Source organism: Phlebotomus papatasi, chromosome 2 (genome assembly GCF_024763615.1).
Source record: "Phlebotomus papatasi isolate M1 chromosome 2, Ppap_2.1, whole genome shotgun sequence".
Lineage (NCBI taxonomy): Eukaryota > Metazoa > Arthropoda > Insecta > Diptera > Psychodidae > Phlebotomus > Phlebotomus papatasi.
The window spans coordinates 43,633,907-43,705,995 of record NC_077223.1 but is presented as its reverse complement, the minus strand read 5'-3'; the positions used below and the strand labels follow the sequence as shown (position 1 = coordinate 43,705,995).

Sequence of the window (72,089 nt, the reverse complement as noted above, 5' to 3'; positions counted from 1 at the left end):
ATAAATTAATTAACATGAAATGTTTAGGGGTTATTATATATGTCTTGAGGAACACAAAAATATTTTTTATTTCAATTTTGAATGTAAAATTATAGCGCAGCAATGTGCGGATTGAGAATCGATTTTTTTGGCGTTTTCCACGGCGAGCAGTAGAACTTGAGTAATTTCCATCCGATTGACTAGAAATTGTTTGCGTACCTACCTAGTAGATATAGCCTAGTTACTTTGATTTTTTAAGATTGATAAACAATTACATTTATTATGATGTACATGAGCTTTTTTTAAGTTGCTGCCATAACCGTAAAAAATAATATTTCTCAATTATCCTATGTATTTCATTAGAGAATCTATCTATGCAGTTACCCTGAATATTTCATGTCAATCGGATGAAAATTCCTCCAGTTCTACTGCCCGCCGTGGAGAAAGTAAAAAAAAAAACGACCCTCAATCCGCATACTGCTTCACCGTCATTTTGTATTCAAAACTGAAATAAAAAATATTTTAGTGTTCCTCAAAACATTTGTAATAACCCCTAACCATTTCAAATGGTTAGGGGTTATTCAATTTTCTAAAAAAAATATAATGATGGATTGACTTTGATCCTTTTACATATCTGACTAGATCATAAACTTACCATTGTATTTGTTTTTATGTACATGGTTTTATGCACTGTATCATGGCCTATACGATTCCTGATTATACTATGTACATGTTTCTGTAAGCTAAAACTTCTTTCAACTGCTGCAGAACTTGGAGGTGTCTCCAATATTTTCACAGCCAATTTAGATAGGTTTGACCATGGAAAAAATGTTTTCCACCAGGTGCATGCAGTTAGAACTTAGGGATTTGTGAGGACCGCCCGCATAGTAATGGTTATCCAGTATCAATCCCTTCAATGACTGTGTTATTCGCAATTGCACTATTGACATCATCAGGTAATTGCAAGCTCTTATTAAACCACTTATCATTCTTCAAGTAACATTTCAAACCTTTCTTGCTTACATCTTCTAAGGCATAAAAATATTCTATTTTAAAGGCATTAGTAATGGCAAGAAGTGATTAATACTATCATACATTCACCTGAAATTTTTTGGCCTTTTCTCTTTTTTTTAATTAGGCTTTTAGACTTCGCTTTTAGACTTGGCTTTTAGACTTCGATCTCTCTCTGGCTTCGAACACTTCATGTTCTTCCCATATCATCTTAATGAATGTGACCTATGAATATATTTCAATAGCTCATTAAGTCACATATTTCTTGATAAAAATGTCGGATTCATTAAAGGAATATGGGAAAAATATGATAAATACCGTCGAGATGTCAGCCGGATTACGCCGATCCAGATTAGAGAGTGAGCATTGTATTGTGTCCTACTAATAACCTACTATACCATGTGTCCACCACCGTCTCAGCGTACGTGACCTAGCTTCAAAAGCCAAACGACGGAAATGCTTCTTTTCAGGCTGTATACTCCTTTATCGTATTTAATAATTTTTTTCCACCTCAGTATGTGGCTCTGACTGGGTTATAAAGAAAGGCGGAAAACTATCAAATAAGACACATGGGAGATACGACAACTAGACTAGGATTTAGCACGTGTTGTTGTCGCAGTGAAGAAAATTAAAGATAATAATTTCGGAACTTATTTTTATAATTATTATATATTTTTTCTCAGAAGTCTTAATTTCAAATAAATGAAATTTTCCAAAATCACGGAATTAAGAAAATCTTTGTAATTAGTGATCACATTATAAATTGAATTCAAAGTTGTACGATCACATTATAATGTTGCAAATATTTTTTTATAATTTTTTCACATCGTATCATAAGTCTTGAAATGAATGAAATTTTTCAAAATTGCAAAATTCAAGAAAACCTTTGTAAGAATTATCATATTATTATAGTATTCAAAGTTAAGTGTTGTTTAATTTCTTGGGTTTCTCAAGATCTCCAAAAAATAACCTCGAGTGTTCTTTGTATCAATATATGATGTTCTCCTTGCTGTGAAACAAATCTTTCAAATGCTGTTGTGTGTCGTTCATTTAAATCTAATGCTCTCAGTACATTTGACATTGTGAGATTGCTTCCAGCACGTCCTGTTGGTAGTCGACGATGTCGTTCACGTTGTCTTTCTGCTGCTGGACGTGGAATCCTGTTTGGCTGGGAGGGCTAGGAATTGTTGCTGTCCAGACCAACTGCTGAAGTTCCACGGCCTCTGTTTTGATTAGCAATTTGAGGCTCTCCCTGAGCCATTTCAGTCTCTTGTTGTGGGGCATCGCTTACAAAAGACTCAATATTATTCTCAAGGATGCCAGATTGCACGAATGATAAGACCTCTTGTTACTCAATAGTTGATTGCGAAGTTTCTATTTGGTTGTAGTTAGCAACTAAAGCATCTTCATGATCAGCTGCAATTCTGTGCTCCTCAGGAGGTAGAGAAACCTCTTGAGATAATTCAGAGCGAGGAAATATTACGATTGCTCGGTTTGGATCGAATGAATCCATACTTCCAGGCTCTTCTTGAAGGGGAATGCCATCACAAGATGGCCCTGCGATGCGTTGAATTATTTCATCCTCTTCGGTAAGGAAAGAATCGGGATCAATTTCCCCACCCCCGGTTTCGGCTCTTTGGCTTCTGATAGTTGCATTTTTCCTTTTTGTCAAAGCCTTCATATTGGCATATACTTTCCTCCATTCTTTTGCACTCCTAGTCGGACCTCTCATTTTATTTATCTCTCTGGCAACAAATTCCCACCTCTTTATTTGCCGCTCACTCCCAGAAATTCCAAGGTGCCCAAAGAGCACATTCTTATGTAATTCCACAAGTCTCAGAAGCTCTTGTTTTTGTTCATTTGTCACTCTTTTATAATTGACCTAAAAGATGGAAATTTTATGTTACTTTTCTTTTTAATTTATAAATATAACACACTTACAGTGCTCTCCCCGTTTCTCTGCATAATCAATTTCTAAAAAATTCATGTATTTCACACCAATTTTCACTAGAAAAAAAAATATTGCAGGAACTGCCATTGAACTCCAGGCACTCTAGTTATGAATATTCGAATGACCGTGACGCGGAAAATTTGACGAACGTTTAGTCGAGACACACAATTGCTGTGTATTGTCATTTGTTCATGGAGAAAAACAAACTCTGTAAATTAAGGTTTTGTGTAATTAATTTATGCAAAATTCATTATCTCCTCATAAAAACTTCAAAATTTGGTCTACAGCATCGTTTATTCCTAAAATGCAACATAGTGTTTGTAATTTTTGACCATTAGTTTCGGATGAGGGAATCTTTCGAAGAATATTAGTGCACAAATACAGAGACAACTCAACGAACCTATGTAGTCTCTGACTACATAGCAGGTAAACGGTCAGAATTGCCCCCCTGATTATACTATGTACATGTTTCTGCAAGCTGAAACTTCTTTCAACTGCTGCAGAACTTGGAGGTGTCTCCAATATTTTCACAGCCAATTTAGATAGGTTTGACCATGGAAAAAATGTTTTCCACCAGGTGCATGCAGTTAGAACTTGGGGATTTGTGAAGACCGCCCGCATTGCAATGGTTATCCAGTGTCAACCCCTTCTCTTGTACTAAATTGCGCAAATTCTGAAAGCAGCATTTTAACGTTTTTTTTTCGTATTCAGCTCTTAATATAAGAAATTTGATAGCAGACTTGTGCTCGTTGGGTTGTAAATGCTTTCCATTATAATAGGAATTTAATAAATGTGCTGCCAAATGCAATGGTTTGAGTCCCATATCACGTCTCTTGCGATAAAAATTCAACATTCATTCTTTTTCATCCCACAAACTATGGCTAACATCAATGTCTTGGATGCTTTTTTCGATCTCGGAGAATGTGTTTACGCATGGAAGTAAACTATGTGATGGGGACTCTACATCTGTATCCGTTGCACTCATTTTCAATCTAGAAAAGTCAATTACAACAAATAAAATATAATAATAAAATAACACTATGCAACAAATTGACAACCTTTTTATGGCACACGGAACTCCCATCGTACGTTTGGTAGAGTCGAGTCTCCTGATCAAGTATCTGTTCTTGGTTTTTCTCCTATACGTCACAATTTTCTTTATTTATTTATTTATTTTTTTTTGTTTTTGCAGTTTTGTTTCATATTATAAATTATTCCTCCGGTTCTAGTGTACAGAACTTAATTAAAAAAAAGTAATTAAAGAAAATTGTGACGTATAGGAAAAAAACCTAGAACAGATTCTGAATCAGGAGACTCAACTCTACCAAACGTACTATGTGAGTTCCCTGTGCCAAAAAAGTTGTTAATTTGTTGCATAGTGTAATCATAATAATAATACGTGGCATCATATAAAACACGTGACTCAATATAAAATATCCATTTGATTCATACTTTTAAAAGCGCGTGAGTAACAAAGAGAAATAATAGCTGAAGCAAATTAACAAAAAATAGTATTTCGTGCTTTACCACTTTCATATGACTTTCTTGCATCTCTCCATATTTGGAGGAAAATAATCGATTTTCTTATCAAAAATGAGAAAATTTTGTTATTAATGTTCTATTTAAAACAAAAGTTGCAATTTCCACGTGATATCTTATTTTAATAGGGAAATCTATATAGGATACGGTTTTGACTTTAACCTAATTATTAGGGTTAGAAATGTGTAGCCACTAATATATTAGTTATCAGAGCTGCGAGAAACACTTTGGAAATATTTGAGCCCGATCGGATTATAGAAAATTAGGCCAAGAGGGGAATTCTGTAACGCTCTGGCAATGCCATATGACAAATTGGGTACGAATCTTTGGAGAGCTTTTTCGAAAATGCGATTCTGTAGCCGTGACATTGCCATTTCAGCTCACGTGGCATTGTCAGAAGTCACGTATTTGAGATTTCTGGCAATTCAAATGACAATGGATTTTGTTAAACAAATCAACAAAAACGTACTGTATTATCATGAAATCATCAAGGGATTTCATTAAACAAAAATCAATGAATTGCATTTTCGAACTCATATGATATGACAAAAAAAGCTCGATTGGCAATGTCAGGTTTCGAACTCACGCGTGATAATGCCACGAAAATTACAGAATTCCCCTACAAGACTATTCAAAATCATAAAGCAGTTGCTTACCTTTTTCTCATATTTATTGCCAAGTGGAGCAAGGCATGAACATTATGGGTGACGTTCTCATTCGGTAGAATTGTTATAATTTAATAATATAATTTACCTTAATCCCCTTCCAAGTGACTTATGAATTATGTTTATAAGCAGTTTCCTAAAAGTCCTCAACGGATTAAAAAGCAAATACTAATTTAAACTTTTCCTGGTAAGATTATTCTGCAATCTCACCTAAATAAGCTCCAACTAAAAATAGGTTAATGGATTGTCTAACAACATCCGCGTATCGGCCACCTCGGCCACATTCCAGTTTTACTGCTCTTGTAGAGTGGCACTCCATCTATTCCAATATCCACTTCAATCCTATCTCCTATTTTCTCAGGAGGTATGTTTTTAAGATTTGCCAGTATCCCCTTCATAAACCCAAAATGGACGTATCCACGATTTAATGAGAATTTCTGTAGAGCTTCCGTGCTCTTAATGTTCCCAAGAAGACCTTTAGGAGGAAGTGGGGCACCTCTGAAAGTGGGGTACCTTTGAAAATTGGATTTTTCTCCTATGTTTAAATGGAACTGAGCCATATCATAATGTAATTTAGTTTCTCAATCTGTTAATACAGCTAAATCATATCACGATAAGGCTCAATTTTATTTAAAAATAGGTGAAAAATCCCAATTTCAAAGGTTCCCCACCTCCCCCTAGTGTTTTAGAGATTTTACAGCCAAACTTTCGCATAACATCTAAGAGCAAGTTTGTGATTGTGCGATCTACTCCTATTTCAACGACGATTTGAAAGATACGCTCTCTCAAAATTTGATGTTTGCTCTTATAAGCAGATATTTGAACATTAGGAGAAGAGTTCACGAAAGCCTCAGCTCCTGTTTCATCAAATTGTTTCGTGATAATCTCAGGGGACATCTCATATGGGACTTGAGGTTCAGCACTATAAATGTGTCCTTTTTTGCTAAATAAGCATTAAGTTCAAGACCTATTGTAGGTCTTAATTTTTTTGGCCTATTTCAGCTACCTTTTTACGTTGAGATCTTCTGCTTCTATCCATAAATTTTGCTTTGAGTTCTACATATGAGGATCTTTTTAGTATGACTGTGTTGTTCGCAATTGCGCTATTGATATCATCAGGTAATTGCAAGCTCTTATTAAACCACTTATCATTCTTCAAGTAACATTTCAATTCAAACCTTTCTTGCTTACATCTTCTAAGGCATAAAAATATTCTATTTTAAAGGCATTAGTAATGGCAAGAAGTGTTTAATACTATCATACATACACCTGAAATTTTTTGGCCTTTTCTCTTTTTTTTTTTAATTAGGCTTTTAGACTTCGGTTTTAGACTTGGCTTTTAGACTTCAAACTCTCTCTAGCTTCGAACACTTCATGTTCTTCCCATATCATCTTAATGAATGTGACCTATGAATATATTTCAATAGCTCATTAAGTCACATATTTCTTGATAAAAATGTCGGATTCATTAAAGGAATATGGGAAAAATATGAAGTATTCGAAGCCAAAGTATGTGCGATGCCTGAAAGCCTTCCTCTACATTACATAAAGATATGTTAAGAATGATATAAAACATGTTTAGTTAAAAAATAATTTGTAAAGCCAAAAACGACGAATGTTTCAAACAAGTTGAATTTTTTAAATAAGAAAAAAATCCCATTATCCTGATCGTCATATACTCTGAAAGAGTATTTCGACGTTCCAGCTCAAGCATATGACAAGGACCAGAGTAGAAGACCATAATTTCCTACGCGAAGCTTTCAGTTAGGGCACAGTTGTCAAGGATTTTGGTGAGGTTAACTCCCATCAAATTCACGACATTGAAATTCACTTTAGCACCATCAAATGTTACACCAGTAACTCCAATCCGTTGCACTTAATGGATAATCTTTTCAAGTATTTCAGCTTCTTGGGATGCCTTCATTTTGGAAATCGAGAAAATATACAATCGGTATCTTCCATTTTAAATCCACGGATGCTAGCATAAAAATTATGTCATGGACACACTTACGACCAGTAGGGGAATTCTGTAATTTTCGTGGCATTGTCACGCGTGAGTTCGAAACGTGACAATGCCATTCGAGCTTTTTTTTGTCATATCATATGAGTTCGAAAATGCAATTTATTGATTTTTAATGAAATCCCTTTACTTGATGATTTTATGAAAATACAGTACGTCTTGGTTGATTTGTTTAATAAAATTCATTGTCATTTGAATTGCCAGAAATCTCAAATATGTGACTTCTGACAATGCCACGTGAGCTGAAATGGCAATGTCACGGCTACAGAATCGCATTTTCGAAAAAGCTCTCTTAAGATTCGAACCCAATTTATCATATGGCATTGCCAGGGGAATTCTATAACGCTCTGCCAATGCCATATGACAAATTGGGTTGGAATCTTCAAAATGGTCAACGTTTTCTGTCAGATGCATAATATTATGCTCAAGTAAAATTCTTGAATTTGTATAAGACATAATTTACTAAATGTCCTATCTTCATCGATATATCAATTTTTTTCCCATCGTGAGTTTTTAATTCTTGGCGAATATATCCTTCACACAGCTTTGCCACATCTATTATCAAAGCTGATGGGACCTTTAGTGAATGATTTTGAAAAAGGTGTATGCAACAGCACTGACATGTTATCTGTTTTGCCAGTTGCCAGTTTCAGAGTCAGTTCAGTGGGTACAGAGACCTACTCTTTGCATCGCATTGAAAAAGGCATCATCTATTATCATGCCCCTGCCCAGAGTAATAAAGTGAAGGCAATTGTGACATGTTACGTTGTTATAATGAGCATTCAGAGAATACCCACATACATATAGATTTGCTAGATAGTTCACTTAAACATCAAACATATTCTATTTCCAAAAGTGTTCTATAGTCGTTGCATAGATCTGCTTTTTCCTCATTTTTCTCTTCAGATTGAAAATCCAAGAGTTCCGAATATTTCAGAATGTTTTGGAGTCTAATTTTTTTTCGGATTCTAATAAGTTATTAATTGAGACTAAATAATTAGATAGATAGATAGTTTATTCATCACAATGCTTTAGTAGTGCTGTTGGGGACGTAGCAAGGTTATAAATTGGGTTTGGTTCGGTCAGTTGGCAGAGCTAAGTAAAATTTGCGTCCGTTCGGCTTGAACAATTTTCAATGAATTTTATTTTCAGAATTAGGGTAAGTGTGCCAAATTTCGGCATAGTTGCAAATAAGCACCGAAGTCCTGAGTTTGAAATCTAATAATTTTAATATGTATTCATATTAAAATTAGGTCCTATTTTCCAGTTTGTAGAGAAGTCAAATGGATAGAGCCCACAAGATCTGAATCCATTTTTTGCAATCGAAATCGGATTGATCAAATCCATTGCTGTTCGAAGAAGATGCGCTAAATTTTCTACAGCTACTCTCTTTTGCGGATTCATTAGCCTGTTGTCGCTGACAACTTTTCTCCAATACTCTTTCATTGGGGCGAAAAACGATGTATCGAGAGGTTGAATTAAATGCGTAGCATGAGGTGGCAAAAGAATAAGCTCATTCCCTTTACTTTTGTAAAATAGACTCAATTCCATTGTCTGATGCGACGTATGACCATCCAAATATAAGATTACAGGAAGTTCAATCCCTTTCACTACTAACCAGTTATAAAATATATTTGCCGTCCATTCATAGAAATCGGGCCCATTCATCCATCCTCCCATATTTCTCCCAACTCCCCATCCATAAGGGATATTCTCCATAACTTTAGAGGGCATTCTCTCATAGTCATAAACGATTAGAGGTGGAATCATTTCACCTTTGGCAGAAATCGCAAAAAGTACGGTTAACGACTGTTTTTCTCCAGCGTTTATTATTGACGGTACGGATTTTGTTCCCTTTCTTGACAGCACTGTTGTTTTTCCTTGGGATAAGACAAATCCGGACTCATCACAGTTGAATATTCGGCTGGGATCTATGTGATGCAAACCTTTGTCCTCTAAATATTTTCCTACATCTTCAAACCATTATCTGAGGTCATATTGAGACACTGCTGCTCTTTGCGGAGATAAATTTTCACACACCCTCTTCACCAGCACTGGATGACGCTTCATGAAGCCATCGTACCAACTCCGACCTGGCCGTCCATTTGTGAAATGGTTCTTTATTTTCATCTTCTTACACAGCATTTGGATACTATCCAATAGCTGATTTTTCATGATTGGACGACCATTCTCGGCTATTTCAAGAAACCACTGTACCAAGTCGTTCTCCTGTTTTCGAGAGAGAACCGTAGGATGACCCACAGAGCCCTGAAATTTTCCGTATAATTTATCCTGAAAAGTTGATCTTGGAACCCCGAATTTACGCGCAGATTCGCGTAGCGACTTGCCCTTCCGGAACTTTTACAAGGCTTGTTCCACATCATCTTTGCTATAGAAGCTTTTCTTTTTCCTTTCTTTAGGCATTTTGCAACCTAGATATTGAGTAAAATCTAAAATGAATATGAAATTCAGGAAATCAAAAGATGTAGCCGGAAAAGGCAACATTACTTCAATGAAGTGACGCTCACAAAATATCTACTTTTTTACACGAAATACAGGATCCAGCTAGGAAATTTCACCAGAACTTTTAAGAATGATTCACTATTAACATAAACAGAAACAATCTTTAATGAAAACTAATCAATTTTAATGAAAAACAGCATAGGAAAACTCTCTGCACTTTAACACAAACCATAAGGCTAATGACACCAGCGAATTGTCACATTTTTTGTAAGGCTGTCTCCACACTGAGTTTTTACAATACGATTTAAATTCAAATTATACCTAAAATTTAACGGTTTTTGTGTTAATACATCCTAAAATTAATAAATATTTTACAGAAAAATAAATTTCACTGACTATTCGATGGTAACATACATAATTTTAATTAATTTATTTGATTGGCCGAAATTACACTCAAAGTGGCCGAAATTAGAAGCTGGCCGAAATTTGGCACACTTACCCTACTATGATTTTTCAAAATAATTTTTAACAAGTACAATTAATGAAGAAATATATAAAAAATACTATTTGATCTTAAATGAAACAAATACACAAGATTCTAATAGGTAATGAATTCACCTTTCTAATGATAGATCACTCGCCGAATTATCTTCATCAAGATCAGAGATATACCACATACAAATTTAATGCTTATTGGTTTATTCAGTAAATATAATATTTCGATTTATCCCATACTTTAGTCTCTAAAAATTTATTTTTGCATTGAAGAACTATTTTTACCAGTAAGTGCAAGAATTATTATAATTGTTCTTTTGATTTACCATGCCACGGAGTACAAAAATCGCTCAATAGAAGAGCACTTTTCCGCCATACGATATTTCAGAAAATGTAAACTTTTCAAATTCCACCCTTAATTTCTGAGCATCAAATCGCACTATGCGAGAGTGCACTTTTATTTGGTTTGTATTTTTGTATTTGCAAGTTATTAACCTAACAAATTCTTAAAAAATATATTCAGTTAGTTTCGGATCTTCTTCGTCAAATTGTAGAAACCACGTCTCATTTGCAATTCTATTCTTTCAAAATATAATCTAATATTTGTTGTCCAAAAAGACCACACTTTGTTTTTAATTTCCTCACGATTATGCCCAGTGCCAGCGCACATTAACTGTTTTTTGTAAGCATGTTTCCAAAATTGTCCATGAGAGTTAGAGCGCCCACTCTATCTAGATTTTATTCCCTCATTGCAATATTAAAACATGTTTACGAAACACAAGGTATTATACGCTGAGCGCTAATATTATTATATCTGTCTCTTTGGATCTATTTGCAGTATATATTCATAACTTTTGTTTGGCATCTCCATCTTCCCTTTAAAATGGCAAAGCATCTATCAATTGTGGAGCTCAGAGACAAAATTGAAAATATCCTAAGGCTAAAGCATAGGATATGTTCAATTTTGCCTCTGAGCTCCACAATTTTGTGTCGTGCATTTGCATAGATCTCATTGAATTTTACTTCTTGGTTATTCCCAGGATTTCTAAATTGGACAGGATTTCTAAATGGAGTGACCAGTGACCATATAACGCTTAAGCGTTTATGCGCGATCACAGAACAACCAAGACTACTGAGTATATTGGTCACTGAATTCCCCTACTTTGAGTTTTACTCTACTCTACTGCTTTTAAATACATGAGAATCGTGCACAGATCCTGGATATCTTGTGTTAGCACTCATAAACCAAGTCATAAATCACTTGTAGATTTATGGAATGAAACCCTTTACGATTCATATACTCATTTTCGAACTCACGAGAAACATTTACGATAGCGATTTGAGTCCCATCAATTGTCCCAATAATGCCCGGAATTTGAATTAAGAATTTTCTTCTTAATTGCAGAAGTTTCCCTTACATTGTTTGGAAATTGTACGTAAATCGGACACAGCTTTTGTGCAATGAGCTTACACAATTTCGTGATATATCGAAAGACCATCGTTTGGGAAATTAATGCAAACGCATACATACCGACGCGTCGCTGATAACTTCCCGCAGCAAGAAAATTAAGTACTCTCAGCACCTGAAGATGCAGCGGAATTTTGCGTGGGTCGCTAAAATCCTCTGTAATATAATAAGGTAAAGTGCCCTCAAGTCGACCGGTTCCTCAATTCGACCGGTAGAGTTATTTATTTAATTTATTTATATTTACACTAATATTTGGCGTATGATCTAACATTAATAGATCAATTATGCAATAAATAAATACGAATCAGTGACAATGACAATTTTATAGAAATTCACCATTAAAACATTCAAATATTGACCACCGGTCGAGTCGAGGAACCGGTCGACTCGAGGGCACTTTACCTTATATTCAGACTTCAGACTATTCAGAGAATTCGTCGATGAATTCCATTGGTAAAGAAGGTGGCAACATGTGGATTTCTAGATGGGGTGATTTGGAATCATGTCCAATTTGTGAGATTTCCTGACCGTTTCAAATGTCAAAAGGAAAGAAAACAACGAAAAAGTACTCTTGAATGTAATGTTTTGTGCTTCTTCGTGGTTTCCTTTCCCTCTTTGACCATCTGAAACAGTGAAAAAATCTCAAAATTCCAAAATGGGCTTGATTCCAAATTGCCCCATCTTACCCTAATCCTAAATTTTTATCAAGGTGTTGAATTAATACTAGCCAGTGAATTTATGAGATGAGCAAGGATTTTTTAAAGAAAAAACAAACGTGGGTTATCTTAAATGTCTAATCATATAAAGCAGAGGTGTGCAAGAATCGTTCAAACCGAATAAACGTCAAAATAAGTTTGCTCAGGTAGCGTTTTGACCATTGACGAACAAGCTTTATTTGACGTTTTGTTTTGCTTTCAAACGGTTCTTGCACACCTCTTATATAAAGAATCATACTTTGTACTTCTGGTTCTTCTAATTGGCTGGAGTTAATTGATTTAGCCTACATGCACCTATATCCGTCATTTTAGAGGAAAATGGGGCACCTTTGAAATAGGGAGTCTTCGCCCTATTTTCAAATGGAACTGAACCTTATCATGATGTAATTTAGCTTCATAATTGATTTGTGGAGCTATATTATATCATGGTAAGGTCCAGTTCCATTTAAATGTAAGAATCTCCAAGGTACCCCAATTCCAAGGTACTGCACTTCCCCCTACTCGATTAATTTATCAAATTTTATATCATTAAGAGCATTAGAAGCTGTTAAATATTTGACATTTTTAGATTTTCATAAAAATCTCATTGCAGAGTGAACACTTGGTAAACTAAAACAGCTACAATGTAGTGTAGAGAAAACTGAGGCAGTAGTAAACGTGTGATAGTTGTAAACACAAGTTTTTCTTATGTAAAATCTTATGCCCTAGACACACTTACGACTAAAGTCCAGAGATGACTAAGCTAGTTCATAGCCAAGTCAGTTCCTGGCACACTACGAACGAGGATTAGCATTCACTGGTATCCACAAAATATAACTTCCATGGGTTTTTATGAAGATATTTCTACTGAAATGCACTAATACTCCTCTGAAAATGAAACTATTTGTAATATCATGTCTCAGTATACAGTGAGCGAAATTCAAATAGGGACGGACCTATATGTGGGTGGTGTGTAAGTCGGATCAACCTAATATTTTTTTGTATAATATAGGCCTATCCAACAATACTTTTTATGGTAGTGACCCACGTGCACATGCGTTCGTGAGTGCGCGCCAGCCAAAATATGAAATTTTAAAGTGATTTAAAGCGAAATTCAAATTAGGGACGATGCCAATTTTTTAAATAAAAATGAAAAATCCAGATCAATGAGAATAATTTCAATATTTTGTATTTAATCCCTTGTTCTTGATAACAGAAATAAGTCTTTTTGGCATACTTAACACCAATTTTTGAAGAGTTTTTAGCTCAATTCGCTCCCAGGCACATCTGATGGCATTCTTAAGCTCTTCCACTGTCCCATATTGCTTCCCTCCTGCGTAAACTTCTCTGGAAAGGATGCCCCACAGATTTTCTATTGGATTTAGATCCAGTGAAATGGCTGGTCAATCCAAAACTTCCAATTCTTTTTCTTGAAACCAGTTCATTACAAGTCTTGCCTTGTAAATAGCCGCATTATCTTGATGGAATATGACGTCATCACTGGGTTGGGCTTCGCAAAATGGAACCAGAACATCTTCGAGCAATTCGCGATACCTTTCAGATGTCATTTTCGTACTTATCCAGCAAATTGGTGTCTTCCCATAAAATGAAAAGGCGGCCCAAATCATAACAGTTCCACCCCCGAAGTTTCGGCTCATCGTAGTATTTTTTTTCCTTCCGCAAGTCATGCCAATAATACTTAAAGCCGTCTGGCCCATCCAGGTTGAACTTCTTTTCATCGGAAAAAATCACTTTGTTCCAATTTTTTTCCCATGGAGATGTATTTTTCCGCAAACGACAAACGGGCTTCAATATGGCGACTTTTAAGTGGCGGCTTCTTCAGTAATTTGGTCCATTTAAAGTGATTCGATTCCCTTAGAACTTGTTGAATACTACGTTTAGTGACTGGTACTTTGGTATCCTCCTTTATTTTCGCAACAGTATAATTTCCAGTTGCCGCCAGTCGAAGAATTCTTGAATGGTCTTTTTTTGTGAGTTTCGTATTGCCTTTCGAATGGCCATAATTCGAACCGCAGGTATTCTTACCTTTTAGGTATTGCCAAATACAGTTTTTAGATCGTCCCAACTTCTTCCCAATTGCAGCAAAAGATTGCCCAAGATCTTTGTAGGCCCTAATTTGGCCTTTTTCGTTGTCCGTGAGTCTGCAGCCTCTTCCCATATCTAAGACCTTTGTTTTTTAACTTCACTACCACGATTACACTTTGCCAGCATATGTCACAAAACTCACTACTAAATTTCCTGATTCAGGGGTGCCACCTCGAGCATCATCAACATAAAATAATTACCGTCCCTAATTTGAATTTCGCTTTAAATCACTTAAAAATTTCATATTTTGGCTGGTGTGCACTCACGAACGCAAGTGCACGTGGGTCACTACCATAAAAAGTATTATTGGATAGGCCTATATTATACAAAAAAAATATTAGGTTGATCCGCCTTACAGACCACCCACATATAGATCCGTCCCTATTTGAATTTCGCTCACTGTATCTTAGGATTATCTTGTAAGCATGATCAATCACTTTTAACTTTTTCCTTAGCAATCACACAGGAAAATACTAAATAAATTTTAATGCAGAATTTATTTATTTATTCAAATAAATTTTGCAAATATTCGGTGCTGATTTTGCAGCATTTGGTGGGTTTGAATTGAAGTACTTGAAAGTAAATTGAGGAAATCTGCAAAGACAGAAAGAATATATTATAAAAGAAGAAAATTTATACACTTCTTTTGTACAAATTTTCGCAAATTTATTCACTATGATTTACAGAAAATTGATTTATTTAAGATCATACCTTCCTACTCCTTCCTCTCTTCGAAGTCCAATAGATCTTCGAATCTGCCCTTGATCAGAAATTTATGAGACGGGGGAACGTTGGAAGTCTTTTTTCCGGAAGAAATTATCGGCAAATAGGAAATTTTCATATGCTTATTACTCACAGAATTTGCTTTATCGCAGCTTTTACTTTTGAACCTTCCTGTTGGAGTGGTCTTGGAGGAATACCACCAGCTTCCTCATAATCCTGGACTTTCTGGATTGGCTGTTGACTGTGGAGAATCACAGTCGCAATACAAAGACTTCTTTAGCCACTTTTCTGTGGATTTTCTGAACAAAAAAACATTGATCACTTGTTGATTTTGGTCTTTTCCACTCTTTACAACTCACCTTTATCGTTTAATATCCTGATGGTAGCCATTCCTGCACAAAATTTCCACCAATTTGCACATTTTATTCACGAACAGAAAAAAAATAGCTTAGCTTAGCAAGTCAACTGACGACAAATGGAACAATTGCTACACTGTAAATTCTCGATTCGCTCGATTTACACTGACGTCACCAAATCACTTCCCCTCCCGATGCGTCGTACCCGTCGTACCTGATAAAGCAATGTTATGATTTGTTGTGTGAATTGATAAGGTCCACGTACCTTGCTCCCAGAGTAGATTTTCTATTTACAATGAAAGGCTAATTTTGTGCACCTCCACCTTGATCAGATGATTTTTTTTTGGAATGTTTTAGCTAAGATCTACCACAGGATCCCAAAAAAATCTGTAATTTCTTATAAAAACATATCAAAGTATAGGAATCCTAATGATTTTGAAATTGCAATGGCTAGAGCTTTAGATAAAACGTCCTTTAGTGTAACATATGAGGTTTTCTGTGCTAATGAAGCATTTACTTCTGAATCTGTTAAGTTAAAATGTTAAATAGTCCTTGATTATTCAGACAAGGATATCACTGAAAAACACTTAGAAAACAAGCAACGGTTCGGAAACTTGAATAATATTTTTCCCAAAATGTTAAAATTTGCTAAATCATAATTGACATCGAAGACGGTTTGGTCTAATTAAGTTAAGTTAATAATATTATTCTTAATATTAATAAATTAATGTAGATATGTTATGCTTAACTGAAGCTGAAAATCTGCGAGTTTAAAAATTAAAATATTGCAGTGTGGGCTTTGTTTTGTTTTAAAAAAAAAATCAATAAAGATGGACAATTATGATACATTCTCACAAAAGAAGCAGAAAGTACACTAGAGTTATTTGATCTAAAATATTTTAAGAAATTCAAATAAATTTACACTTTTCACTTTGAAATTTTTAAATCAAACTGGACCGCGAACTAAATTATATTTTAATGAATAAAAAAAATTGTTTAAAGCAATTTGTCGAATACTGAACCATTCGTAGAAAACTATCCAAAAGCTCATTATAAAGTCCTCTATAAAAAAAATTATTATGAATTTTGTATAATATAAATTGTAGATCATTTTGGTGAATGTAAATATTAAAATGTTGTTTTTTTTTTTCAAAATGGTTTGTTCATTCCAACAAAATAAAACACAAATTTTCTAGGATGAATTTCTATATAGGTATATTTGCAATACACTATTTTTGTTGCTTCACATCGTGAAGTCACAGTACAAAGGTTTGTATTACTCGATAGTTATTTTTTTAATATTGAATCGAGTTCGGTATAAAAAGGATTTCACTGTAAGAGATAGACACTCGAAAAGGGATGTGTTTCATTGTATTTTTTTAAAATATTACATAAATACATTGGATATAATTTGTTAAAAATATTAAATACCATTTTTTTTTCTTCAGCATCTCTCAAATATTAGATATTACTATATTTCTACTAGATGTAGATATTGTTTTCTGTTTCTTGTATCTCTTGTTTTTCTTTCTTATTTTGTAAATATTAAATTAGAATTACTGATGTGATTCCGTTGCCATTTTGGCATAAGCTGCACAAATACACTCACAAACAAATCTATACTGACCCTGTAAAGATAAAAATATTTGCCAGTAATATCAAGAAAAAAAATTAAGGGAAAAGGAAATTTTGAAAATAATCTTACAGCATTCTGAACCATACAAGCTCTCTGATCTCTCATCGTTTGAACGATGTCAAGAGGATAGACAGGCTCTCGCTGTTCCATTAGAGCCAGAGCCGTGTCCATGAGAATTAGCACACCAGTTCGTCCAATTCCAGCTGAACAGTGTACAATTACAGGTGGATTGGCTGCACTAATGTACCTGTACAAAGCCCAAAAGTTAGTTGGAAATTGATGGAATAGTACACGATCGTCGAAAGGGTAAAACTCACTGATGAACACTCGTGGATGGCGGAATATCATCTGGACTGTCATCGTCAATTCCCGTAGCTGACTTCCTTTCGCAAATATCCACACCATTCTCATCTGCATCAGCGTCCATAAGACGCACCTGCCGCAAACTTTCTTCAATTTCCTGCAAAAGAGTCGTACTCCTGGCCGAACGAACCCTCTCTGTGAACTGGAGAAAGAGATTGGGATCTGACGGAACACCATGATCTGGCCATGCTAAATACTGCATGTGCTGAATCAATCTCTTCTCGTCAGTCTGCAAAGAAAAGAGTCCAGAAGGGATTCTTAACATTCTCTTGGAAAAACTACTGACATTTTTCTGTTAAAGTGTAAATTGAAAGACGAAGTTAGGCCGACCATAAATTTAAGACAGAATAGTTAAGCTTTGTCTGAGTCCAGTATGATAATCGATGATCTAAGCTCTCTCAAGTGCTTGTAATGTTCAGAAGCCCCGTAGAAATGGGGCACTTGCTGATTAACATTGTATTGAGAAGCTAGGGACCAACTGCAGTGCCTTTTGAGGTAGAAAACCTCTTTCCCCGTTCTGGGGATCAGAATGTTTTCGTAGTGAAGGACTTTTACAACTGACTGTGCCAACCATCAGATGGGAAGCCGAATGCCGCCTGATACACTCTACATATAACTCCACTCCTTACTCGAGTGCTCGACTTACTGGATTACTGAATTCTCAGCAGTCAATAGTAACTGGTCCAAAGTTTTTTATTTGTTCGGCGTACAGGCCATCAATGCCTGCCGCCTTTCTGTTCTTTACCGCTTTAATAACCGTAGTGAGCTCGTCAACATGGAAAGGTGCAGACAGGCGATCAGCCCTCGCGGCGACACTCCCAATAATTTTTGGCTTAGCAGCAGCCTTGCTAATCTTGCCATTTAAGAGTAATTGATGGGCGATCTGGTTTGCGGTGACTTGTGGAAGAGTCTTGTCGGCGGTGGGGTCGTTGCCAAGGTGTCTCATTAACCTCCAAGCCTGATGGCTACTGTGGGTGAGATTGAGACCCTCGACAGTAGACACCCAACGTTCCCGGCGACTCTCCGATACAGCGTCAGCCAAAGCACAACCAAGCTCAATCGTAGTGTCACCAAATGGGTCCGCTTCAAAGGCCCGGAAGTACTCTGACATCAAATTAGATATCTCAGAAGGCAGACCAGGAATGTAGCTAGTGCGACATCCTCTTGGAATGCACGACCTCGATATCCTTTTGACAGTCTCCACAAACCGCCCATAATTCTCTGGTTTCGCGTCGATAGCTCCCACGGCCGTATCAACATCTGAAGAGAACTTCTGCCAATCAGCCTTACAGAAATTGAACCTTCTACGGAAAGAAACATCTCGAGGCTTCATGGCAGCCGTGACTTGACACATAATGGGTCTGTGCTGGGAGTGAGGCATAGGGGGCAAAATGCACTTGCGACAAGAGGGGGCTATTTTATCATCTACAAAGATGAGATCAGGATTATAACCCTGTCGCCATCTTGCGCTGTTAAAAGATGCTGGTACTTTGGCATCATGGATCAGTGTTAGCCCCTTGCCCTCATACCACTCCTCCAAAGCCTCCCCATCCGTGTTCGTTTTTCCGTAACCCCAGAGAGTATTGTGCCAGTTGAAGTCACCGACAATAAAGCGGACAGTAGACGTCGCAAAATTGTTGGGTTCCAAAAACTGAAACTCCTCTCCCGGGGGCTTCTGTAGCAGAAAATTTTTCAAAAGCCACAGTTAAGATCTCAATGTTGTTGGAATCTGTGAGAACCCACGATCTGACACCAACGTCCGACTTGACAAAAATGGAGCTACCATACTTCTCATGGGGCCTCTCAATCACCAATTTCATTACCACTGATCTTTGGCCGACGTTGCATGGGGCCCCTATGGGTCTCCTGAATACAAAGGACGTCACATTTGTTTGCTACACAAAGTTCACAAAGAAGATCTTCTTTGATCGTCGACAGGCCCTCAATATTCATTGAAATGATATTAAGAGCCGGTCCTGGTTGTGGTGAGTGCTGTCATGACCACCAGATAAAAATCTGTGGGTTTACACTTATGTCCTGGACACACTTACGACTAAAGTCCAGAGACGACTAAGCTCGTTCATAGCCAAGTCAGTTCCTGACACACTACAAACGAGGCTTAACATTTTCTGGCACTCACAAAACATAACTTTCGTGGGTTTTTATTTTTCTACAGAAATGCACTGGTAGTCCTTTGAAAATGAAACTACTTGTAAATTTACTTGACAATTCACTTATAACAATAAGAATTATTCACTAGAATCGCGGAAATTGGCTTAAGTCGCGAGTTAGCTTCCACCTCATAAATAATTGTAATTAACAATAATTATTGGACGTGTACTGAGACATGATATTACAAATAGTTTCATTTTCAGAGGAGTATTAGTGCATTTCAGTAGAAATATCTGCATAAAAACCCACAAAAGTTATGTTTTGTGGATATCAGTGAACGCTAATCCTCGTTCGTAGTGTGTCAGGAACTGACTTGGCTATGAACTAGCTTAGTCGTCTCTGGACTTTAGTCGTAAGTGTGTCTAGGGCATTACGTTGTGGTTGAGGTATTCGCGTGTTTTTCGACACTCAATTTTAGCCTCGTGGTGGAAGGATTAGTCAGTCCCCGGGGACTGTCCAGGAGCACCGATTTAGTTCTGAAAAGCTCTAAATACACGTGGAGGTTCCTTGTTATGCTCCCCCTGATGGGGATCTTCTTCAGTAGTCAACTAAATTGTGTTTCCAGAGTCTTTCTTAGGGATCGTGTGGTTCATGGGGTTCCAGATCATCACCAGCAGGATGTCAATGTGAGGCGGCTTTCCTTCTGGAGAACTTTTCTTTTTTGGTTTTCTTTGAGAAAAACTAACTTTTGTCTCTAACAAAGACAAAGAGACAAAGACCAACCGCCACAAAAGTTAGTTTTTCTCAGAGAAAACCACCAAAAAGTTCAAAAATAGTTGCGAAAATTTAAGTTAAAAGTTAAAGTTGAGAAACTGAAGAAGATCCCCATGAGGATTGAAAGCTCTGGGCAAAACCAAAAAAGTGTTTTCATCTTAGGGTGACTAACATTTTTACTGGCAATCACCGGAGACATCCCTCTAATGTCAATTGCGCCAGTCCAACAATTTGATGTACAATAATAAGAATTTAGGTCTGTGTTCCTCTCACATAATAAGTTATCCTGAATCTGGCAAAGAGAAGCGGTTTATCCCAGCAAAGAATATTCCATTTTCAATGAAAATGCGAGATTTGAAGAATGGAATTCTGAAGTTAATGGAAAACTTGATTTCTTACCTTTGTATCACATAGATAGAGTTCTCTGAAGACAAAACTCCCTGTTTCATCTGCAGTTTCGCTCTTGCACTGAATGGAAAATCCCTCAGTCAGCTCTAAGGTATCTCCTGCGAGTGGCCAATACTGATGGCATTTTGGCCGTCCCCTCTCCATCACGGTGGTCAACATCACGACCAAATGACTACTCTCCTGCTGAACCATTCGCCAGAAATCTGTCGTGGTATTCGACAACGGACCCTGAGTTGCAATATACCTATTTACCGTTCCTCCTGGAATCTCCATATTCACATAATTGGCATTGATGTAGTCTCCGGAAGAGGAATTGATAAGGACAACCCGAGTACAGTCATCTATTTTAAAAATAAAATTAACACATTTACTTGGGATTGATAATGAAAACCACCTTGCGAAATTTTAGGAATAGCCTTACATGGTGAAATATCTCTGTATCGATTTTTAGCTGCATTCTCAGGTTTTCTGGCTTCTGAAATGGCCAAATCGGCATTTTTTCTGTACATCTGCTCATACTGGGCCAAAAGAGCTCCCGAAGCTAATCCATCACTGAGAAGAAGGAGGGATTGATTGAAGAGAGCATCTCCCTCAAGTTGAACACCATCGCTCTCTGGGACGTACAGACAAATTGGTTCCTCCTCGATCATATCACCATGGGCTGGTTCATCAAGGATCGCACACGTTAAAGTTTGAACTTGCAAAGATTGCATCTAACAAAATTCTGTTGGTCAGTTGAATCTTACCTTGAGGCTTGATGGTGAGTGTCAATTCACCACCGCGATACTCCCTCGAAGCTCGAATCAATGCCACAATCTGATCATGCTTGAGTCCACTGATGTCATATCCATTGATCATTATCACCTGATCACCCTCGCGAACACGAGGATTGCTCCTATCAGCTGGAGTATGAGGAGCCACTCTAGACACCAATACTGGCAATTTCAGATCAGCTCCGCCCTTTACATTGAACCCAAATCTACCCTGTTCATCTGCTGTCAAGCGAATCACTACATGCCCATCTTCTCCCTGTTGTCCATTCTCCCCATACAGTGGCTGCTTCAGGTCATAATTCCTAACCAATTGCTCAATGAATCCATCATCGTCATTTTGCTGCTCCCACGCCTTTCGCGGAATGGACGTCGTCTGTTTGGAGGTAACTTTATTGTCATGTGGACGGGTGTTCTTCAGAATAATGGACGATGAAGATTTCCCATTGCTTTCACTTCCATTCAATGGAGACCCAATGATCCTCTTGCTGGGTGATCGGATGAAAATCTTGGATACTTTGCTACGTTGCTTACTTTCCTGCACAGCCTGCAGTTCCGTACGTCCAGAATAGTAGAATTTAGAGCCAAGTGACAGAGGCAGGAAGCGCGGAGAACGATGAGGACGCTGCAGCCGAAAGAATGAATGATGTTCAACGCAGGACTTCCACAGTGACTTTGCATTCCTGTGAGACTTCATACTGAACCCCAAGATGGTGTCGTAACTTTCCGGCTGCAAAATCAACGAAGATGGAAATAACGAAGTGTTCCATTAAGTGTGTCCGCGATAAAAATGTTCCAAATGATTTGATATTTTTATGACAGATGTCACTAGTTCCGCATTTTTGTTCCCAGCAACGAAAGTTTCCTGTTTGAACACCGTTCAGCAAACGTGTTCGGAACAGAGTTCGGTTCAATGTAAATCCTTACGGGTTGCGAAAAAGCGAACGCGGTTGAAGCATAGTTCTCTTTGATGGCCACCACTTTCTGAACATTTGAGAAGCCGCCACCGTCGCGGCATGTCGAACAGGAAACTCTATCGTTGCTGGGTTGTATATAAACATTGTAACACGTGTTTTTACCTTTCTTTTGGTGAAACTCTCATCAAATTCTGTTCATTTTTGACTGAGATACGAAATAATAATGGAAAAGAGAAGGGAACTGATCATGTACACGATCTAAAAAATCCTGAAATCAATTACGCGCAACTTGGAAAACTCACAAATACCAGGGTGCCTAAAGGGCACGCCAGTAGACAAACTCTGTCCCTTAGCAGGAATTGCTCCACCACAGGTGAGGAGACAAATCATCTTCAGTACAGAGATGTCCAAGTTTCTTTCTGAACCGAGGCATCTTCTCCATGGTCACGAAAAACCCAGAGCAAGGCTTAAGTCTCGCAGGAGCTTTTGCCAGTCTGTCAAATCACTTAACCAATCTCCGGAGGAGGCCAGACTCAATCTGTCAAAGGGAGTCTTTCCACCAGATTTTGTCGAATTAAGGGAAAGCCTTCCACCTGGTGGGGACCAAGACTGGAAGACATGGAAGTCTCTCAATCGTTTGAGAAGCGGCTTAGCGCTCGAGAGACAACAAACGGCGATGGGGATTCTCCGAATGTGACATCCTGTAAAGTGTAGAAGTCAGTTCTTGTATAAAGTGGTAACGTCATAATTTTTTAAAATTCACGAGTTAATTCTCCTCATTAAAAGGGAACGGAGAGGGGAGAGTTCGTGGCGATAGGGAGTCAGTCTTGGTTGGAACGAGAAAGAGGATGCATCGGGCTCCGTGTCCTGGATCTGACGAGGTGGATAATAGCATATCCCAAGACCCAGGGCATCAATCCTTTGTTACTGTGGGGTGATCCAAACCACCCCCCACTTCTGTATTTGTCCGTTGTCCCCTGCTTCATGCGGAACAGGGGATTTGATGTCGGCATGACCGCTTGCCATTGATGTGGCCCGTTTTTGGGCAAGACAAACTTGATTTTAGGCCTCGACACGAACTCGGGTCCAAGAACTGAAAGTCCTCTCACAGGGGCTTATGAACGGATGTTACGGAGAAGCTTTCAAAGTCTACGGTCAAGATCTCTATGTTGTTAGAATCAGTGAGCGCAACCGATTTGACATCAATGTCCGATTTTACAAAAACGGCGCTACCATACTTCTCATGGGCCCTCTCAATAACCAACTTCATGCCATTAATCCTTGGTCGACGTTGCGTGGGGCCCCTATGGGTCTTCTGAATACAAATTCAGGAGCCAGGCCTTCAGTATTCATTGAAGTGATACTAAGGGCCGGTCCTGAAAAGGACCTTTTTGTGTTGAGTGTAGTCATTACCGCAAGATAGAATCCGCGAGTATTCACTAACTTTGTGGTTGAGGTATTCGCGTGTTTTTCGACGCTCAATTTAAGCCCCGTGGTGGAAGGATCAGTCAGCCCCGGGGACTGTCCAGGAGCACCGATTTAGTTCCGAAAAGTTGTTTGGGAGCAAGGAAGGAACCTCCAAGCGTATTTAGGGCTTCTTTTTCGGCCAGTAAATTGAGTATATTAAAGTAGTATTGGAGTAATTTAGTATAGTAAATTAAGCTACTGCTGTATAGGATTATGATCCTGACAGTACTCACGTATTCATCTGAGACGTGGGTCCTCATCAAACAGAATTACGAACTCTTAGCCGCGTTTGAGAGGAGGATCCTACGACGGATTTTTGGCCCCATATGTGAGGAGGGACGATTCCGGAGCCTATACAACCATGAGGTGTATGAGCGCTACCGAGAGGTAACTGTCGTCACAAATACGCCTCAATAAACTCCGGTGGGCTGGTCATCTGGTTCGCAAGGATGAGGACGACCCAGCCTGGAAAGTCTTTAGGGGCGGACTTTATGCTACGAGATTGCGAGACCAACCCAGCCTCAGATGGACCGACGACGTGGACCAGGACGCCAGATCATTAGGGGTGCGGAATTGGAGAACAGTGGCGCATAACAGGTTCGAGTGGCGACGGGTCCTGAGTCAGGCCAAGACCAGTAACTGGTTGTAGCGCCGGATAAGTAAGTAAGTAAGTAACCAAAGAATGGTACGAGGAGAACGACGTTCGTTATGTACCCAAGGAGATGAATCCGCCAAACACTCCAGATCTCCGTCCAGTTGAAACATATTGAGCTATTATCAAAAACGATCTGAAGAAGAAGTCTAAACGCGTCGAGAATATCGAGGAGTTCAAGAAAAAAATGGAATGAAACAACCAAGAACCGCGGTAATGATCTTGTACAGACCTTGATGGGAGAACTCAAGAAGACGATTCGAGATTTCGCCAATCAAATACTTGAATAAAAATACTACACAGTAAAAAAAAATTACAAGAATAATCGTTGATTTGCTTTTTTACCACGATTATTCTTGTAAAGTTACACAAATTATGTATTTCAGCAAAATGTGTAATATGAAAATGTGTAACTTAAATTTAATGTAATTGCAAATCGTGTAATAATTTGCGAATGATTACACAATTGTGTACATTTTCTTACATATTTCGTGTAAAATTACACAGTTTTCAAATAAAATGTGTACAAATTACACAGTTTTAAGACAAAATGTGTACAAATTACACAAATGTGTATCATTGAAAATCATGGTAAAGCAGCCAATAATTTTTTACTGTGTAATATATCTTAAATCTTCACTTAATTTTTAAGGCATTATTCTATGGAACAATTTTATCGTGGACACGCTTTACATCTCGTCGACAAAGAGTTAACATTACTGCATTTGCTGATATAAACCAACTAACCCTGGCCTTATCAACAAATTCAACAAAATTACTTATTTAGAAAACAAATATCAAAGATTACCAACTGCTTCGTAAAAAGTTAGATAGCATAATCAAACACAGGATGCAAATATACCCACTCACCATCTCTCGTCGGAGTTGAATGAAGAATTCCTTACGTTTGAATGATAACTTGACCATCTTTGACCATGAAAACATATTCATCCGGATACCATTTTGAAAGACAATTAACCCTGTAGACGATACCCCCAATTGTAGTTCATTCCTGTCATTATCCATTGCACTGTGCAGATCAATTCCGTACATATCCAGCCTCTTAGCATGCTCCAAGTAATTGTACTCAGCATCCGCAGGGAGTTGTCCACGGTGGAGTTTGTGTAGCTCACAAATCCTCTTCTCCGTCTCCTCAGACTGCTCAGCCAGCAGCTGGAGAGCAGAGAGGTATCCAGGAACATGTTCAATGGGATTGTAGTCGCCAAGTTCCGCCTGAACGGTATAGCTAGCCAAGAGGCAGGCAGTGTTGAGGGAACATTGTAGTTTCCCACGCAAAATATCACGCTTTATTTGAAGGTAGAATTGATATCGTGTATATTCCTCCTGAAGACGGCTCGGATCGGTTACGAAAAACTTTGCAAAATATAAAAAAAGGTTTAACAACTCTGAGACGATTGAGATCCGGAAAAAAGAGCACAAATACCTTAACTTTAAAACAAAGGGAAGGAGTGACATCGCCACCTCTTACGGTTTGCCATTGCTTCTTGAAGGATTTATTAGGATCCACCCACGTCTGAAACAATTTTTTATTTTAATAAATAATAAATCTTGAATACAAATTTCTTGATTTATTTCTATTTGGAGCATTAATCTTCGTTAAATAAACCGTATCTTTTCTCTGAAAAGCCCCAAAAAGAGAAAAAAAAGAGTACCAATTAAATAAAAATGAAAGAAATTTATGGTCAATTCAGCCATGAAAAGTATTACATCAAGTATATGAACACAAAAACTAAATCTTTTTATGCGACTGTCAATCTTCCTGCTTTGAAGAATTGTTAAAAACAATCACATATGAATTTCTTGCTGTTTCTCACATAACAGATCGACGCGTCCATTCCATACTATTCAATCTCAAATTTATATATTCGAAGTTTGGAAAATTAGTTGATAGACGTGTATTGCGAAAAGAATAAAAATTAAAAATAGGGTAAGGGCATCAATGTTCCAAGTTTGAAGTGCGATATTTTCAATACTAATTGATTTTTATTGTTACTCTCTTTTCAGAAGGGTTGTTTAGAAACTTGGAAAGCTGTTTATCGTCTTTGTTTCTATTAAAAGACTTTTAATACGTTCAAAGATGAATTGATCTCTAGAGGAAAATTTGCCTCTTATTTTGGACACCTTGGTTGTTAATTTGGATACCTTGGTTGTTAATTTGGACATCTTGGTTGTTAATTTCGACAACTTGGCTGTATATTTTCATATAATATATATATATTTTTATATTTCAAAAATCAATCTTTTAAGCCCTCTCTCGCAAAGCAATCCCGTCTGACTAGGTAAGCGTGGATTATAGCCTGCATTAACCTCTATCTTTCATACCTTACCCGATTGCAATCTTACAGTGAATTTTTGCCATTTATTATTCGTAAATATTTCTTTTTCTTCACTCTTGAGACAGTCTCAAATAGTATAAATCGTTTGCATACATTTTGTGTTGATGAATTAATGGAAATTTAAGACGTTTCCCTACAAAATACCTCTAGTAGACTCTCTCAAATTCGGACATTTGGACCGAAATGTCACACGAATTAGAGAGAAATTCGGGCTACAAAGTTTTTAAAATGCAACGATTTTTTGTCCCTTTGCATACTTATTACGCTTACATACTCATATTTGTTGTAAATGTCATAAAAATCCCTTAATAATGTAATATTACATAATGAGTAAGACAAACCAACGCAAATTTAAGCATATTTCCTTCATTCGATAACCAAGATCAAACTTGAAAAATTTCAACAAACTTGTTTTCAAATATAACTGCTGCCCGAATTAAAAAATATCCCGATTTTAAAAGGGCCGAATTAGCGAGAGTCTACTGTATATGTGAAAAGCACTGTTTTGCGTTCATAGTGGTGAGCAGCGGAGCTACGAAAATTATGTTACCGGCAGCGGTGCTCAGCTGTCAGTGACAAGATGGAATATTTTCCAAAATATTTTATTTGTTTCAAATTAATTCAAAGATTCTCAGTGATTTGGCGCGATTTGAGTGATTTTATTAATAATAATAAATATGCGACACTGTGTTTCGTGTAGGAAAAAATGTAGTGACAACATTGAACAAATTTACAACCCTAAAAAGGGGTGGGAAAGCATTCCAGGCTTTGAGAAATGCTCGAACTCAAGATTTGGACTTAACCATTAGAACCTATTCATCACTCAAAAGATCCCCAGAATAGTTTTAAAAATAATAGAATTGATTTTCAGATAAAAATTAGTTATCGGATATGAATCGGTTCATTACCAGTTCAGAACCAATTAGAACCGGTTCAATTTTATAGGAAATTCCAAGACCTTTCCAACGAGCGCAAACACGATACCATTCTGTTGAAAAATGCGGTCTCTAGTGTCTTTTTAACCTTTGACCTTGAAAAACCGTTATAAGGAATGATTTAAGGGTATTTTCGTCTAAGAACGAGATGTCCGCCTGAGTAATCTATAAAACATATTGAAAAATAAAAAAAATCGTACCACGCGTTTTCGAGCAATCCCAAAAAACATTGTTTTGATGAGGAAGGGGAGGGGTAGGGGTAAAATGAGGAGCAACTTAACGATTCTTGGGTTGACTTATGAGGGGTCCCCCTTAGATCCCAAGTCGCTATCTCTAACCGTTTGGCCTCTACAGCTGTCGACAGCCGGACGGACAGACGGACAAACAGCGTGACGCCAAAAAAACTCGAAACTTCAGATGTCCAAAATTCTACCAAAATACGACCCCTTGCGGGGTAAGGAGTCGACATACAACTCAAAAACGAGGGATTATATACTGCTCTCTCCGTAGAGGTCGAGCAGTAATACGTGTTTTTATTTCTTTTTCGTGAATATTTTTAGGAGACAATTTTATTACGAAATGATTTTTCGTTTTCCAAAGTGTTAAATCGCTAATATCAGTTAAATAAAACAACATTATCCTTGTACATGTCCTTGTAGAAGTGAACTTAGGAAGTGTGATTGGCAGTTTCATTCGCCTGCAGTTGATGTACGTGGCAAAATCGAGTCCTTAATTCCGGCCTACCACTCAGATTCTGTCAATGAGGGTTAAAAAGGTGCCTAAAGCTGAGTGTTAATTAATGGCTCAACCTAACCCCCGGCAAAGTGTTTTTTTATATGAAGGTCTTTGAAGCCAACTCACAAATTGATCAAAAACTCAGCTTACACTTCTCAGAAGAAGACCGCATTTAGTTTGGACAGATATATAGTATATTTATCCCTCTTTACAAGGACCAAAGTCTTGTACACAAGGCTCACCTCAATATTGACATATATCGTGTAACGGTCACGAGTGCAGAAAAATTCCCATACGCATTTGTATGTGAAAGTAAGAAATTGGCTTCAACTTTGAAGGCGACTCGCCGGGGACTAGGGCTCAACGCTGGGCCACCTTACCCTGTGTCAAACGGGATTTTAACTCAAATCATATTCAAAATTTAACAAATTTAGTGTTAAAATCTTCTAAAAAGAACAAATATTTTGATAGACTTCATTATTCATCAAATATTGAAATAAAAATCCATAATTTTAATCAATTTATTTTTAGTGTCCAAATTTACCCTCAAAGTGTCCAAATTTAGAAACTGTCCAAAATTATGAGCTCTTCCCCTATAACTTTGCATAATAAGGTAAAGTGTCCTCACTCGACCGTGTCCTCGAATTCCATTTTTGAATGTTTGATGCTCAATTTCTACACAGTAAAAAATTTACAACCACTATGGTTGGTAATTTTTGCACGAGCATTATAGTTGTGAGATTTGTGTATTGGCAATGTTGTGTATTGTCAATTTGTGTATTTTATAAAACGGCTTCCTGTCTATAATTTTAATTGCAGAGCATTTTTTATCGGTTTATCTGTATTATCTGTGAAAAGTCTCTGTATTAAACTAAGAAAAAAATAAAAAAGAGAACAAAAAAAGAAAAAAGAAAACATGAAGAGCGGGTCTGAGACTCGATCCCATAACCTTTGCGTTTTTCGACCACGCCACGAACTTGCTTACTTCTCTAAAGCAAATAGCCAAGAATTGCATCGTCAATTTTTCTAATTTACGTGATGTGTCCTCTGTTTAATTAATCATAATTAGTCCTCATTTTTTTTACGACTTATGCATATTTTAAAAATCCAATGAATGGTTCTAGAAGACAATTAGACAGTTAGAAATGCAAAAAATGTCTAAAAATTGCAATAGTAAACAATAAAAATTTTGACAGTTCTCACACAAATTTTCCCATACACAAATTTCATTACACAAAGATAATTTTACTAACATTATGCTAGTATCGTACTACAATATGATAGTAATGCCCATCGCACAATAACTTTTATTTTGTAAACATGTTTTTGACATTTCAATGAGAGTGAATGAAACAGAGATCTAGTTATCTCGTTTTCTCTCATAGGAAATTTTGAAAACATATTTACAAACAAAAGTTATTGTGCGTTGGGCATAATGCCCAACGCACAATAACTTTTTTTTGTAAACATGTTTTCAAAATTTTCCATGAGAATGAGCGAGATGACTAGATCTAGATCTCACTCACTCTCATTGAAATGTCAAAAATATGTTATGAATTAAAAAGTAGCCCGATCTTAAAAGAGCCGAATTAGCGAGAGTCTACTGTATCTCAAAGAATTTATGAAAAATGCTTCTACTCCATAAATTTAAACCTTTTACAATATAAACTCTTATAGAAAGGTATTATGCATATTAAATTCCAATATATTTCTTATTCGAACCCAATTTAACCGCCACTTAATTTGTGTACCAATTCCATAAAGTTCTACTAAGAATAATAAAATTTTCTTTTGGTCAATCTTTCCAATAAGATGTTATCGTTCCAATTGTTATCTTTAAATTCTGATAAATTTTAATACAAATATTTGGAAAACTTCAAGTTCTCATGTATGATTCAGACCGAACTGCAGTTAAATTATCACCTTCAGTTATCAAATTTCCAAGTATTAAACGAAATATAAAAAGCAAGAAAGCCTTTGTAGTCATAATCTTTGGTAAATTCTTAGAAAAAAGTACTTTGCAATTACTTCCAATTGCGTAAAGTCATGAAAAATACGTGAGGTCAGAGAATAAAAATTACCACAACATCTCCTAATTGTTGGACAAACTGCAGCCCGAAGTAGTCCCTCTCGGAGAGCTCCAGGTGTCTAAAAACCGCGTCTAGCAGTTCGGCACCCTTGGCGCGTTTCTGTAAGAGAATTGACGAATCCAATAGGGGCACGAGAGTAATGTAATTGGGGCATATTACCTCGAGGGGAAAGGTGTGGGATGTGTCATCGAGAAAGAGGACGGACACAGCAATGGTCCTCGACTTCTTATCGCGCGCCAGCTCGCCTCCTCTCACTTTATACGTGCTGCTGAAACTGCCCAGGCCAACTCTCTCAAACATCACTCTCCAGACTCCCTCCCAGGGGGCCACTCTTCTGGTGCAAGAGAAAAAAAAACCAAAGAAAGGCACTCAATTACCTCACGAGTAACCGTTTCTTCCGGTGCTCTCAGTAGGCTGAGTAGGGGTCTAACGAAGGGGATGGGATTTGTGTGTGGGTGAAAATTATCGATCGATCGTCCAACAAGCACGATAAAAAGGTTAATTAGAAGCCATTAACACGTTCCAAGACTCACTTTTGTGCTCAGACCAAACTTCGAAAATTCCCGATAATTGGCAGATTATTGCGTCCGGGCAGAGTGTTAATCACCGGCAAATACTCATGAGGATTTCCCGGCAAATATCACAAGATATTGGTTTATTTTAAACTTACCATTTCAGACAAATTCCGCATTTATGGTAATGTGTTTATGGTTTGTGATAAGAAATTGAGATGGATTCCACCCCTTGGAAATATATCACTATTTGTACTTTATACCAAAACTTTTCACTTTTCCACCTACACAACACACTCCTCCTCCTGGCCACACATTAATTTTACCAAATAAAACACTGATTTCAGGCAGAATTTTCCAATAAATTTGAGAGAAAAATATTTCTGGCTGTTTGGCGTGTCAAACAGTTTCAGCAACCTACCGCGAGGTGGCCATAAAACTGTTATACAGATTTGAATTTATTATACGTGATATAATTACTTGCATTGCAATGGTGTAATTTATGTAAAATTTAAAGGTCTACCTAAATTTCTCTCTAAAAGAATCTTAACTTGTCCAAAATCATTTGCTTTTACTGAGGAGAAGACCCCAACTCCTAAAAACTAAATTGGAAATCAGTGCCTCTGACCTTGAAAATCTTTAGAGAAATAATTAAATATTCGAAGATGAGAAACATTGATTCTTCCCCATGAACCAATATTCTTATTCTTATGTGCTTGAATATTTGACGGTGGTCAACCGCCACCAAAAGTGCAATGGGATACCACCCTTTATAACTGTGGTTATAATTTTGTCCTCATAGTTCACCTTGACTTCAATACAGCCTCCATCTGAAAAAAAAAATTGTCATGAAGTGAAATGTTTTTATTTAAATTAAAAAAAAAATTATTTTCAGCTATCGAAGCTTTGGTAAAATCTCCAGAAATCCTGAAATCTTGATGTCATTTTTAAAATTTTATCCTTGGTAAATGTCCACCAACGAAATATTGATGCAAATGATTTTGTTGAAAACCTTTTGAAGAAAATTTCCATCGGGTCATGGCAACTCAATTTATGGAATTTTGAACTCAGAATCAAAATTCAACTCTTCTCCAAGATTCGGAGTAGATTTGAGTTTTCATATTGAGTTGTAAATTCCACAAATTATGTTCCGGCGTCAGAACGGAATTTTTTTCCATAATGTTTTCAGCAAAGTCATTTGCATCATTAAATCTATCACTTTTATGAATAGCGCGCAATAGCTTTTATTTTGTCACCATGTTTTAAATTTCAAAAATATGGATAAGTTCTAACAGTGCGAACCATAAGAATTCGGTTAATTACATTTAAATGTTTGTGCTGACTATGAGTCTTGCATTGGAAAAGTAATGTGCTTTTTTTTCGTACGTAATCTTAGGTGCAATAAGCAAGAATAATTGCTTTTTTTTTAATTTTATTTTGATTATGATGGTGAGGGCTTTCATATTTTCATATTTCAAAACCAACTAATTTTACTCGCGAAGTCGCCATGTAATTTTAGTTTAGTCACAATACCCAGGCAATGAACGGCAATAGTTAAAATACAATTACTTACAATCCAAATGTTATTCATATATCCTTTCATTGTTAGACATCTGTTCTGTACTTGCCTTAAGAAAAAAGGAAAAAATTGGGAATTGTTCTCTTTTACTGCTTTCCCTTTCTCCTATAGGAAAGTTACCTTTAAATAAAGAGATCAAATTGTAATGGGTTTGTGGCAGAGTTTTATTGGACTGTGACCTTTTTGGTTACCCTGAGTCCTCAAATTATCTCCAACCAAATCTCCTGACTGCTGCGCGTTGTGGAATCACGCACCACTTTCACCAAAGCCTTTTCACAGTAAAGAAAATTTTCTTTTTCTTTTAAATATCAACACTGGTTTATTCTACCTATTCTACGACTCCACCTCCAAAAATGAACTCAGTGAAATACTCGATTTTTATACTCTCGTGAGAAACTCCCAAATAGCATAATATGCTCCCTCGATTCACTGGGATTCACTTAAATTAAGCAGTGCATTAAAAAAATGTACAGCTGTTTGAAGTGATAGGCACACGTGAAAATTCTTGCATTTTTATATTTGGAGAATGCTGATTTGGTTATTAATCTTCATGCCCATTGCGATCAAGAGCATAGAGATCTCGTAGCTAACAGTACGCGCAAATATTGGATGATTGATCGATTTGAATAGTCGTTTACGACTGCTTTGAAGCATCTCAAGAAACAAATACAGTGAATCTCATATCGAAGTTTGTGCGGCCCTCTCAAAAACATTTTGTTAAAATAAACATGTTTAAATGTTTTTAAAAGTATATTGAAATTTTTAATTTTCTGTGAAATGTAAATTTCAACTCTAAGGTAAATCGACGGCTCCATTCCATACTATGCTAATTCGACTTAGCTTTATATTACTCCGAGAGATATGTTGTTCCTGAGACCGAGATCTACAACTGGTAAAAATTTGGTGGTCTGGTCATCCTATGTTCGGGTAATGAGATATTTGAGATTTTCGAAAAAAAATTTACACGGGCAGCATAGGAAATCGCCAACTTCAAATGGCTCTCCTGAAAAGTTGTCATTCTAAGATAGCATAGAATGGAATGGAACCGTCGAAATAAAGTTGCTTACAACGATACGTTGCTTACAACGAATGTTGACACAAAGCAAATGCAGTTAGCACAGTTGCTGAGCCAACCGACGACATGCTTATTTTAACAAAATGTTTTTGAGAGGGTGTAAACTTCAATATGAGAACCACTGTATAATGTTTCAAATGATATAATTTCTTTTAAGGATCCCATTGACATTCCACTGAACACACTTTGCATTTGCACTTTGAATAAAGATTACATTATTCAAAGTGCAAATGCAAAGTGTGTTCAGTAAATTCTACTAGTCTTAAAAATATATTGTAATATGTATGAAGTTTACTATACGGGAAACCATCCACTGGATGACGTCCCGTTGACAATAAAGATAATAATAATAAAGATTACATTAAATCTGAACGGTAGGTGAAGAAATGTTAAATGGAGACAAGGGTTAATCTCATTTCGTTAGCAAAATACATTGCAAGAGGCCACGTCATCAAACACTCGTTCAGTGTATCAGCTAATCCCTTCAATGTCAGCCCCGTAAGCTGGAGCACCCATGCTAACAGCTATAAGCAAATCATGTACATTTTTCGCATTATAGCCAGGGCATCCTCTTCCTCAGAGCTTCCAGTAATAGCCATATCAGGAACCCTTCAGCAGGTTTTTCCATCAGCCATTACCCATTTCGCAAATTACTTGTCTTGCATTGGCAATGGAATCATAAGTTCCTAAATTGTTGGATTATTCAGATTTGAATAGAAAATTTGTTAAAATTAAAATTTAATAATTTTCCTTACTGTACATAGTTGTTTCATTATTTTATATAGTGTTTTATTTATTGTTCCTGTTCATTTTGACACTTCTGAGTATTCATCGAGTATTTATTAAAACAATTGTTTCCCCTTAGCCTGTCTTACAATTGAATTTACAATAATTGTCAGAATTAAAGAGCAATAAGTAGTATTCTCCAATAAATAGGTAAATAGTAAAGGGGTGAATGTGAAACTCCTTAACCCTTTAACGACGAGAGAGTTTTCGCGGACCAAAAATCAGCAATAAAAATTAAATCTATAAACAAAATCAGTAAAAGATCTTACATTTAACTTTGGAAAGTCCAACAGAGTTTGATTCGGTGTATTTTGTGCTTCTATGAACGATAGGGACAAAAACAGCCCAAAAATTTAAGTAATTTTTCTGACAATACCAATGAATAATATTTTTCGCTTTAATGAAAAATATTACGTTTGAGTATTGTTGTTTCTTTTTCCAAAAGGGTTTTGCTTAAAAAAAAATGGAAGTATAAAAAATAGTTAAAATTGATTTTCATCATGAGAATTTAAAAATTCGCCATTTTTGAGCTTAAAAATTTACTATATATAGCAATTAGCTGGGACTTGCAAAAAATATCCTAGATTCCTTCAACCTTCTACTTTGCAATTACGTACAAATACAAGGAAAAAATAACTTTAGGTAGTCAGAAAAAACTATTTTCTTTATGGGACACCGGTGTTTCAATCGTTCTTAAAGGGTTAAGGAGTTGCGTGAAAGGCATTTCTTTAGAAAAATCGTGTCGTTTAAAAAATTTTGTATATGTTACACTGAAGCTAAAAAAATACGTGTCGAAAATATCATGTTATACTGTTACCCAATTGTTATAACTCTCCAAATTTATGGTGTGTAGAGTTATGGAGAGTTAGAAAATGAGCGGGGACGCGATTTCGCGCTGGAGGAAGTAGTTTGTGATTCACAGCTGAGAAAGGTGAATGTGTTTTTATCGAGTTGGGAAGTGCTGGTGGAGTTCAAGTGAAAATCCCTCACTTACCGCTTAACATTCTCGTGGGTGAAAGAGCAACAAATGGAGTGTCCAAAATTACATCAATTGTGGATTTAAGTGCAAAAGTGATAACCATTTTGGGCATTTTTTCTGGGACAAAGAGCCAAAGAAAAGACAGGTAACATTTTTGCCCTTTGATTGCAATCTTACAGTGAATTTTTGCCATTTATCATACGTAAATATTTCCTTTTCTTCACTCTTGAGACAGTCTTAAATAGTATGAATCGTTTGCGTACATTTTATGTTGATGAATTATGTAAATTTGCTGTTTTCCAGTGTAGGAAACACACCTTTTCCCGCGTTTTAGATTGGAGATCAGTTCTGGCGCAATTCCATGAAAATTCACACGGAAAACCATTCATTTTCATTTCTCACGGAATCTGAGTAAATTTTCCATGGAATTTTCACTTTTTATTCATAGTTTGATATTAAAAGTCTCTGTACGTGATTAAAATACGAGATGACAAACCGGTTTTAGCTTAAAAAAAGATAAAAAAGAATCATCTCAAAGCATGACTTTTATCAGAAAAGGAAAACAAAAAGTCCAATTGTTAGTTTTTTGAGCCATGACCTCAGTTTAGAATAGATTTCTTGCGATCTGAGGGAATACCCGAAATTTCAGTACAATGGAGTTAGATTTAAACAGAATTTCTTTCTCAAAAATTGCTCCAAAAATCTTATAAGATCATGATCTTCTGATGATAATTTACATCTTCCCGGATGTTCAATTCGCAGGTATATTTCTACTTCCAGGAAGACTGTGGTCTTGCAAATACGGAAAAAGTTTTGATTTATTGAAATGCGAGAAAAGCGGTTTATAACTTATCAATAAGCTGTAATTCGAGCTGTTTGATTTATCATTCAACAGTTTGTCTTTGCCACGCGTCCATGAATTTCTCTGTTTTTACTGGAATGCAATCAAAATGATATTGAATGAGGAATGCTTTTGTATACCAAAGAAGTATGATTTAAACGATTTAAACTTTGGTCAAAGCTTTCGTTTATACACGACACAAAAGCATGTTTTTTTTTTTAATTTCAATTAAGAATAAAATATTTTTGGTCAGTAAAAGTGTTTTATTTTGTTATGTTCAGTAAATTGCTTTTAATTGAACAGGAATAATTAAAAACTCTATGATATTAAAATGATTTATAACCTTAATAACTTTCTTATTTTCAAAATTTACTTCATTTTTTTAATTCAAAATTTTAAAATTTGAATTTGAATTTTATTTTTTCTGACCCTTAATAATAAAATACTTAAATTGTTTTCTGTATTACTCCCTCCGTTCCGAAATAAGTCGTACGTTTGGGGAAAAATTAGGGATTAAGGAATGGTTTCAGAGAATGTTTTTGTTATTTGCAAATATCTTGTGTATGAACTATCCTCCATGTTCAGGTATAATACGAGAATCCTATCACGATGGTATGTTGAGGATTCGATATGTTGAAGTTGTCCATTTTTCGCGTTTTTTTCAAAGAGCTCCGGTAGATAGTTAATTACTACAAGATGGACTGTGATTAACATTACAGACTAGAATTTGTTCTAAATTTTGAGTATGCACAAGTAGAACTCAACAGTTATTACCGATATGGCATTTTTTTATTGCTCAAATTTTGCAGAATGAGCAATGAAAAAAACATCCTTTTGTACATATGTGTTCGAATATCTGGATGCAAAATGGTGAGAGATAAGGACTTGGGAGCTTCAGTGGACCCCCCATAAGTTGACCCTGGGACCATTTATATGCTTCTCTAAAACATATACAGAATTGAAAAAAAGAAATCGCACGACGTGTTTTCGAGCAATCTAAAAAAACATGATTTTGAAGGGGAAGGGAAGGAGTGGGGGCAAAATAGAGAACATATTAATGGTCCCAGGGTCAACTTATTGGGGGGTCCCCCGAAGGTCCCAAGTCTGTATCTCTCACCATTCTGCACCTATTTTAGATTGAAAATAAAACGCCAAAAATAAGACATTTTTAAGACATTCGTTCCTCAACATACCATCAAGATTGGACCCCAATTTTAGTACTGGACATTAGCAATAGTTCTTTACAAGAGATAATTGTTGATACATAAAACATTTACCAACAAACTTTCCCTTAATTTCAATTTTTCCCAAACGTATGACTTATTTCGGAACAAGATTTTTTCCCAAACGTACGACTTATTTCGGAACGGAGGGAGTATTAAATTTTCTGTTTTGCCGCAAAGTCGAAAAGAAGAATTTTGTAAATTGAAAATTGAAAAGTCAAAACAAGATTCTCTTTCGAAGCAAAATTAATAATTCTCTATTAATGTTTTCTAAACATTATATTTGTGAAAATATTGGGAAAATCTTTACACTTTTAGGTGAGCTTCCGATCAATCTCATATATTTTGCATTTTTTTACCGACATTGCTCATCGCAATTGCAATATTTTACGTAACAAATAAAAATAAAAATTATTCTGTGTATTTTGAGTTAGTAGGAATTTTCCTTGATTCTATTCATTCCAAATATCATTTATCTTTATATCCTTAAAAGAAGTACTCAGCTCAGAGTTCAAAAATATATCGTCAGTTAGCATTTGTCGTAACTTCATTTTTGCGATTTTGGGATCCATATTTAGAATCGGCGTAATTTTGTTTATTAAACGTACTTGAGAAAAAGAAACCTTTATAAGCTAAATAAAAATTATTTTAAACGAAAATTATCGAAAGTGCCCCTAATTAATAAAAATTTATCAAAATTTGTCGTAACTTCCATTTTTAGGGAAGTTACGACAAATTTTAATACAAAATTTTCTCTAATCAGCATTTGCCGTAACTTCTTTTGCTCATTTGCGTGGCTTCTAATTTGCAGCAAAAATGTAAAATTTCTCGATAAAACGTTCACAAACTCTTCCAAATACCCAAAGACAGTGCGAATAATGCAACATTAAATCATTTTAATTTAATATTTGCTAGAAAAAAATAGAAAAAATCCCTACCCATCTGTCAATAATTAAAAACAAACAAGCGACACGGCGCACAAAATTTATTCAATAAAATTTATGAAATAAAAGCTTTTAGGAATAGGGGTAACAGTTCAATTGACTAATTTAGTCAAATAAAAGCGCTTATTATCACTAAAGTAATTGAAATTGATATAATGCACATTTGAAGTTACGGCTTTATAAACGATAGAAGTTACGATAAAATCTTATTGTGTTTCATCGAACATATATCTCAATATCCCAGCTTTTAAATGATTTTATAAACATTTTCTCGAGTTAATTTACGCAGTTTATTAGTGCCACTTTTATTATTTTGACTCAAAAGTATCGCATTCGAGGCTCATTTTTAAGAAAAATGTTGCTGAACTGAAAATTTCGTCTCGCGAAAAGTTGTCAAAAGAAAGTTACGACAAATGCTGATTTAACTGACGATATACTCCCTCCGTTCCCGTTTGTTTTTCGGGACAAAATTATGTATCAAACTATGACTTTTTTCGGAACAGAGGGAGTATTTTTTATACAAATTTCTCTTGAATAAAAAATTTATATTTTTCTTTATAGATTTTTTAAAGTTGTAATAGGTAATATTTTTTAATTGAAGCTATACATTTTATTTTGAGTTAAATAAATTTAGACAAGAAATTTTGCTGTGACGCTTTTTATTATTTATGGCTTCGGCATACCTCTTAGATCAGGAAAATTTCATGAAGTCGAAATTGGAGTCCCTCTCTTTCTCACGCATTTTGCATATATCTATTTCACTCTTTTGCACTCTTCTTCTTCTTTTAAAAATCACCACAAATTCAATTTAGCTCAATCGAATTTGAAGTGCAAAAGAATGAGAGATAGACAATGCGTGAAAAAGAATGAGACGTGAATTTTGATTTTACGAAATATTCCTGATCTAAAAAGTGTGCCGGAGTCATTAACAAATATTTTACAAAATTTGAATTATTAGAAAAATGATTTCGAAATGACGATTTTTTTTGCTCAAAATTGAACTGAACTAAATTTAATTTGGTCTGAATTTCAAAAGAAAAAGAAGAGTGCGAAAGAGTGGGATAGATATATACAAAGCTTTAAGAAATGAAAAAAAATCTTTCCATTTTTTCTGCAACAATCTTAATGCCGAGCGCACAACGATTTTTGTTTGTCTTCGAAATTTCCTATAAGAGTGAGCGATATGACTAGATCTCAGTCTCACTCACTCTCATTGAAATGTTCAAAATACATTTACAAAACAAAAGTTATTGTGCGTTGGCCATAAGTTATAATTATATTTCAATTCGACTTTTCTACTAGAAGCTTTTATTGTTTATAATTTAGTTTTTACTACCTAATTTGATTTTCTTACTGAACAAATTTAAACTTATACAAACCGAATTCGTTATACCTTTGAATTTTAGTTTTGCAAAAAAGAAAAAAAAATAATTTTCTGTCCGTCATTGACCTAGAATCCATAATTCTAATTTTCAAAAGATATCAAGAATTGGTAAATAATTATGAATAGGGTGGAAAATCATACTTATCAGTATTGATTAGATGATAACACGAATTAGGGCAAAACATTAAAAGTTTGTAATGTTTTGATTACTCAATATTTGGAGCAATCAGTTCAATTACCTGTCATTAGTTCCATTAAATAAGCATTAATTGGAATATTATTAAAAAATGATTCACTTTCCTTCGCTATAGGATTGTAACAAGAAAATATTTAAGCTCAGTAACTCAATTCTATTTTGCATGCTTATTAGCATAATACAATAAACGTTTCATTTTTATTTAGTTATTGCATTTATAAATAACAGTTAAATAAACCCGCGGTATTTTTCGTTCTGGGAAATTTAATCTGAGAGAAAAAACTGCACAATTTTTTTTTATACTTCCATCAAGTGAGTCACACAATTAAAGTTACTATTTTTTATTATCACTCTTGCATGAATTGTTTAATTGTGATAATAAGTGCTTCGGAAATTCGCAAATCCGAGATTTTTTCTCCAACATTGTTTTGTTTTTTCAACAAATATACAGAAATTCTGTTAAGCAAACATTTCGAGATAATGTTTTTCCTTATTGAATAAAGAGATATAATGCAAATGATGATATAATGCTTTTATCCATTTGAAAAATAGAGAGCTTTTCAACTGTTTATCCAATTGAACTCACAGAAGTGCGTTGCAAAAGAAATCAATCTTTGAGACATGGATTCCTCATTCCTCCACACTGTAACCAATTTTGAAATTGATAAGACTGCTAATCAGTGAACTTATTGATAAAGCAAGTATCGTTCAAGTATTACGTGAGGAAGTTACTTTTCACAGTGGTTTCACTTGTACATATCATAAGACAGTCGGTGTGTTTGTGGTTTACAAAGCTGTTTGGCAAATAGGTACAACAAGAATTTCGTAAATTTATTGGTAATAATTTTACAGGATTATGTTTACTTGCAATGAAAACCACAAAAGAGAACAAGAAATACACTTCCAATTTATTATTTGTTTCAGCAAGTGCCTTATAGGTCTTATATCTGTGCTAAAAAAAAATAGATTTCGAGATACATTTCTGTACCAAAATACGAGGAAAACGGGTGGCAAAGTATCCCAACTTTGCATAATGCTCGAACTTGTGACTGCTACTGCTCAGGGAGTAAAATAATCTTCAGAAATATAAAGTATAGTGTTCATGAATTTGAGCAATTGAGCTATTTTTTATATTTACTAGTTTTCGCGCCATATTTTAATTGATTTATAAATAATTTGAAAATTGCTCGAACTAATGTATAACTTTTAATTATAGGTAGTTAACGTAAATGTGCGGTTTATAGTCGGTTTAAATCGATCCGGATTTGTTAAGATTTCAAATATCCTTCTAACGAATCCAAAGCTCACCGATTTAGTTGCAAAATATGCTTTGTGAAACTATTTAACTTTTGAATTTTGAAAAAACAAACTTTGACTGATTTATGTAATATACAGACAGACGCAAAGTCGACCTAATAGGAAACCTCCAAAACATGTTTTTGGATGTTAAGTTGAACTTAGAAAAATAAGACCATATTAATAAACCAAGGGTTACCTTTAAGAAATTTGACGGGTTCTCCGAGCCCTATGTCACTACCTCTAACCATATGACCCCTAGTTTTACTAACGGTCAACGTAGAGATATATTATAAAAACGGATCACCAAGGTGGAAGGCAGAAATGTCAAAAAATCGAAGAATTATATTAGCATTATATTATTCTTTTTGTGGAGTTCGAGCAATAAAATGTTGGAATGTTTTCAGTGAAGGAAAAAGAAATATTTGCGTGAGATAGTGGATAATGAGTCACTAATGTAAGATTTTATTGTGCTTTTCCGAGAGATTTTTTTCCTGTTTCTAAAGAAGTACTCATACCAAAAATTCACAACTAACTAAATAATCCAAATAACGTTTTATTCAGATACGAATACAAGAGTTTCATATAAATTCCCCAAAAAAGTTACAGGAAGTGTAACACAATGACTGGTTACACAGCATTTTTTTGTACATTTGTGACGAAAACATAAATTATAAAATTCCAGATTACAGTGAAAGAATAACAAATGGATTGTCTTTTGATAAATTCGCATACAATCTTCGCGAAAGCACTAACTCGGTGGATGTGCATTCATTTTAGCAAAGCATTATGCTTAGCGCACAATAACTTTTATTTGTGAACATGTATTTGATTTTTCTGTGAGAGTGAAAGAGATTTGAATCTAGTCATTTTACTTACTCTATTACGCAATTTCGAAAACATATTTACAAGACAAAAATTATTGTGCGTTGGACATTATCCATATGAAAATATTTTAGTATCATCACGTTTGCTGATTGGCTGAAGTTTGAAAAGACTTAAGTTTAAAGTGTTGAAAATTCTAACCAGTGAAGGTACCAAAGTACCAAAATACAATGGAATTAAATACGATTAATAACCAACGCACAATAATCTTATAGCTTTGTAAACATATTTTTGACATTTCAATGAGAGTGAATGAAACAGAGATCTAGTCATCTCGCTCTCTCTCACAGAAAATTTTGAAAACACGTTTACAAACAAAAGTTATTGCACGTTGGGCATAATGTTTAAGCATTGACATTTTTAAGCATCATTTTATTCTATAAAAATCACTTGTTATGTATTTAATGATCATTATGAGCAATAATCAAACTTAAAAAATTATCAAAAGTCCCATTTTTGGACCACCGACTGTTGCCGTAAATGCTAAGACTGTTTTATTAATATAAAATATAATTTAAATTTTCGCCATGACTTTTTCACTATTTTTTAGCAAAATATATAAATTATTAAACTCTTTTTCTTTTTTTTTTGCTGACTGTTTAAATTGAATAAAAAAATTTCTTTTTAAAAAAAAATACGTTTCTGCCTACAATGATAGGGAAATTTTCTTTCTCAAACCTACCAAAAACGGTCAAATTTACCGGTTTATAAACTTTTAAAATTAACACATATTTAAGCGGTATAATGTCGCTATCAAACTATGAATTTCTTCTAATATGCATGTAATATATATTTCAATGTTTAAATTTAAATTTTTTCCTCTTTTCTAAGAAAAACTTATTGAGTACTACCACGGTCTATCATTTAACCGAACATGCTGGGGAAACGATAGGTTTAGCGTAAATAAAACATTTTTTTTTAAAAAATCTCCTAGTGGGTAACGTCTTTACAAATTAGATTTGTTCAGCGAAAAAATTAAAATATTTCAGTAAAAAATTAAAATTGTTCAGCAAAGAAATAAATTTATTTATTCATAATACCTCCGGCACACCTTTTAGATCGGTCAAATTTCATGAAATCAAAATTCGCGTCCTTTTCTTTCTCAAAAGACTTGCATTAGTGTATCCCACTCTTTCGCAATCCCAATTCTACTGAACTGTATTTAATTTGGTCTGATGTTCAAAAGAAGAAGAAAAAGAATGCGAAAAAGTAGGATAGACTTATACAATTGTTTTAAGAAAGAAAAGGTATGTGAATTTTAACTATGAAATTTTCCTGATCTAAAAGGTGTGCCGGAAATACATAAATCTTTATAAAAAATGATCTAAATTGTATAATAAAATCTATTTGTTTTCTCTTTCCTCAAAGTACTTTTGAAGTTCTAAATTGAATTATTTCTCAAAATTGATTTTTTGCCGACTAAATTTATTTTTTAAGCCTTCGGCACACATTGATAAAAATAAAGGGACAAAATTGATCCAAATTTGATCCTTTTGCAAAGGATGGATCAAATTTCAAACGTTGAATTCACATATCATAATAGAACATGGTTATTTGATCCATCCTTTACAAAAGGATCAAATTTGGATCAATTTTATCCTTTTATTTTTACCAGTGCACCGTTTAGATCGGTATAATGTCATTAAATCAAAATTCGCGTTCCTTTCTCTTTCAAACGATTTGCATAAGTTTGTCTGGCTTTTTCGGTCTCCAAATTCGACTGAACTAAATTTAATTTAGTCTGATGTTTAAAAGAAGAAGAAGAGTGTAGAAGAGTTGGATAGACATATACAAAGCTTTTAAGAAAGAAAGAGATGTGAATTTTGACTCTATAAAATTTTCCTGATCTAAAGGGTGTACTGGAGTCATTATTACTCATTTGCACAGTGGCATATCTAAATCATTCTGTTAACAGACAGAGCAATCGAAAAGAAACTGCCTGAATGTGCAAAAAAAACTAAGGGATTTAACATTTAAATCACAGAACATAACTGTTGAAAGCATTCTATTGTAAAATGAGAACTCAAATCCAAATTTCTCACTGAAAACAGAACAGAGGCCAAAAATATCAAATGTTGAAGCTTTTTGTGCGCTAAAATTAGGCTGGTGGTGGCACTTGAATACCATTAAAAATGTGTTTTTTATGGGTTTTTCACCCTTTTTCCTTTTAGAACAATCTGTTTGCTGAAGAGTGATTTGCGTGCAAAATGGGGAAGGAAAAGGTCACAGTAGTGACTCTATTGACACTTGTGCTACTCCAGTGGAGTCTTGTGGCGCCTCAGACCCTCGTCAAGGAGCCCCCTGGGATGCCGTGTTCCTTCTTCGATACCGTTAACATCACGGACGGAATCCAAGACGCCGACGGCAATATTGTCTTCGACGGCATCACCTATCCGCCCAATTTGTACGCAGAATATGATTACGAATTAGTGAATAAAACCACGAAATATCCAATGGAACCACATTTGCGTGGATGCATTTGTCGTGTGAAAAACTGCATCAAATACTGTTGCCCAAAAAGACAAATTTCTTACAATAGAGAATGTATTGAATCTAATGATAATAGTGCTGTGATTGTTGACGTAATTGAAGAAGATGGTAACGTAACAAATAGTGTGGATGTTGAAAAAAGATTTGGAGTTGTTTATGGAAAACCTTGCAGTAGTATGTACAGTTTGGATCCCGTAGAGTATCCCGAGGAAGATTCATATAAACTGCAGTATGATGGACAGTTGAGGACAGCAGATGATTTTCTAAGGGATAAAAATGAATACTGCTTTGCAAGGACATTGTCTGAAAATAAATCCCTGGAAGCTATCACTCAAGTTTTTGTGTGTTTTCCCGATCAAATGAAATCGAAATTCTTCATTTATCCTATTGGTGAGTTTTCTTTTGAATATTTATTTATAGATAGCCAGTCAGATATTCGCTCTTGCGAAAAGATAATTGATGAGATTTATCATCATATTTTGCAAAGTTCTGTTGAAATTTCTCACGATAACTTTCGTTTATTGTGGTTTACGTCAAATGGAAAATTGGAAAGATGAATCCGGCTGAATCATCAAGCCACAGATTATCAAGGGGTGGATTCTTGTTAATATTAATTTGAGAAACTTTAAATGGTATAAATGATTTCTAAAATGAGATCATAATAATGTGAAAATCTTAAGTATACAGTAGACTCTCTCTCAATTGGGCATTTCGGGCAAAATGTCATCCGGTTTATAGATAGATTTGGGCGTCAAAGCCTTTATAAATTCCACAAAAAGCGCTCAATTAGAAAGAATCACGATAAAATAGAAAGAACTACAGCGAATTTGAGCAAATTAGCTTCATAGTTAAACGTGAAAATTGTCAACAAAATTTTTCGCGCGATTGAAAAAGAGCCGATTGAGCGAGAGTCTATTGTATACCCTCTAAACGTTATGGGTAGAAATTTTTGACAAAACGGATCATGTTAAGTAATTTTTTACACGATTTACGTGAAAATTAAAATCTTTAAAATCTTTAAAATTATCCATTAAAATAGGGAAGAAGACCAGAGCATTATATTTATAAGGAAATTCTAGTTACAAATTTAAAGGTATATTTCCCAAAAAAATAACAATTTAGAGAGCACTGGGTAGAGTGAACACACAGTACAGTATGTGTAGTTTTTCTTTGAGTATCGGATTTATTAAAGAAATTTGCTATTAAAAAGTGATAATATTGCAAAAACGTAGAATATTATGACTTATTCTCATATTAATTTTCCTTCAAGTTCATTTTCACTATTGACCTCACGTATTGGCTACTTGAATCCAGAATAATAGATTTGTCTCCCGAAGTATAAGGCTTAAGTGTAAAAATTTATTTCCAATCCAATAAATGCGAAAATAAAGCTCTTGAGGGCATGTGGAACTGTAAGATTACTACTTGGGGGCATAGGAGTACTAAGGGCCTTCACCTTATTCTTTCACACGAGCTTCAATTTGAGATTAAGCTATGGCTCAAATTCTATAATTTAAAATTTAGTGCTCCTGATTATTATTTAGAAATTAGATTCTTCGTGAACAATGTAATGGAATGATAGTAAAAACAATTTAATCTTAACCTTCAGTCTGAAGACTGTCTTATATGAATTGCAGACTGACTAGAGATTTTGCAAATATCTATCAAATAATATAATAAACAATTTTAGTGCTCATTCAAAAATGTTTTATATGCCCTTAATTTTCAATCCGAAATATATTTCCTCATAAATAACTGGAAAAATTAAACTTTATCGTTAAAATTTAGGTCTGACCTTAGACTACCTTGCGACAATGTCAATCACAAAAGGTTGTGTTGCTCTCATGAATTATAATGTTAAGATAAAAACTTTGTGCTATACAAGCAAATCTTATTTTGGTTCTTAAAATTGCAATAGTAGTATATTCCTCTGTCTGTGGAATTTAAATAATAAAATTAATTTACAGTCAAAAGCGTTGTCTGTAATAGTTTTTAAAAGCTATGAATTAACGTTCTCTCCGTTCTCTCAGAGGAATCTAATTGAGAAAAAGCATTCAATTAATAAAAAATTTATTACTATTAGATAATCTTCTGTTTTATTGTCGTCACGATATTTAAATTTTCAATAAATGCACAATACAAAGACTTTTAGTGTACTGTACAGTATAGATGTTTAGTATGTCTCTGCATATTTATTTTCATTATATTTTGCAACAGTTCAATTTTAAAATTATGGTTGTATTGACATAATCTTTATTGGGCAAAACTCATTTATATTATTAAAAAACAAACCTGATAAAGTATTTACTTTTAGACCTTATATCTTATCAAATATGACTATTTATGTCTGTCTGTATAACCAGTTAGATAAATCCTACATTTCAAATTGTTATCTATATACCTATGTGAACGCAAGAATATTAATGGATATTAATTAATCATTTGCATGACTGGAAACACTACGAATAAAGGCTGGTGAAAAGACTAGTTTAGCTTATTGCACGTATGATTCTCCAGTGTTTCTACGCGGAATGTTTGAACTGAGAGCTTGAATTATATGGACTGTAGACTTCAGGTTCTAATTTTTGTTCTAATTTCTTAACAGGTGAATTTTTTAAGACTATTATGAATTAGAATTTCATATGAAGAGTAATTGACGTAATTGATCAATCAGAATTTGGACAATCTCTGAACTTGCAGTTTAGAACTTCAAAATATTCGGAAACTGGGCTAATTCTCTGAAAAAAAAAATTAGTTTTCTCTACTTAATAATTTGGGGGAGTTTTAATAGATTGACAGAAAAATAATGCATGAATGAAACGAAAATCCGAATATCTTCTATAATTTTGACAAAGGACTTGACTTTATTGAAACGATATGTTCTCTATAAATTATGTTAAAGTTATAATAAACATTGATTTTTGATGAACCAATGAAAATCATCAATCTGAAATTTAACTGTTCTAAATATTTGTAAACCTTTAACTCGCAAAATTTTGTCAAATTTGAGCGTAAGTGTTCGAATTAAGTGATCTTTAGCCTTGCATGTCTTCTATCCTTTATACTTGGATACTGTAAAATGTTAACATTGCTTAATGAAATTTGAAGAAAACTTAATTTAAATTTTTAAGATATTTCGATAACTCTTATAGGAGAACTGAACCAAATTTCGGCCAAATTGCAATTTCAGCCACTTCTTTTGTCCCTCAAATTTTCATGAATTTATGGCCAGGAACTATGAGAACCAAGATGGCCGAAATATTACGCAAACATGTTTATATTTATAATCATTTAAAAACTAAACCTATCAAGACCGGTCAAATTGACCGGTTTTAAACTTTAAAATTAACACATACAGTGATCGTTCTCCAATCTGGATCGGCGTTATCTGGACGAGTTCTCGACTGCTACATTTAAAATAATTTTGAGGTTATGTATGCATATATGTTCAGCAACTTCAGCAATGAAAATAAATTATCTTGTGATGTTTTTGTTTAATAAATGAAATATAAAAGCATAGAATTATCTAATTATGTCTTTCTAATCTTCCTTAAAACTTTTATTCTAAGACCGTCTTCAGACTAGAGGTTTAGCCCAGTTCCCGAGGGTTTCAAAACCTTAAACACCAACCGATTTTTATTGATTTTTCAAAATCTAGTAGGTAATTTGGACTTCATAATCCAATTCTAAGTCAAAATTTTCCAAAAAAAATCTTGACTGATGAGATATTAGAGAAGATAAGCCACATGGCTAAGCCTTTTAGGTCTGAAGCTCGTATAATTCTACAAAAAAATCAAAAAAATTTTGGATTATATTTTCGAGACGTTGAACAAATTAAAAAAATCCAATCGGGAAGCGGATATCTGTCATTTCGTGTCCCAATCATCCGAATAACAAAACGGACACTGTATTTTTATACGGTTCAATGTCACTATCAAAATTTATGAGTTTCTTAAAAAATGCATGTTACTGTAGTATATTTTTCAGTGTTTTAATTTTAAATGTTTGCTCTTTTCCAAGAAGAAGTTGTTGAGTATCCTACATACCGGGCGTTGTAATTAGACCAAGCGTGCTAGGAAAAACGATCAAAAACGGTCGGTACGTTTAGTGTTAAAATGTATTAAGAATGATTTTAGAGATAAATACATACGATAAATTGTCCACAAGATACCGAAAAAAATTCAGTTTGTAATAAAAATATTACATTTCAAACTTAAGATTTTGGCGCTTGCATGCAACTATTACGATATTTAGTACAGTTACTCTAATGATCATTTGAATGTTTTGTAAATTTTCTTGTGCATTACCGTAGCATCAAGTTAGAGTTTTCCTCTGACATTTTAATGCTTAACGAAAAGCGCAAATTAATATAGGCTTTATTTTAACAAAACATAAAATTTTATAGTCCAGAAGGTAGGTAAGAAAATTTTTAGGCCATGTAATTATAGCCTTAAAATGTACTTACAATGTGAGAAAAAAAGAGGCTGCGATTAACTTTTTTTCGTCATAACTTTAACACTTTTTAGGTTAAAAAATATATCAACATTTTTTAATGTTAATTTTACACCTTTTAAGGGTAAAATCAACATGAAAGAAGGGTAACTTTAATCCATAATACACCTAAAAAGGGTAATATTTAAACCGTTTTCGGATCAATACTGCAGGGTAAAATTAACATTTCCGGAATGTTATTTTAACTTTTTCGGATTTCTCTCACTCAGTGTAAAATATATTATAACTGAGATATGAATTCAGAAATAAATAAAATTATTTAATATCGAGAACCGTGTAAAATACTTTAATAAAGTTTAAGCCTATTCGGAAGACTTGAAAGTTGTTTTAGGATTATAGAAGGTGTGATCATTAAGCATCTCTTCTAACATTTCTATTATTACTTAATCCCATGAACAATAACGATTACAGATTGTAGAAAAGGTTAGCGCAATCTCTTCAGCTCTCTATGCTCAACATGCGAGATTATCGTTATTCTTCACTTTCGGTCCTTAATAAAATTTTCTAGTGTTTTCGCCACATTGTCCTCGGACATCCCATATTGGTAAACATCGAGAAAATCAATAAGGATGGGCGCGTATTTGCCAATCATTCGCATTATTAGGTTGTCGTGTGAAGACACGCAGGTGAAAAAAAAATTGGCACTTGGGACATTGTTGTTTCTTTTGGGCATCAACATTTTCAACATGTCCTAATTAATAATGCTGTTTTTTTCTGGTCTGTTTGTTGTGACAGAGTCAGTAAATAGGGAAGAAAAAATTAGGGAATGAGATTAAAAGCAAATTAGCTAGTGTAGGTGGATGTAAAATGAAAGATTTATCGTAATTGTAGGACAACTAATTGGGATCCATATGGATAATTAAGGTGTCAATTATCAGCAGCTCACTCTGATAAGCATAAAATGATAATTGATGTGCCCAAAGAGCGCCAACAACCACTTGTTGGTGCGACATTCACGCCTTTTGCCACAAAACACAATGGAATAATAAAGCTCCACATGCAATATCAACGGGTGGTTTACGTCGGGGGATGAATTAGTCAAAATGGGTGTGTGAATTTCGATGAAATTGGCCCAAAAGAGCTCACAATGATAAGAAAAAGGACTGACCTTTTCCATGTCCAAATACATATGGCAATAATATTTACTCAAGAACATTTGATATTTGAATCAATATTTACATGTTAACGCCATTGCAGAACACTCTTCTATTTAATTTCCTCGGACACTTTGTCACCACGAAAATATTACATCCTCTTACAAAAAAAAAACAGACCTTAAAACACAATGAAAATGATGAAAATTAATTCACACACTTGCTTATTATTTTTCACTCTCCTGTCGCATTCATGACATTGTTTTATGAAAGGAGGGCGGTTGATATTCAAATGAGGTAAACATGCACAAGGATTTCCTCTAATATGCGTGTGCTATTTTTAAAAGTGCTTTTCCTCATATTCCTAATGCGATCCTTTGGATAATGCTGATTAAATTCAGAATTAAAATTCTAAAGGGAAATTTATGAACCTTTCTTCTACAACACTGGAAATAAATAGGACAGTTGTAGTACATATAGCAATATATTCCATTTACTATTATTGGTTAAGGCAAGCCATTGCTATTAGTCTTGCCTTATGGAAAGTTCAACGCGAAAATAAATTTAAAAAAAAATATTTTAGGTAAAACGGGGTTATTCTAAATTATTTCTAATTTGGAATTTTGAGATTTCTTCGCTACTTTTCGAAAAGGGCAAAAGAAAAATGTTATAGGGGAAAGCGCGCTACCTTCGGACGACTCAAGCTTCGCACAATTCAATTTTTTTCTCTATGTTCCTTATCGATTTCATCCATAGCTCTTTTCTGAAAATTTGAGGCATTGGAGTAGCTATTAAAATATAATATAATATTATAAGGGGCCAAATTCATTTACAACACATTGAAATAAATGATTTGTGCGAAGCATAAATTGTCCGAAGGTAGCGCGCTTTCCCCTAACACGAAAACGTACTTTTGAATATAAAGGCCCATACTTGGTCTGTAAAATTTGGAAGTAAAGATTTTTTTCAAACTTATAGGCTAAAGACCTCTACACATTGGAAGCAGTTTTCGTCAAAAATTGCTTTTTGAAAGAAATCGGTTGCAGTGCTTAATGTAGAAACATCTAAATTCTATCATCATTCTATCAGCTGTTTTTCGCTTTTTTTTTGAGAAGGAAACGACCAATATTCTTGAAATTTTTGGTATATGTTTATACATAATTTAGAATTACTTAAATAATTTTTTTGAGAAAAAAAAGGGACAGATAATCCTAACCGGCTTATGTAGGTGAGATTCTTAACGTGAGCTAACTCGGAGTGCATGCAAATTCGATTTGATGCTGAAGTAGGGAGACGCCATTCAGTTATCTTGAATCAAATTCGTGAAATTATACAAGTTTTGTATTTGAACCAAAATGTCAAGGATTTGGATGAACTGACAGAAAAGTGTTATATGGGTGAAATGTAGACCAGAATGTTCTCTATAATTTTGCCGTAGAACTTGAACTCATCGATTACTCAGAAGCCAAGATAAGCGAGGTTTTTTGTTTCTTAACTCGTTTTTTCATCCAGAGTGCCCCAAGTGTTCATTTGTTGAACTTCAATTATATCAAAGAATTGTTGTATTTTGCGGGACTTTCCATTTAAAACCCTATTTTAAGTGTCTTGGTGGAGTAGAGGCAGTCAAATTGGCATCTGAGTGATTTCAAAGCGTTATTATGGGAAAAATCAATTTTTTCACACTTAAACGGCAAAATCGGAGTGATAGCGTAGTCTGAGCGGAAAATGATGTATGGACGAAATGTAGAGACAAATGTGCTCTACAATTATGTTGAAGTAATCATCAAAATCGGTTCAGCGACAGTCGAGATAATTGAGGTTATGTGATATTGAAATTGGTTTTTCGACTGTGGCGCCCCTGGTGTTGGTCCCACGAAGTTCAAACATTCTAGAAAGTTGTAGCATTTGGTGAGATCTTTCGTTTAAGCCCTCATTCATCAAAATCGGTCACATAGAACCGGAGATATGATTTTTTGAATTTCGTGAACTTTGACCCCTCATATCTCCGGTTCTATTGAAACCACAGCGCGCATACGCACCATTTTGGAAACGCCCTAGACTGGACTACAACATACTAAAATTTCATTAACTTGCACAATGCCGTTTTTGAGAAAAGTGACTTTGAATTTCGATGAATTTTGACGCTATCACAGCGCCATCTGTGGTGACTTTTTGAACTTCCATCTGAAAGTGCTCATCGAGACGAAACCAAAAAGGTAAAATTTAGGTCGCTATGTTAATTAGAACCGGAGATAGAGGCCGGTCAATGTTCGAACTTTGACCCCTTATAGCTCGGGTCAGGGGTTATGGATCGACTTAAGGTTTTTTTTGTTTGATAGGTATAAGCAACGGCTACAACATACTAAATTTTCAGCCCGATGCACAATGGAATTTTTGAGTTATTTAACTTTTAAGATTTAAAAATTTTCTTTTTAAAAAAAGCGCCCCTAGCGGTGGTTTTATGAACTTGCGATGTTAGAAGGAGAAGTGGCATTTCACGAGAGCTTTCCAAAAAGCCCTCACTTTTTAAATTCTGACAATTAGAACCGGAGTTATGGCCATTTTAAGAAATTTTTTTTGGACCCTTATAGCTCGGGTCAGGGGGGTCGGGGGACCTCAAGTTTGGTATTGATGGAAAGCTCTAAGGCCCAGCTATAACATACTAAAATTTGAGTCCGCTGAATGCCATAGGGGCGGAGCTATTGAGAAAACAAAAAAAGGGGGGTCTTCAAAATGGCGGAAGGAGGGGTGGGGGGTGGGGGGTCAATGCACCAAGTTGCAATTTTCACCCGATATATAACCTTTGCCGAAAACCGCAAGTCGATATCTTTTTTAGTTTAGGAGCTATGTATTAAGCTCCAAAGAGCGGCCGGCCGGCCGGCCGGCCGGCCGGGAACGTAAATTAGCCACATATATATTCGTGATCAGGAAGTGCTGAAACACATTTTGGCCAAATTTGAGGTCGATCGGACGACATGAAATTTTGTTAGGATTATAGTAGGTGAGATTGTTAAGAATCTCACCTAATATTACAAAATGACGGACTAATGCGTAGTCCAATGGAGCGCCTCGTCAAATCGGAACTTTTTTTCAAGGTTTCTTAAAAAAGATGCATTTTTGGGACAACGTTTTGACTTTCACATGCTGTAAAAAATCGAAAAATAGGTTTTCAGCAATTCACTTACTTCAACTAGAAGAAAATTTAATGCTGAAGAGAATGAGCCTTTATTCATTTCATTCAGTCCATAAGTTTTTTCTTATTTTTTCCCGCAAATTCGACAAAATTTCAAAAATGAGAAATATAGAGAAAACACGCCTCAAAATACGCATTTTGCCTCTGTATTTTCGTAAATACTTCGAATGAGCTTTTGAAATATTTATGGCATATTCTAACAGATTTTTTATCCATTGATTTAAACAATAAAAAATATATAGACCACTTTTGACCTTTTAATTTACACTCCTCCCTTAAGGGTTTAGGATCATGGATTTAAGGTCCTTTACATAAATTTCCTTCACCTAATCCTTTACTGGAATTAGGCAAATTTTGCAGGCTAAATATTCACGAGGATCAGCTTGAGTCTATTTGGGCGCGTACTTCTCCGTTATCTTCTTTTTCTCCTTGCCGATCTAAAGCAGATGAAAATTTGGAAATGATTTCAAATTACCTTGTTTTAACGTATTTGGGGGAAATCCAAGGTATGGGAATAATATTTTTTCAAAATAATTGATTAAAGATGTATTTAAAGAAAATAAAATTAAACGCAAAATGCTTCCCACAAACGGCATCCTTTACCTTCTACAGAAAAGAAACTCGTCTGTGTCGAAGGGATCTATTGCAATTCTCAAATACCTTATCTGCAATTGGCGTTTTGTCCTGAAGGAATTTATTTGATATTAGAATTAATAAGATACAGAGATTTTTACCTTACACTGCGCATTGTTTCCTCAACTTTAAATACAGGAAAACTTGAGGCAGAAGTAAACACGAGGTAGCAGTAAACACTGCAGTTTTTTTTTAATTAAATATTAGGTTTCATGAGGAATCTGAGGAAACCTATATGAATTGATAGCTACCACAGGGATCCTTTCCTTATCCACTGAAAAAAATGGTTGACTAAAAGCCCAAGTAATGTAGGCATATCAGTGTTTCTTGCTACCTCATGTTTTACTGTCCCAGTCTCGCCTACAAAAATCATTAATAGAAGATTTATTATTCTATTTTCCAAGTTGAATATTTGTAAGAGTATTACAGTAGGAAATCTCGTACTTTACGTTAGGTCTGATTGTGACCATTACTTATGAGATGTTTTAATGTTAGAATAGTTTATATTTTATAATATTCACATATTCTTAATCTTCTTCTTATGGCTCCTCCGACGCCATGATTTGTGCTGTACAAGGGAATGCAAGCAGGCTAATTATTCACTGATAACTCGCAGTTTCGAAGTTCTAGGTGAAGGAGCATCGCCTTCCGATCATCTTCCTCATTTCTGATTGCATACTCTTCCAATTGTTCAAGAAAATTTTTTGCCAATACTGGTGGCAATAGATTTTTTTGAATATAAATTCTAAACGAATTGTGAAAAAGCAGATACATAAAAATATTGGTCGCAAATAGAGAATGAGTTTATCTGTTACCTTTTCTCTGTCATATGACAGGAATTTAACATATGTATCCCTTAATTGTCAGCGCTGGAAACCTAAGGATTTATGTTGCTTTAGTTAATTAATGCCTAATTGTTAGAGGCAAATTGAGGCAAATCTTGCTCACTTTTGTACACTTTTTAAATTTTTTCTCGTTATATTTTGTAAATTTGTTATAAAGACTAAGTAGGGAAAGGTTTTCAGGCATTGAACACGTTTCGTCTTCGAACACTTCATATGTTTCCCATATGAATAATAAATTTGACCTAAACGCCATATACAGTAGACTCTCGCTAATTCGGCTCTTTTAAGATCGGGATACTTTTTAATTAGGGCAGCAGTTAAATTTGAAAAAAGTTTGTTAATATCTTCCAGATTTGATTCTGATTATTGAATGAAGCAAATATGCTTAAATTTGCCACGGTTTGTCTTAATTGTGATATGATTTTGCATTATTAAGAGGTTTTCATGAGATTTATAATAAATATGAGTACGTAAACTTAATGTGACTATACAAATGAACTAAAGATCGTTGCATTTCAAAGAGTTTGTCGCCCGAATTTCACTCTAATTCGGGTGGCATTTCGGTCCCAAATGCCCGAATTTGAGACAGTCTACTGTATCCTAATAGTCAGTCTAAAGTCACATATTTCAATAAATTAGATCGGGTGCATTTAAGGAATATGAGAAAAATATGAACTGTTCGGAGCCAGAGTGTATGCGAAGCCTAAAAACCTTCCTCAGCTTTAATCGCTTTAATACTTTCTGCCAAAGGGTTTGCATTCCACATTTCGTCTGTTGGATCAACAAACTTTGCCAATAAATGCATTTGCTTTGAAGTTCAAAGTAAAAAAAAAACGTTTGCCGTGGTTTGTAGTTACTAGATGAATTTCGGTCAATAGGTTGATTTAATGATAATTGAAACACGGAAATGACCTTTAGTTTCTTCTCCTTTACTTTCTCAAACCAGAAGGTCATTTCCGTGTTTCAATTATCATTAAAAAAAACGGTTTTCGAAATTTTAAGGCTTTACTTTATATTGAGGTTCTTTTTAGTAATATGTCCTAATGTTGTTCGCGGAATGTTATTCTGACGAATCATATGACGCAAAATCAATTTTTTATCAACTCAATATCAAATACTTTTCTCTGTGTAGGCGATACTGTCAAAATTTTTTCAGTAATGCAAGTTATGGAGACAAATTTATCTAGTAGAGGCCATAAAAGTTCTCACTTCACCATATAGTTATTTTTTTTCTGAATATATTTTTGTGCTGTTCTGAGTAATGTTTAAGGCGTTTAAGGTAATCTATAAATAAGGGCGTAGCGCGGAAGGGACAGGGAGGGGTCGCATGTATCCCGCCCCCAACACAATATGCAAGAATTAAAAAAGGCATAAAACTAAAAAAAATTCAAGAACATAATTTAACTCATTCACAAAGGGACACATATTCGGCAGAGAACTCTTGTTGGTTGTTTCATCAATATATTGCAATTTATTTAATATATCTAACAAAAATTAGGTTTTCTAATTTCAAATTTCATATCCCAAATGGTGCAGAGAGAGTGCCAATAGGTCGTGTCACAAGTTCTTTGAGTGCCAACAGATGTTCCTTAGACCTTATCTAACACAATCAAAATTAGTTTAACCCTTTAGGGACGATTAGATCACCCGTGACCCATAGAGAAAATAATTTTTCCTGCTTACCTGAAGTTATTTCTTTCTAATGTTTGTACATAATCACGAAGTAGAAAGATGTAGGAATATAGGATATTTTTTTCAAATCTCCAACTATTTGCTATATACAAAATATTTGAGCTCAAAAATAACGAGTAAACTAGTCGTCTGGAAAATTTTGTGCTTTATTACTTTTAAGGACGGTTGGGTCATATATGACCCATAGTTTTCCAGGACTCCTAGGGATGGGAAAATTTCTTTTTAACCATAAATCTCTTATTTAGGCTAAAATATCGAGGAATACTTGATTTCATTGAATTTCGCTCAGCGGAAAGCTTCTCGTCCTTAAAGGGTTTAAATCAAATGCAATGCTTCATTCCATAAATTAAACCGTTAACACTTTAAGCACGATTTGGTCACTGATGACCTAAAAATGGCATTTTTCCTACGATCATCTAAAATTGTGTTATTTTCTAAAAAAATCAGAAAAAAATTATTTTTTCCGACCTCCAATTTTTGACCCTCTCGTCCTTAAAGGGTTAACTAAACAAATACATACGATTACAATAGTGTCAAAACGGTTGATCATTATATTTCTGCATTTTTTCTAAGTTATTAGTCATTGTACTACTGTATACTCGTTAAAAATCGTCTCAGGTCTTCACTTAAGAAAAGTAGTTTAAAAAGTTTATGTTTATCCTACAACTTTAGATATTTTTCAATGGTGTTTTAAATTCTTAAGGGTTGATTGATACTATTGGAGTCGTACAGTAATATCAAATCACTTTTAAGGTATAGCATATAAATCACGTCACTCCTTCATAATAATTTTTTAAGTTTCATTTTATTTGTATTTCCATTTTAAATACCGCACTTGTAGTTAATGTAGTAAGGGAAGTTTGCATTATAATCTTGTTGAAATGAACTTTTCTTTAGTGAAATAAATCACATCAAATGAATAAGACTCCTTTTGATTATCCACTCTATGAGGAATTAAATGGGGTGAAATTATTAATGGAAGCTTGAAATAAAGGAAGGAAAGATGGAAATGAGTGCAAAGGCTCACGCAATCTTATGCTGTGTAAATTCTAAAAACGTACAACAGAACATTATGTAGTAGGAGGGATATTATTGAGACGTAAAAAACATTTTTTTTTTCATTTTTATTCATGTAACACTCTTTGTTTTAGGAATGCTTCTCTCTGTGCCATTTCTTGTGGTCACTTTCCTTGTTTATGCCTTCATACCGGAATTGCGCAATCTTCATGGGAAATCCTTGATGTGCTACGTCTTAGGGCTCGCTGTGGGATATACCTTCCTATCCCTGGTACATCTCGAAGTGCCGTCAGATAAGGAATTTTGGTGCATCTTCATGGGATTCACTGGGTATTTCTCCTTCCTGGTATCGTTCTTCTGGCTCAATGTCATGTGCATTGATATTTGGTGGACTTTCAGGTGAGTTTAAGTTTATTCAGAGTTGAATGACGGAAGTATATGTGTGTGTTCCCAGAGGCAACAAAAGAAAGTGTGTACGAATATGAGGGTTTGGTTTGAGAGGAAATACTCTTCAAGAGTTTTCTTGTAAATATACACAAAATATCGGGAAAAGATGATGAGGCGTGAAATTATTGTTTGGGAACATTTTACACGATCCACATGGTGATCTGAATCAACAAACAATTTTTCCCGAACCCGACAATTGCACGAAGACTCATGAATTCTTACTTCGCAGAGGTGTTCGTGGTGTTCAGAGGGATGTGGATAGAAAGAAGTACATCATCTATTCCGTTTATGCCTGGGGATGCTCCATTGTGATCCTCTCAATTGCATTGGGAATGCAATTCTCTAAAAATGTTCCTGATGATATGAGACCGGGAATTGGTGTCGATAGTTGTTGGCTTAAAGGTTAGTTTAATGTAGCCTCTTCTAGATTAAATTTTATTAATTCTAAAACTATATTAAAAATTTTTGATGTCATATAAATGCACAAAGTTGTAACTTATAAATAAATCCCACGGGAGAGTAAATGCTCTGCTTGTTTTTATTGCAAGCAAAATACTGGAAAAGTGTGGAAAAGACTCTCAAATAAAATTTTCGTGTTTATTGCAATTGAACTATTTATAAAACAAAGACAATGTAATTGAATACTTTGAGTTGCTCAAACAGATTATCCATTTGATTTCCTTCTCTTTACAATTTCAGGTGAAAAAATGACGGAATTTTTCTATCTCTACTTTCCTGTTATAGTTTTAATATCAGTAAATGTGATTTTATTCGCATTAACGTCGATTCAAATAAGAAAACTGCAGAAGGAAACAGCAGCAATGAACAAAGGTGATAGCAGGAGGTTTAACAAGATGGAAGCAGACCGAGATAGGTAAAATTTCTCATTAATTATGTGTGACAGACTTTATGACATCCATATTTGTGATAAATTGTCGGTGAATGAGAATGTTCTTTGGGGAGAAATTGCGATGGAGAAGTTACTTGATATCTGAGATCCTTCATTTGACAAATTTTCCACAACAACGCAGAAATTAATTTACGCACGTGTTAGCGCGATTTAATTTATAATAAAGATGTTATAGTTCAACAGGTTTCCCTAAGCACGCATTAAATATGCGGAATATGGAGTGAAAAAGATTTTCATAAGTCCATGGTTTTAATTATTTAAAGCCTTAAATCTTGATTGATTAATTGATTTATTGCTTTGAGTCTATTGGCTATTTTGTACAAGAAGTTCTGGTTTTCATTTTTTTCACTATGTCTTACAATATATTCATGATTTTTGGCTGCGACTTTTTGGTCAGTAAAAAAATAAAATTTGGTTAGTAATGGCGCTAGCACACCTTTTAGATCAGGAAAATTTCATGGGATCGAAATTCACAACCCTTTCTTTCTCAAACATTTTGCATATGTCTATCTCAGTCTTTAGGACTCTTCTTTTTCTTTTGAATGTCACACCAAATTAAATTTAGTTCAATCGAATTTTGAGTGCGAAAGAATGAAATATCGATATGCAGAACATTTGAGAAAGAGAGGGATGTGAACATCGGTCACATGAAATTTTACCGATCTAAAAGGTGTGCCGGAACAATAAAAAAATTTAATTTGGTCAGTAAAAAATTAAATTTGGTCAGTAAAAAATCAAATATGGTCAGCTAAAAATAAAATATAGTCAGTAAAATATTAAATATGGTCAGTAGAAAACTTTAAAAAATCGGTAAAAAATTAAATTTGGTCAGTAAAAAGTCAAATTTGGTCAGTAAAAAATCAAATACGGTCAGTAAAAAATCAAATTTTATCAGCGAATATTTTGGTCAGTAAAAAATCAAATTTGGTCAGTAAAAAAAAATAAAATTTGGTCAGTATAAAATAAAATTTGGTAGGTAAAAAATTAAATTCGGTCGGAGAAAAGTCAAACTTGGTCGGTAAAAAGTTGAGTTTGGTCAGTAAAAAATAAAATTTGGTAAGTAAAAATCAAATTCGGTTAGAGAAAAGTCAAATTTGGTCGGTAAAGTCAAATTTGGTCAGTAAAAAATCAAATTTAGTCAGTGAAAAATCAAAATTGATCAGTAAAAAATGAAAATTGATCGGTAAAATATAAAAAATGGTCAGTAAAAAATAAAGAACTTGGTCAGTAAAAAAATCAAATTTTCTGTTCTCCGGGAAGTTATCTGTATCGCCTGTTGAGGCAAAGGGAAATTTTCTGTGCTTTGGAAAGTTATTAGTAGCACCTGTTTAATTTTTGTACAAAATTTAGGAAAGACGAAATATGAAATACGAAATGGTAAAATACGAAATGTACTAAAATACGAAGTTTCCGCAATACGAAATGTGCAATACTTTTTATCCGAATATGCAAAATTTTAACTTTTATTGATTTCCTTTTAGTTTTTTATTGACTAAATTATTATTCACTGATCATATTTAATTTTCCATTGATTAAATTTCACATTTTACTGATTTAAAAAAAATTTACTGACCAAATTTGACTTTTTACTGACTAAATTTGACTTTTCTCCGACCGAATTTGATTTTTTACTGACCAAATTTGTCTCTTTAATGACCAAATTTTATTTTTTACTGTTTTTTTTTAGTTTTTTACTGACCATATTTAATTTTTTTACTAACCATATTTTATTTTTTACTGACCGAATTTGATTTTTACTGACCAAAATGGACCAAAAAGATTTTGCTATGATTGTTCAAAGGTGTAAAGTCTCTTAAAAACAATCAGTTCCTCAATTTAAAACACTAAATAATGAATAATTTCAAATTTCCAAATTTTTACATTTTCTATAGAAATATTTTAGAAATTTGTTTTAAAAAAACATTTGAATCTTTGGTCTTATAGAAATGAATTAGAAAAACCGTAAAATGATTAAAGAAAAGAAATAAAGTAACTAAATTTGCTTCCGCTGGTCTTCCTGGATAAGCCATTGAGGGATTTCGCCGAAATGCGGACCCTGCACTTTCTTTTAGCCTCCGTCATGACTTAAATCTCCAGACAGTCTCCGAAAAAGATGTAATCGACGTCATTAATTTAGAGTCAATAAAATTTTGTTGTCCGGAACACCCTAAAATCAATACCAAAGTTGTATAGAATCAATACCAAAATGGGGTAGAATTAATACCAGAATAGGATAAAATCAATACCAGAACGGGATAGAATCAATACCAAAATGGGATAAAATCAATACCAGAATTAGGTAGAATCAATGCCAAAATGGGAAGAAATCAATACCAGAATTGGATAGAATCAATACCAAAATGGGATGAAATCAATACCAGAATTGGATAGAATCAATACAAAAATGGGATGGAATCAATACCAGTATGGCATAGAATCAATACCAAAATGGGATAGAATTAATATCAAAATGGGATAAAATCAATACCAGAATGAGAGAGAAATAATACCAAAATCTGATAAAATCAATACCAGAATTGAATAGAATCAATACCAAAATGGGATAAAATCAATACCAGAATAGAATCAATACCAAATGGGATAGAATTATTACCAAAATGGGATAAAATTAATACCAGAATTGGGTAGAATCAATGCCAAAATGGGAAGAAATCAATACCAGAATTGGATAGAATCAATACAAAAATGGGATGAAATCAATACCAGTATGGCATAGAATCAATACCAAAATAGGATAAAATCAATACCAGAATTAATTTCATAAATTTGATACCAAAATATCCTAAAAGTAATCCCAATATTTCTTAACTTATAGTTCTAGAAATTAAAATCAATCCAAATTGCACCTATTTTTAAGAAAATTTGGTATAGTTTTGGTATTAAAATAGTAGTATTAAAATCAATAGTCATAAGCTCAAGATGAGCACTTCGCAAAATGTTTTTCACTTGACAAAAATGTTTTTAACGTTAGGTTTCTTAATCTAACGAAATGTTTCATAACTCTTCAACAGGTTCAGCCTGTACTTGAGATTGTTCATCGTGATGGGTGTCACGTGGATAATGGAAGCAATTTCATGGGCCGTAGATCCAAAAAGTTGGGTTTTCTATGTCTCAGATGTCTGCAATTGCCTTCAGGGGTTTTTCATCTTCATGCTGTTTGTGTGGAAGCCAAAGATTAAGCAACTCATCATCAAAAGGTATACCAACATTTTTTTATTCATCAACCCTGATTATTATGAAAATTATCCAACTGTTTTTATTTTCTCTACTTATACTTTCCCTTCTGAACAATGTCAATGACAATTCTGGTAGAAGAACGAAAAGATCCGTGTCAGAAATGAGCCTAGGAACAATTAAAAGTCATGCGACATTTCGCGATGGTGAGAAAGAAAAGAAGCTTTGATTGGCTAAGAAGCGAAAATTATGTCTAGATTCTAAATGGTTCTTTGGCAAAATGAATGAAACGTGCTCTGTGGAATGAATTTGTACTTAAAAATGTTCTTTTTATGTTTTATTGTTTTTTTTTCGTCATTTTCCAAACAAATCAATTCCAATTGAAATTCTTGACCTTACGTAACAAATTAACATGTTGGAGATATTACTTTAATGGATATTGCGATGGGGTTCATTAAAACGTGACATTTTTTGCAAATATCAAACTTAAACCTTGTGAACAGTGCTAATTTGTGCTATGAGAGGATGCAAAATTATAATTTTTAAATTTCTTTAGGTGCAATTTCAAACCATCTAGCATTTTAACGACTTTATTAATTAATCGGTTTGCATTGGGGAAAAATGTGATCACGTATTTTATGATCAATTGTAATGATTTTTATTTTTTTTTTTATTGCTTTTGAAGATCACTCTGCTCACTGAACTCAACGGCAGCCACACAATCCACAGTACATTATTGAAAAACATGAAAAAAAGGAAAAAACTGTTAAGGGAAGATCGAGAGATAGAGTGGAAATTTTACGAATTTTGACTGATCTTCGTTTCCCGCACCTCAAACAAAAAGAAAACATAATTATTACATTACGCTATTTTTCTAACAAAAGAAAAATAGGAGACAAAAAGACTTTCAGAACAAAAAAAACTAAGTAAAAAAAGGGTATAAATGTGAGTCAAGAAGTTTACGTTGATCATGTAGATCAGTAGATTTTGTCAATTTTACTAATACTTTTTGGTAGATGGTATTATTTAATAATCTAATACATTTGGCTCCATTTCACTAGGCAAACATTTTGAACTTCTTTTTTGTGTTTGAGTTCTTATGCTTTTTATTTATTGCATGGGTTTAATGAGTCATAAAAATGAATATAATTTTGATATGAATTTACTTTTGCGCCCGTTGTTTAGGCAAACCTTTTATGCTAGTTTGATGTACTTGAAAGACCGTGAGGCCGGCTTTAAACCTAATAAGGCTTCAGACGTAAGGTTTAGCCATATGGCTTAACTTCTTTAATTTTTTATCAGTCAAGATTTTTTGGAAAATTTTGAATTAGGAGTGGATTATTATAGGTAAATGATCTCTTAGATTATCAAAAAACCAATAATTTCGGTTATTATTTGGGATTTTAGGACTTTCGGGAACTGGGCTAAAGGTTTAGCCCAGTTGCCAATGGTCTAGAAATTCAAAACAGCAACCAATTTTATTGTTTTTTTTTTAATTTAAAATATCACTTACCATTTTGCCTAATCTTAAGTGATAACTTTCCAAAAAATATTGATCTCGAGAAATTAGAGAAGTTAACCCTATAAGGACGAGAAGGTCAAAAATCGGGGGTCAGAAAAAATCTCTTTTTCTGACTTCCTAGAGCTAAACACAACCGTAGAAGGCCGTAGGAAAAAAAATGTATTTGGTACACCGGTGTCCCTATCGTCCTTAAAGGGTTAGACCATATGACTAAGCCTTAGGTCTGAAGCCCCCAGAACTACTTCTTCTTAATTGATTGCATTCTTCACAAAAAGAGAATTAAAGGCCTTTGATTTATTGACCATATTCCATAACTAGAAAAGTTTGTAAAGTTGACTTATATGATTTTCCCCAGAAATTTTATAAAACTGTGAAAATCATTATATTCCTAAAACTTTAAACCTAAAAGATAATAAACTTTGCTCTAAATACAGAAAGGAGACTCAAAGTGTAGGTAATTGGTAAGATTTTCTCTATTATGCTGAGCTCGATTTTCATCCTGTAAATCCGGATCACAAGGATAATTGACAGAAGAATAATACAAATAGTACATTTATGAAATGTTACATAGTTAATACAAGTCCCTAAGAAAGAAAGAATTTAAAAATCTATTCTGATTCTTAAGATATCTCTGTTTAAAGTTTAGACACTGGAATTTCTCCATGGTTTTTGACATTTATGAAATGACAGTACGACAGTGCCTGTCCCTCATAAAAAATCCCACTGAAGAAAAATTGCTCAGGGGATTCCTTATAGAAATTTCACCAGGTACCAAAGAAGTTTTCCTCCACAAGTCTCCAAGATTACCCATCATAGGACTTCGAGTGGAATTGCTCGAGAAATTACCCACTAAAGAGTGGAAATTTCCTAAATAAATTATAGGGGTTTCCACTGGAATTTTCTTCTTTCGGAAAACGTGGTATTTTTCTAGGAAATTCCAATGAAATTTCTAGAGAAATTTCTGTGCAATTTCCATTATTGTTCTCTAGGATTTCCTACCAAAATTTCGATATTTATGTCAGGGTTTTTCTCTCTAAAATCTCCTAAAATTGAAAAGGGTTTTCCTCTCTAAAATTAGAGTGGAATCTCTGGAAAAAATCATCTCGCTCAGATATCGACATTTTCTAAAGAGATCCCCTTTAAATTCCCTTGGAAAATTTCCCTCAAAAATTCCCTCGGAAAATTTGGCTGGCCCCCAAGGAATTCCCAATGAATTCAAGAGTAAATTTTATAGGGAAGTTACTACAGTATACTCTCGCTCAATCGTTTTTTTTTCAATCGGGCGAAAAATTTTGTTGACAATTTTCACGTTTAATTATGAAGCTAATTTGCACAAATTCGCTGTAGTTCTTCCTATTTTATCGTGATTCTTTATAATTGAGAGCTTTTTGTGGAATTTACAAAGGTTTTGACGCCCAAATCTATCGATAAACCGGATGACATTTTGCCCCAAATGCCCAATTGAGAGAGAGTCTACTGTACTGGCATTCTTGGAGATTGAAAGGGGAAATTTCCTCCTAGTGAATTGGAAAATTCTAAGACCATTCCTAGAGGATTCCTGGAAATGTCCAGAGGAAGTCTCCGAATTTTCCAGACTATTCTCAAAGATTTCCCGAGGAAATCGGGGGGAAAATTTTCCCCGGAATGGAAAAATTCCTTCTGGAGATATGTACATGAAAATTCCGTGGGGAGTTCAGGGGAAATCCTAGGGGAACTTCTGTAAAAGTTAAGCTTATACTTCGGGCGTGATTGTCTTGTGGTTGCAAAGTTCATATAGAACATCGAATATTTTATAAATGAATAGGGGAATTCAAGTAGACGTGTGCGGGAGCACCATACATACGAGTTATTAATTGAGTAACAAAAGGGAAAAGGTAAAAAAAGGAAAAAAATGAAAAGACCTAAAAGAAAAAGAAATACAAAGATAAGAAAAAATCAAAAAGGAAAGAAAAAGGATTTTTTATAGTTATTCTCAAGGATTTTCCTGAAAATTATCCTCAAGTTTTTTCAATCTTTCTCGAAGAGTTCTTAGAGATTTCTTTGAGAAAAGTCCCCTAGTTTTTCCGATCCCTGACTTTTTCACAGGAGTTCACGGATATATCCTTGGGTAAAATCTCGCAGTTTTCCTCACCATTTTCGAGAAGTTCCCCGGGATTTCCTTAAGAATAATCCCCATTTTCCTGTGCCATTGTACCTAGTTAGGAATACTCAAGGAGAACCTGAGGTATTTTCTCCCTCGGAGAGAGGAAGATTCCTTAAGAAGTTGCGTTACATGCCAATTCAACTTTGTTATTTGGCCTCCTCGTACTTTTCCCGTTGGAGAATTTTCGGTGAGGAAGTGATGATGATGACACTTTCTTAAGGATTTTTTCCTATGGAATGGCACAGATTTTTCTTATACTGCTGTCTGCAGTCTCTAGTGTTCGGCGGTGTGAGTTTTAAGGTCTCTACACACGGGAGTAATTTTCGTCAAAATAGCATTTTGACAAAATTTTGACGTTTCCACCTATAACTGCTGACTCCTTCAAAAAATCAATTTTTGACGAAAATTGCTCTCAGTAGAGAACTTTAGAAACTTAACTACTCAGAGTATTATCAATCATTCAAAACCTTTACCGTTTTTAACCAAAAAATGACAGCAATTGAAGAGAATTAGAACTATGGTCACCTAAATATTAAAAAAAAAAGATTTTGTCTAGATTACGGGCGTAAAAGTAAATTGAAAAAAATATAATGACATTCTTTTTCGTTAATCATTAATCCCAAGCAAAAAATAGCATAATAACCCAAACACAAAGTCATCACTGCCTAGTGTTATGATTCTACGATTCTTTTTCTCGCCACAACAAATAACCTCCCTCACTGTAGTTTGTTGATTTTTAATGGGAGTTTGGTGTTCTTATAAGCATGATCATCATTACCTAATTTTAAACATCTTCCAAAGATTCACAATAAAAAAAATCACTGAAACATCGATAACATTTTTGCAGAAATTTTAACTTTGATTTTCTTTACCAATTCATCAGATATAGGTCTTACCGTGGACTTCCGATGTCCAGCAAAGCGTCCCGATCGAGTACACGGACAAGCACATCTCATGTTTCAATGGCCGCCACATCATCCATTAATCGGTCCAGTGTGAAGGCAAATAATAATTGTGTATCTGAGAAGTCTCACTTTATGACAGAAATTGGAGACTGAGTCGATTTGGGACATTAATGGGGAGTGTCTAAAAAAAAATAAAAGAGGCCATCAATGTCTTTAAGATAATTCTATGCCAAAAAGTTGTACCAACAAAATACCATTTTAGTTGTAAGAAACAGCGGCAATCGTGAGAATGAATAGTAATTTTTTAATCAACGTGCAAAGTGGAATCATTATGTTTTAATTGTGAAAACTGCTTCATAAGCTTTCAATTAGATTGTATTATAAATGAGTTACTGTAATATATGAAGTATATTTCAAATTATTTGATGAAAAATCAATATCCTTTTATTGCTGATCGTAAAAAGTGCTTCAGATAATGGCAATTAAAAAGTCATAAAGGTTGAAGAGTCATTCATTAATTCAATTTAGTGAGTTTTCAATGAAAATAATAAATATTAATACGGAAACAACATCCTCTTGAAGAACTATAGACCTTCTCAATAGCAAGATTTCAAAGGATTTCAAAAATTTTGAACACCAACACCTTTCTTTTTAAAGAAATTCAAACTTTGGATACTTGCATCATAGAGCTAAAGCTCTTACGAGAATACTCTTCTGAGATTTTCGGATTCGTAAACACATTTTTAACTGCTCGAACTCCAAGAGATAGCAGTTTATCAATCGTGTTTTTTTTTCAACTTCTCTCCATCCTGGCTGCCAAACGGTAAGAGATATTAACTTCTGGTCTTCGATGACCCCCCCCCACTAGTCAACATTCTCTATCTAACTAACTTACCCAAACCCCACCTCTTCTATCCCCTCCAAAAACATGTTTTTTGACTTTGCAAAATATTGGCTCTGGCGATTTCGTTCATTTTTGGATATGTTTTGGAGGTAATCCAGCTGAACATTTCGTCCTTAGACACCTAACACCGGAAAAATCGCCATCTTCAATTATTGAAAGTCAAAAGTGAACCACCCTGGAGAGCCTAATTTTCAACGGATTTGGTTAAATTTGGACTTTTTTGAAAGTCCTTGAAATTCTGAACCCGAATGCATCGGTCACAATCAACGATGGATCGGAAAAGTAACGATGCTCTGTTTTAAAAAATACTGTTTTTACTGTTTTTCGCACTTTTTTAGTCTTTTGACCCATATAAAATTCAAACGGTAAGAGATATCAACTTCCGGTCTTCGATGACCCCTCCTCAATATTCCCCAAAAATAGTTCAAAAATGAGGTTTTTCTAATTTTGCAAAAAATTGGCCCTGGCAATTTCGTTCATATGTGGATATGATTTGAAGGTAGTCCAGCTGAACATTTCGTCCTTTGACACCTAACACCGGAAAAATCGCCATCTTGAATTATTCAAGTTTAGAAGCATAATTTCCACCCAATTTGGTCAATTTTTTAATTAAAAGATTAATGAGTTTTTGAAACCCTCTTCTTGAACAATTTTCAACTTCAAGATGCTTTTGAGGTTATTTATAGATCAATTTAATTTGACAATAATTTTATATGCACCAGACAAATTTGCGAAAAGGAATATAAGGTAGAGCTCATTCTCGGGAGTTCGAGCAGCTCGCAAAGCCTCGGACGCTTTGCCATTGCCACCCCTTTTTTAGATTCGGAAATATACTTTTGAAGTATTCTCGAATTCGGAAATACTTTTTGGAGATTTTCAAGACTCGCGAACGATTTTGAAATATTATGGGATTCGGAAATTGTTTCTCATATTGCCATGATTTCCTCCGAATCAATCATCCCTTTTGTAAGGGCCTTGACAGACCTGAAGATTAGTCGAGAGACGGCTTAGCGTAATTATATTTGAAATAATGGTTAAACTTCATTTCCATAATTTTCCACTAAGTCGTCTCTCGGCTTAAATCGTAATTGTGCTTGGGCATAACTCTATAGAAAAGTATATTCAAGCCACGCCTCTTTCACAGGTTATTTTATTTTGTAATTATTTTTTTTAAGTACAAGATATAGGATTTAAACAAAAAGTGACGACTTTGAACAAAAACATAGAGCCACAGTTCTTGGAATACTTTTGAAGTCGTGAGTCGTGTCGTGTATCTCACGATTGTTTTTGTACGAATATTTTTGTACGTTTTTTTTAAATTCAATATCTGTTAATATAATAAATGAGTATTTATACATATAAACGAAAAATACTTTTCTATTAAGGCCTCTACTCTACACATTGGGAGCAACTTTTGTAAAAAAAAAGCATTTTTAACAGATTTTTGACGATTCCACCTACAACACTGCAGGCGATTTTCTTTAAAAAAAGCATTTTTTGACGAAAATTGCATACAATGTGTAGAGGCCTTAAGTTTGTGGAAATATTGCCATTTATCAAATTGTGGTTCTAAATTTTAAGATCAGTTAAATTAGTTTACGATTTTACGATTTATTTACGATTCTTTTTTTTGTTTAGAGTTTATAATGTTCAAGTCAAGGCACTGAATTTGACTTTTGAGATTACTTAAGGAAAATTCTTATAAAAAATGTAAAAATAAATAAAAAAATAAATAAACAATAAAGTTCTAATACTGAGTCATAAGGTATAAAATTAGTTAGGGGAAAACGGGCCAGCTTCACACAACTTAATTTTCATTATTTTATTTCAAATTGACTTAAATTTAAAATGAAAAAATGTCTCATATATGTTTTACATATACCTAAAAATATGTATTATTGTCAATCAACTTAGATACATCCGATACAACTAAATCTTTATTGTAGGAATTTGGCCCATTTTCTTCCGATTTTCAACGAAAATGTTTATATAATTATATGTATTACCATCTACGAAAGTTTAAACTTATTGGATCTTTTTCTAATTTTTTGAACTTGAATTTTTCTTTCAACTAACTTCGAAAGTTTAAAAAATAGGAAAATATGAAAAAAAGAAAGATTTATAAATTTATATTTAATCATATTACAGAAAAACAATCTATACTTTAATTGAAAGTTCAAAGACTGAGTTTATTATTATTATTTTTTTGAAGATAACCAAAATACTGTTATACACGATTTTAAGACAATTAATTGGAGATTAAAACAGTTAATAAAATTAATGAAATATGACAAAAAAAAAACATTTAAATTGAAACATTCTCGTTTTCAATCTCGGAAAGGTACCAAAAAAATTAGAAAGCCACTAAAAAAATGTCTCTTAAGGAATGAATGAATTTGAAAGATATATTCAAATTCTTATAAGAAACTTAATAAACATAAACTGTAAACATTCTCTCGATAGTCACTGGTAATTTTAAGACATACGCTTTTATATTATGTAAAGCAAAATGTAGAAATTGATTTTACGCTTTTTCTCTGTTATTTTATTCTGACAGCAGATTTAGCCTTAATTAAATGGTAATTTATTTTACTATACTCCTACAAAATTAAATGTAATTTTCAATGTATGCGCCGTAATATTTTATGTGAAAATTAAAAATAAATATAGGTTAAATTCAACGGATTACTACAGCATTTTCCAAATAGTGAATAACCCTTTTGTGGATTTACCTTCGGGAAAGAAGAGGAATAAAATTATTACAGTGCCCGTTTTGTAATCCGGATGATTGGGAGACAATATGACAGATGTCCGCTTCGTAATCCGGATGGATTTTTTGAATTTGTTCAACGTCTCGAAAATATAATACAAGATTTTTTTGTAGAATTAGTATAAAAGTTTTAAAGAAGATTAAAAATACATAATTAATTCAATTCAATTTATTTAAAACAAATAGAGCAGGACAGTATGTCCTCTATACAAAAGTTAACCGTAAACAAATAATTAGTGAATTCTATGCTATTATACTTTATTTATTAAACAAAAACATCACAGGATAATTCATTTTCATTGCTGAACACACATTCATACATGACCTCAAAATTATTTTAAATGTAACCTTCGATAACTCGACTGGACTACGCCGATCCGGATTAGAAAGCGGGTACTGTATATGCCACGTTGTCGTCGAAGATAAATAGATGTTGGAGCTGGCCGTATCCAGTGTAACCAAACACAAATAGGGGGACGTGGAACTATACTTTGAGCTATGGGGCTACATAGATATGCGATTTTTTCGCATATTTCTAAAATAAACTGAACTTTATCGTTTTATAATTCAGCTTTAAAAAACAATTGTGGAACTAAATAAATTAGTTGTAAGGACGAGATTTTGCAAATTCCGCATTGAAAATCAATTGGTAGGACCATTTCAAGTATTCTTTAGGAATTTCTCTCATAAATATTGAGAATTACGGTTTTTAAAGCAGATTTTCGATTTTTTGGAAAAACTAGTTAGCCTATCGATTTTATGGATCAAAAATTTTTTGTTGATATTTTGCAAATTCCGCAATGAAAATCAATTTAGTAAAACCATTTCAAGTATTCTTTGTGAATTTCACAAAGAAATATTAAGAATTATGGTTCAAGAGAGGCTTGCTAACTGTTAAAAAAAATTTTTTGAAGAGTCGCCTTTTAAAAACACCTTTTCATTAAGGTACCCATTCCCAGCGAGCACAAATGGTTAAAAAAGGCAGCGTTTTAGCAGAAATATGCTGAAAACGCTGCATTTTTTAGCTAACTGTGCTCGCGGGGTCACTACACATTGAGAACAATTTTCGTCAATTTATTTTTGACAAAATTTTAGACGTTTCTCCACATACAGTGCTCTAGGAAATTTTCTTTAAAAAGGGAATTTTTGACGAAAATTGCTCCTAATGTGTAGACGCCTTTAGTTGAGCCTTTACCCAATGCGATTCACATATCCTATCCTGAGATGTGTATTTCTCATTTCTCACAAGACATTTTATACAAAAGGACCTCAGAACTTTTTACAGGAGACTCTCTCTCAATCGGGAATATGGGGCAAAATGTCATCCGGTTTAGCGATAGAATTGAGCGTCAAAGCCTTTGTAAATTCTGCAAAAAGTGCTCAATTATTAAGAATCACGATAAAATAGGAAGAACTACAGCGAATTTGAG

The 72,089-nt window shown here is 34.3% G+C and overlaps 2 protein-coding genes across 9 annotated transcripts; one reads left to right on the top strand and one right to left on the bottom strand.

Moving 5' to 3' along the window:
* Window positions 1-16,659: 16,659 nt before the first annotated feature.
* LOC129801198 (tyrosine-protein phosphatase non-receptor type 4) lies at window positions 16,660-31,634 on the bottom strand. 4 transcript variants are annotated; one of them, XM_055846000.1, is made up of 11 exons: window positions 31,358-31,633; window positions 30,847-31,021; window positions 30,679-30,786; window positions 26,015-26,104; window positions 25,441-25,944; window positions 21,511-22,264; window positions 21,186-21,425; window positions 20,756-21,105; window positions 17,425-17,699; window positions 17,177-17,354; window positions 16,660-17,099 (listed from the first exon to the last, which is right to left on the bottom strand). In XM_055846000.1, exons 2-11 carry the CDS (start codon window positions 30,985-30,987, stop codon window positions 17,028-17,030), a joined length of 2,712 nt encoding a protein of 903 aa, XP_055701975.1. In that variant the 5' UTR covers window positions 30,988-31,021; window positions 31,358-31,633; the 3' UTR covers window positions 16,660-17,027. The 4 variants fall into 4 exon arrangements, with proteins under 4 accessions (XP_055701975.1, XP_055701976.1, XP_055701973.1 ...); XM_055846001.1 differs by having other exon boundaries at window positions 30,847-31,018; XM_055845998.1 differs by having other exon boundaries at window positions 16,660-17,354; window positions 31,358-31,634.
* Window positions 31,635-35,482: 3,848 nt separating this feature from the next.
* On the top strand, window positions 35,483-67,418 carry LOC129801204 (G-protein coupled receptor Mth2-like). Of its 5 annotated transcripts, none has more exons than XM_055846031.1 (8): window positions 35,497-35,763; window positions 44,559-45,267; window positions 57,998-58,262; window positions 58,540-58,712; window positions 59,010-59,184; window positions 62,253-62,438; window positions 62,554-62,621; window positions 63,101-63,263. In XM_055846031.1, the coding sequence occupies exons 2-8, from the start codon at window positions 44,595-44,597 to the stop codon at window positions 63,115-63,117; spliced, it is 1,557 nt and encodes a 518-aa protein (XP_055702006.1). In that variant the 5' UTR covers window positions 35,497-35,763; window positions 44,559-44,594; the 3' UTR covers window positions 63,118-63,263. The 5 variants fall into 5 exon arrangements, with proteins under 5 accessions (XP_055702008.1, XP_055702005.1, XP_055702006.1 ...); XM_055846028.1 differs by lacking the exon at window positions 63,101-63,263 and adding an exon at window positions 66,964-67,418 and having other exon boundaries at window positions 35,502-35,763; XM_055846029.1 differs by lacking the exon at window positions 63,101-63,263 and adding an exon at window positions 66,964-67,418 and having other exon boundaries at window positions 35,503-35,763; window positions 62,557-62,621.
* Window positions 67,419-72,089: the final 4,671 nt, after the last annotated feature.

What these genes read in the sequence shown, in the direction of transcription:
- LOC129801198 (XM_055845998.1), bottom strand. Translation starts at nt 30,987, where the DNA reads ATGTTTGAGAGAGTTGGCCTGGGCAGTTTCAGCAGCACGTATAAAGTG. An exon ending in CCCTTTGTTTTAAAGTTAAG is followed by an intron (nt 25,945 to 26,014) that starts GTATTTGTGCTC and finishes TATTTTGCAAAG; the next exon opens with TTTTTCGTAACCGATCCGAG. An exon ending in CCATCCACGAGTGTTCATCA is followed by an intron (nt 17,355 to 17,424) that starts GTGAGTTTTACC and finishes GGCTTTGTACAG; the next exon opens with GTACATTAGTGCAGCCAATC.
- LOC129801204 (XM_055846028.1), top strand. Translation starts at nt 44,595, where the DNA reads ATGGGGAAGGAAAAGGTCACAGTAGTGACTCTATTGACACTTGTGCTA. An exon ending in ATTCTTCATTTATCCTATTG is followed by an intron (nt 45,268 to 57,997) that starts GTGAGTTTTCTT and finishes TCTTTGTTTTAG; the next exon opens with GAATGCTTCTCTCTGTGCCA. An exon ending in CGATAGTTGTTGGCTTAAAG is followed by an intron (nt 58,713 to 59,009) that starts GTTAGTTTAATG and finishes TTACAATTTCAG; the next exon opens with GTGAAAAAATGACGGAATTT.